The 72,089-nt window shown below is 37.2% G+C and overlaps 3 long non-coding RNA genes across 10 annotated transcripts in view; 2 read left to right on the top strand and 1 right to left on the bottom strand.

Annotated features, from left to right (window-relative positions):
* Positions 1 to 9,848, top strand: part of LOC308193548 — a 21,003-nt gene extending 11,155 nt beyond the window's left edge. Inside the window, exons 2-5 of one of the 2 annotated variants that reach the window (XR_013949723.1) lie at positions 2,443 to 2,560; positions 3,528 to 3,712; positions 6,451 to 6,624; positions 9,483 to 9,848. This is a non-coding gene — a long non-coding RNA (uncharacterized lncRNA). Of the gene's footprint in view, positions 1 to 2,442; positions 3,713 to 6,450; positions 6,625 to 9,482 lie in introns of both variants that reach the window. The other variant, XR_013949724.1, reaches the window with a different exon arrangement.
* A 2,815-nt stretch (positions 9,849 to 12,663) lies between these two features.
* On the bottom strand, positions 12,664 to 16,070 carry LOC308193547. 5 transcript variants are annotated; one of them, XR_013949718.1, is made up of 3 exons: positions 15,292 to 16,070; positions 14,945 to 15,191; positions 12,664 to 14,086 (listed from the first exon to the last, which is right to left on the bottom strand). It is a non-coding gene; the product is annotated as an uncharacterized lncRNA (long non-coding RNA). The 5 variants fall into 5 exon arrangements; XR_013949719.1 differs by having other exon boundaries at positions 14,945 to 15,123; positions 15,292 to 16,063; XR_013949720.1 differs by having other exon boundaries at positions 14,945 to 15,123; positions 15,476 to 16,062.
* An 820-nt stretch (positions 16,071 to 16,890) lies between these two features.
* LOC308193550 lies at positions 16,891 to 41,043 on the top strand. Of its 3 annotated transcripts, none has more exons than XR_013949726.1 (3): positions 16,891 to 23,208; positions 38,074 to 38,264; positions 39,027 to 41,043. It is a non-coding gene; the product is annotated as an uncharacterized lncRNA (long non-coding RNA). The 3 variants fall into 3 exon arrangements; XR_013949727.1 differs by having other exon boundaries at positions 16,892 to 22,645; XR_013949728.1 differs by having other exon boundaries at positions 16,893 to 21,574.
* The last annotated feature ends 31,046 nt before the right edge of the window (positions 41,044 to 72,089 follow it).

The raw sequence follows: 72,089 nt of genomic DNA, 5'->3' as shown, positions 1-72,089 counted from the left end.
GTTTGTACTGGAACTTCATATTTTTCTGATTGAAGAAAGGATGCAGAGTACATTTTTATTCCTCACCAATATATATGCCTTGATTCCCAGAACATACAGAAGGGGCTTGGTGCTCAGAAGGAGCACACTGAAAATAGGTTAGAAGAAGGGAAGAATGGATGAAGCTGTATTCTGCTCTGCCATTCTTTATCTTGGGTGTTGTCCTACAAGCTGAGACTGGCCTGACGCTAGCCTCGTGAAGGTTATTCATCTGGTCTGAACAAACCACCTATGCTCCCTCCACAGTCAGTGGAGGAAGACAGGCATGTTCTGGAGGACTCTTCTTCCTGCTCTAAGACAAATAACTGATTTACTCACAGGAAGGTCCTCTTTCTTAGAACTGTCCATAATGCAAGACTCAAGGATTAGCTCAGACTGCAGGCCTCTGTTTCCAATGGCTAAATCTAGGTGAGAGGAATCTTACCTTCCATGAAATAATGCCATACAAGTATAACAAAGCATTGTTTAGATTCACACTAGGAAAATTTAAGATCCAAAACCAGTTTTTCTAATGAGCCTTCTGTTACTGTGCACCCAGTGAAGCACGTATACAGGAAGTGTTTTCCCCTACTCATCACTACCAAAGGTTTTATGTGTTTTCTCCCCTTTGCCACACTGTCCCTAACTATTTGCTGAAGACTCTTTGCAAAGTTAATTCAGTAGGAGATGAAAGACAAATACACAAATCTACCTGACTAGCAACATTAGAAAGAACAAGATTCCCAGCTGCTTCTTGGCACAGTGTTCTGCCTCCATCCTTATAAAAAACTCAGTTCAGCTTTGGGGTTTGATATTCATTATGAGCAATTCCTTTCTGAAGAGTAAGGATGGGTGTGAATTACCTGACATAATCCTCTTTCTCAGTGATCGATTTTTTTCAAGATCTTAGTGCCTGATACCAAAGAGAAAACTTGTGAAGACTGGAGGTAGAAGGTTGGGTGTTACTTGAAGATCAGTCTATTGCAATGGTGATTTCTTGTTCAAAAGATCTGAATAAATTTAGATTTCAGTACCTTCATATTATTAAAGTGAACATGTTTATTTGCGCGTATGGTTATAATCCAAGTGATGGTAAATTGCTTCCTAAAGTGGAAGTGGAAGGAAGAATATCACTTCAGAAGGATCTCCTTGTGTCTGTTTTCTGGGGAAATAGTCAGAACACTGAAAGATCACAAGGAGGGTAAATGGAATGTGGAGAAAAAAGTAGGAAAAGAAGACTTGAAAGGATTCAGGTGAACAGGGTATGTATACAAACAAAATGAATCACCAAGACTTTCAAGTTTTGTTTGTCTTTAATTTAGGTGCCTGAGTTATTATAGTAAAGAGATGGAATAATATGCAATTTAAAAGCATATTCGCAAAACTGTCTGGTGGCTATAAAGGAATTTAGAATTGTTTCTTTTCTTTGTGCAAATTTTTTTTACCAACTTTATTATTCATTTAATGGAGTTAACAAAAATATTCTCCAAATAGTTCTGTTTTATACTCTATATCTGCATGAACACATGCATATATGTGTGTCTATATCTTTTACAATGCTGATAGGTGGTCAGAGAATTTTTGAAAAAATGTTGACCTAATCTATCTGGTCTATGGTGTATTTAAAAATAAAAAGAGCGATTTTTGGATGATGAAGGATTTACATTTTCCCTTGAGACCTGCTCCTGCAACTTGAAAATCTCTTTGTTTCAATGTTTTGACAAAACTGGTGGGGTGTGTGGTTTAAAGAGGCAGAAAAAATCCTGAAGATCAAAAAGGAAACATTTTTTACATTTCATGATCACTGCATAAATGAACTTTCATACTTAGGGAATCAAAAATTGGCAGGAAGATAAAGTATTTTTTTTTCCCCTAGTATTTTAAAATGAAAGATTCTTTCCTACTACAAAACTTTAAATTGTTTAATATAATTCTGTTGTATGTACAAAGAAAGGGAATATTTGTATAGAACAACTTTATCCATGAAAATAACTTGCTACTGCACTGGTGCTAGACAAAGATGGGAAATAAGTCATAGCAAATACCTTACTGTCAATAATTTCTATAATATTTCTTTCTTATTTTAACTGAAACATTTTCTTTACTGTGCCATTTAAATTTTTTATTTAGGAGATCGTATGAATTGTGTGACCAGCTGATTGATCTGTATTTCCACGTCTTGAAACTAAGGAGCAGAAACAATAGCAGTTTTGCAAGTATCCAACATGATCTCAAATAAGGCAGTTTTTGCTCCATAAAAGCAATTAAAAACATTGGTTTTAGTATCTTTGCTGCTCCCAGTAATACCTCTTTTTGCTCTCTTTATTAAATAGAATTTATGATGAGTTTTTCTTCCAGTTCTCTCCTTAAAGAGTGATTCTTGCTGATTCTGTGTTATTTGTTTGTTTTTGTTTTTGTTTTCAGCTGTCCTAAAGAACTGTGGCATTATCAAAGTCCCTGGCTTCTATTCCCTGTGGTTCCTGATGCTTTCACAGTCTCTTTGTATCTGGTGGAGCCCCAGCAGTTGCCTCTTGTCCTTCTGGTACTGTAAGACCATGTGCAGCTGCAGAGTGCATAGGGGGCTATATAGTTCCCAATAAACACTTGTCTCCAGAAAAGTAGTAGTTTCCCCTTTCTTAAGTGTACTGTAAAGAGGTTTTAAATTACTTTATCCATTAGAATTTAAAGATGTTTCATGTTAATAGCACTTCACATTTCACTTTCCTTTTTTAAGCTGAAAAGGCTCTTGAAACTGTAAGCATCATACGCTCTCTCCTAAAATATTCAATTTTCATCACAAGGAAAATTGTCCTTATATTGCCTTCTAGCTTAAGAATAACAAAAGCCAAAACTTTTGGCATTGATTCATTCATCCAATAGATTGCAACAATACTCCTCAGGGCACTGCATGGTTGTGCCAACCCGTAGGGAAATGAAAGAATTTGCACTGATTTCTCCCTGTGATCCCTTCCTTGGAGGCCCTTGACCACCTCCCCCCTGATTCCTGTGGGGTGGAAGTGTTTCTTACATTTCTATTGGGAACTGGCTCATACCCAAAACAAGGAGAACCCCAGTGAGTCTGAATGAAATCCTGGCCCTGTTGTATCAGTGTCTATTGTGTGTCAGCATGTTCTAGCAGCAAAGCAGTGAATGCTGTAACATTTTTGAAAGTATTTAGACAAATGTGAAAGAATATTATTATTTTGGCTGGATGTTTTCTAACTCCCTTCTGTTTTCCTTCTGGGCTCACTTTCAGGCTTATAACAATAACTAAAAATATGAGGGCAGTATCTGACCTGCCTGCACTGGATTATTCCATTCCAGAAAGACAAAGACATAATCCTCAAATGTGAGGAAACAGACAAAAAGGACAGAGCTTTTAGAGATACTAATGATCTGCAGCTCTCAATTTTCTACATTCAAACCCACTGTACTGTTATTCAGAGCTCTCTTCAACATTTTTTTCCAAATTCTTTTATACCTGTACTAATATTTCTTCTTAATTTCAGAACAGTAGGAAATTGACAGTCTTCCACCTGGTTACTACCTTAATTCTCCAGTTGTAAAGACAGGCAAGATTTATAAGCACGAAGCCCTAGTAACAACGTGAAATTATTTACACACTTTATTGCCAAATGGAAAACACAGCAATTATGTCAAGGCTTTTGTCACCATTTGCCCAGCAAGGCTTGAGGTGAGTGGAAAGGCTAAGCAATCCAGCCAGTTCCAAAGCTGACAGCAGCTTTTCCAGTGTTTAGGATCTTGCAGCAGATGCTATGACTGAGTACCAAACAGAAGGTTTAGCCATGTAATTCCCATTAATTTAATTGCTGTTTTGTAGCTAAATACCCTAGATAGCTCTGAATAGCTCAGCCTCCATTACCAAAAGACGTGGATTAAAATCATTATCCTGATTTCAGAAGACTGAAATATTCTTTCATGTAAAATAAATGACACTTGCAGTAAGGACCATAATAGTAGGCAACTCCTTCTTTACTTTGAAATCTACTTTTGTTCTGTTCCAAGAGGCAAAACTTTTTCTGAATGTAGTTATGCAATAACATTTTAAAATGTTAAGTTAGAACACAAGAGGATAACATACAGTATGAAATGAATGAAAAGAAGAATTATGTCTTTAAGAAGAGAAGGAAAAGGAATGGCTTGTCATCTTCCCAAAGGTGACAGTTTTATTGAAAAGAAAGCTTTCTATATTTTCAGCCAATGTAGTATTTCAAGCAGGTGAATGTGCTTCTGTGCTTTAGAATTTGAGTAATTTGTAGGAGTGCCATGGAACCAAATAACTGAATTGAGAAATTGGTGTCAAACTTCCAAAAGACTAAATAGTTGAGTCAAATAGAGGGCTATAATTTCAGAGAGGACGGTAGCAATTGCAGACACATTTAAGGACTGGCTAAAAATCTATTAACATAAGTAGTTAAAGCATATTTGTATAGTCATGAGTCTCTCAATACATGTTGTTACATGTGGGCTTTATTTATTTATATAATTTTGTCCTCAGAAGGGTGCATCAGAGTAGAAAATACCGTAAGAGATGAGTAATGAAAGTACTTGAAACTCTGAAGTGTTTGACACCTAGGTGCTGAGGAAAACTTCTAATGATAGTATTAAAAAAGTTTAAGGTCTTTGCCAAAAGGCTGTGAAGTTATCCAGGTACAATCGGCCACATAAACTGCATGTGACAGTGTGATCCCATGATCTGAATACTTGGACAAGAGAGATTTCTGCTTCTGAAAGGATTCAGATGAGTTGTAGTATTCTTCCATTTTAAATGTAAGTTGTTATATTTTGAGTGTGTGTGTTCGTGTATGTGTGTGTGAGAGTGAGTGTGTGTAGGGGTGGGGGAGGAATATTACTTTTATATTTATATATATAAATATAAAAGATAAAAGAAGTGTAAAGTTAAAGGAAAAAAATCAGAAAGCTTCAAAGAGCTACAAATTTTGGTGCACATACACAAATATATGCTCAGAGAACAAGAAGTTTATATATGACATACGTATTTATGCCATATACACACAAATGGCAATACTTTCCCTTCCCTTCCCTTCCCTTCCCTTCCCTTCCCTTCCCTTCCCTTCCCTTCCCTTCCCTTCCCTTCCCTTCCCTTCCCTTCCCTTCCCTTCCCTTCCCTTCCCTTCCCTTCCCTTCCCTTCCCTTCCCTTCCCTTCCCTTCCCTTCCCTTCCCTTCCCTTCCCTTCCCTTCCCTTCCCTTCCCTTCCCTTCCCTTCCCTTCCCTTCCCTTCCCTTCCCTTCCCTTCCCTTCCCTTCCCTTCCCTTCCCTTTTTGTTAGGAAAGAGAACATAGGAAAAATGTAACGGTATGATTAGAAGTTAAGTTAGTATCAGGAGCACAGGTGCTTTGACTGTCTTCCTTCTCAGGGACTCAAGAGTTCAACAGAGGGTGCAAGCAGAACTTTTGCTAGCATTGGCCTTTGGGTCTGCTCAGGATGTGCAGCTTATTTGGTTTCCAGGAGGTCCAGTCCACTGCCCTTCTTTTAACTCGGCAGACTATGAATCAAGGTGGCCATCAGTCTTCCATCATACTGAATAATGTTTAAGTAGATCACTTGTACTTATAACCCAGATAGCTTTTAGTTGCAGTCATTAGACAACTCTGCCTCCAAACATCATAAAATGCAAAGAATGACTCCTTCAAAGAACAATATATTTTAAAATAAACGGTACGTTAAACTACAGTACTTTCAATCCCTGGCACTCGATTTCAGGAGTCATTCAGATTCAGTCATTCAGATTCCTGACTTGAACTGCTTTAAGCTTGCATTGGACTGAGGAATATGTCAGGAATATAATCACATCAGTTATGCTTTCCTTCCAGATTCTGAATGTGCTTTCATGAGCCCACTTAATTAGTTACCATACCCCTAGCATAGAAAAGATAATTGCCATCATGAGTCAGGCATTAAGTGAGATCTAGAAATACCCCAGGAGGCATCGAGATTTCTCAGATTTTCAATATTTGATGCTGCATGACTATTGTGGGGTTTGTAAGGATTTGTAATTTCCTCTAGAAGTGAAATGAGGTGGAATATATCTCAGCTACTCATAACAAAGTAAAGGCTTGGGAGGCCCAGTTCCAGCTCCACAGAGATACATCTTGGTTTTCCTCTCTTCTTTCCACATTTTTTTTCCAGTTATGTTAATTCCTTTCTGCTTTTTCTGATGCAGGAAATATTTTTATGCTGATAGCACACAAAAAATTCTTTTTCATTTCATACATACCAGTGAGGTTTTAGCCCTGTTCATTTGCATGAATTGTTAAATGGATGTATTTTGAGGGGTAGATAAACCCTGTTGCCTCCTGCTGTCAGTTTTTGCCTTTTCCACAAAGATTTTTGCTAAATCCAGATGATTCTTTCTGTAAAATATATTCAGGTTAATTTGATTTCTTTAGGTTTCCAGTCTACTCCAGAACTTGTACCTCTGGTTCAAGGCCCTTCATCCCTAGACCAAGTAGTGTAAAATTGTTCAAATTCACATTACTCAGAGCTAGTCCCATCTACCGTGGTCAGAGGACATGAAATTTGAAGTGTCTTCTGGACTCCATGGGCTCCATATGGAAATACAGGTAGAGTTTTCATGTTGTAAGTTGCAGGTATGTTGAAGTATGTCTTGGTGTCTTGTGTGGGTATTGGAGGGCACAGTGCTCCTGGGAGTAGTGATGGAAAATGAAACTGTACAGAAAGCAGCAATCTTAACTGAAATATTATCCATATTTCATATAAGCAGCAGTCCCTTTATAAACTACACCATGATTTTCTCTTGAGAAGAATTACTGTTTTTGTTTGTAAAAAAAAAAAAAAAAAAAAAAAAAAAAGAATCCACACTAAAGAAACACTAAACATCATGGAGTATGGATAACCAGGATGTGGAAATGGGAAAGCTAACCAGGGAACTAAGTTTTTTTTCCTCTGCAATCTCAAGGGTACTAAAACTATCCAAACTTCAGGGTCAAAAAGTATCTCTTTTTTGCATACCATCATGTAGGAACTTTAGTCCCTTTTCAGTGAGAGATTTCAGCAGGCATCAAGTAGCATCTTGTCCCACTTTCTAGCTCCTTCCTGTCATTGGCACTGACCTACCACTGTTAGGTGTATACTTTATTTAGTTGGAGCAACCAGTCTGATGTCACCACTTGTCTTATAGCCATAATTGTACAACTTTCTTTCATCCCTGGAGCACTAGACATCCTCTGAATTGAATGGTTTTATTACAAGAGAGTATTATTTGATCATATCTGTAAGGCTTTACTATGAAGTATAAATTTACATTGCAAAGATGACCTTAGCGTGATTAATTTCTAACTTTTCAAGGTTTGACTTTTTCCCAGTAAATTCAATTAAACAAATAAATACCTATGCATTGACTAAGCTACCTCAGTGTCTGAAAAATTTTATGATTCTTTTTCTCTTCACTTTTTCCCATTATGCAAATAATATTTTCTATAGGCCACTAGCCTAGTAGTATGTCCTCAAAACACAAAAAAATTCTTGAGACTGCAAACTGATGTTGTAATAAGGGTAGAGTTCCACAGAGTTTGTACATTTAACAAAACTTAAATGTGCAGATGACTAATATTAACAGATGTTAAGATATATGAGCTACTATCAAGGGAAATTCTTATGACATTTGTTTGGGTTTGAATATGTGTCCGTGCTGGCATATTATTATCAGAATTTAAAAACACTTGTTGTAAGTACACAGATACTTTGGAAAAGCTAGGTGATTATTTTCAAAAAAAGTACTAAAGACATGTTTTGTTTTGTTTTGTGTTGTTCTGTTTTTTACAGAACAGGCCTTCTATGAATTTACTTAAACATTGAAACTGAGTCACAATTTGGCACGCAGTATTGGGATACATCTAGCAAAAATCAATAGAAGAAAAAACACTGAAATAATTTATATTTTTCCAGTCCCAGATAATGTTATGATATGGGGAGAGGCAGTGCTTTAGTAGTCTGAAACACCAATCATGATGAAAAAACACATGCTATTAATGTACTGTTCTGCCCTTTACTAGTGCTGTAGTGTCCTAGTGCTTCATTCCTTCATTTTGGCTCAGTCGAAAAGCTATTGAATTCAGAGGAAAAACCACCCACTGACTTCAGTGGGGAGTAGATCAATCTCAAAAAAATATGTAATTGAATGGAGTAACAACTAATTTTTTACCATGTGTTATAAATCTCTCTTCCTTTACAGAACTCACAGCTTTGTCTCAGTAGCACTAAATTAGAGTAAGAAAGGAAGAGGCAACTTAACCTTCAGCAGCTGGGAAGATACTGGGTTGTTAACTCTCACCACAGAAGATTATTTTTTTTTTAATTGGGTCCAGTCATCACAGCATGGAATTACAACTGGAAAGACAGAGCCTGAGGCATAAACAAGTCACAATACAAAAATGTGCAAAAATGTGCAGGTTGAAAACTAGAGATCTGGAATCCCAATTAATCGTTTGTCATGTTCTAGGGGAGAAATTTCTCTGCTGGATGGGTTTATGATGCCTTCGTAGAGTTGCGTCATATAAGTTTAAGATATTGTTTTGTAATTGCTATAGCCTGATTTACCATTTCTCAAGTGTCTGTCCACTTAGTCAGATCTTCCACTGGGGGGTAAAATGTTAAAGAAAGAAAAAAAAAAGTCAAATTCCAAGTTTCTTTGTCTAAGAGTATCCATCCGTGTTAAAAGTTTGAAAACAAATTGGAGAAAAGTAAAAGAATAGTATAAGCAGAAGCTGGAAGTGTTCCCTCAGTGTTCCTGACACTTCTTGTGACAGAATTATCTGTCACAGGTTATGAGTCTGGAAATCAACAGACCAGAAAATAGTTAAGAATTAAGAATTTACATTTTTAATGTTCTCAGTAACATGAGGGGCTGGAAGGGCTTCCTTCTTAGTGATTTGGATGTATGCAACTCCCACTAATTTTGATGAGATTTTCATTCATAGATCATGGGGAAAACAATAAAAATTCAGTGGAATCTTTATACTTCTGGGATGTCTTTATCTCTGGAATATCAACTTAAGCTGAGAAAGTAACCTCAATCAGCTGGATGGCTAAGCTTTACATAATCAAATTCATACTGCAGATGACATAGAGAAATTTTGAGCACTCAGTCTACCTGAGCATTCTTAATCCTTGACTTCCCACTTCCATTCCTTATTCTTAAATACGCTAAAACAACATCTCTTCATGATAGCTGTAGAGTGCTTGCCATTGCCCCATATTACAAAGTAAATGGCCAGAGGAGCTAATCTGGGTGAATTCCTTTCCTCTGCTAGGCTGCTGTGGAGCTGACGCTTGCTCCCACTTGATAATCCTCTAGATTAGTCTGGCTGGTGTTTGCTTGCATGGCAGGAAATGATCAGGGCAATATTTTTGATTCATCTTTTCTCACTGGGGACATTTTTTTGTTTTTTTGTCTGTATAGGCACAGTCTCTGGACTTCTGGAAACTCCTATGACAAATGCCCCACCAAGACTCCTTCACCTTGGGAGAAGCTGTAAAGAAATTTTTATGATACATCTAGCACAATCCTCAGCTAAACTTGCCTCAGGAACAGAAAGAGAATGAACTAATTACCGAAGGGAGTCCATTGACAAGTAGTAGGGACAATAGGCTGTCAGTAGGATATAATTTACCCCAGTAAAACACAAGGCTTATAAATACTGCATATATTTGGAGAGGAACTGAGGAGCTGCTGGATATCATAAATAAAACCAGATCCCACATTGCCTAGAGTCTGCAATAATGCTGTCTTAAATGCAAGGCCTAAATTCCTAAAAAAAAAAAAAAAAGTGTTAGTAGATGTGAACTTTAAATGCAGGTCCCACTGGTATCTAAAGAGAGAAAATTAAAAAACAAAAACAAAAACAATGTAGATAGTAGTAGCATTATTATTATCAGAAAAAGAGTAATAGTTTCTGGAAACAGTGCCACTATCTGTGATGCAGTATGAAAGAAAGGACTGCGCTAAAAGAGAAGCCCATATTCGGATAAGAGTCAGTGGGGTTACCTACATGCTAGCGAGTGCTATTTGATCACGTTGCGCTCAGATACCACAGATGTTGTGTCTTAGATGTACAAAACTTTCAACAAAACATTGTGTAAAATACTGTAGAGTAGCATGTTACTGTGGCAAATATAGCAGTCAGAAAACTGACTGGTACAGTCCTAAATGGAAGAAAATGCTTAGCAGGGGCAGGAAATATTGACCAGGATGTCAGCATTTATTTCCATATTCTTTAAATAAAAGTGAAGCATAGGCAAATAACAGCGATGTGCAGACATGACCTCAGTTTAACAGCTATTCCCCAAGGATGACACCTCTTCCAGAGAGTGCTTAATTAGCATTGCAGAGCAAATTTAGCACTGAGAATACGCCTACTTCCTGGTATGGAGTTTGAACTGTCAGCTGAAAGGGAAAAGGATGGGTAGAGACCTCCATAACTTCATTTCTACATTATTTTGTTGTTGTTAAAGGTTTTCTTTAACATAATATTTGTTAATGAACACTGCATAACTCACTGTTTCACTTTGTGGCATTTGTTTTCTCCATGTAGTGAATACAGTGAACACAAATGAACATCTGTCTGAAGCCTGTGCTAAAGTCCACAGATCATTCAAATCTAGACAGTCTGAGTTTTACAGCTGATGCTAAATTTACCTGCTAAAGTGTTTGTAGCTTCAGTGAAGGAGTCAGGCAACGGATACCAATGAGATTTAGGAAGACCAGTGTCCATAGTGCAGTGTACTGAGCATGAATAAATACAGCTAAGTTTATTTATAGCCCTAATATCAGGTTGAGTTGGTAAAATTACCAGGGTTATTATTAATTTTTAGTTAGGGATTGCATACATTTCCTTTTGACTTTATTGTAAAATTAAGTAATCACTGAAGCTTGGAAATAACCGAAGTCAATGGCAATGTTTCAGTCTTTGAAGTAACCTGATGGCTCACGAGAAAAAGAGGATCGTGGAAATGGGCAGACCAGCAGTTAGAGCAGGTATGTTTTCCTTTATACTTCAGAAGACAGTGCCTAAGATCTGGGGTGACAAATATAAATGAATCTGCTTTAAACTAGAGGCTGACCGATGCCGGTAAATGTGAAGTTGTAGGTCTCTTCCAAGCTTTTTTTTTTCTGAGATGAGCAAGCCCTATGAGCACCGGTCTGCATCCCTTTACAGGTAGCTGTTCCATCCTAAAGATGTAAGAGCCAAGGCCCTATTCAAGAACTTGTGGAAGCAAGATCCACAGAGTAAATAAAATTTTGGATTGAGGAAGAAATATGATAATGAGATTTAGAAAGGGAAAGGAAGGTCACTGAGGCTCAGAAAGCATCTGTGCAACCACAGAGTGCAACAAGCATGCTTTGAAATAGAAGGAAGGAAGAAAGAAGTGTGAAGGTTATTGAGACTGATAAGTTTATTTTGGCCCTGTGTAAATTCACTCAGGGTCAGAGCCTTTTGTTGACTCAATCACAATCACACAATAGCCGTGGGATGCTGTTGGGCAGGACTTTTCCTGAATTACCTAGGGTGCTCAGTCACAGCAAAATTCACAGGGAACTTGAGTCACCTTTGTCGTTACTGTGATCTGGCAACAGGATAACTGCTTTCATAGCAGTCCCACAGAAATAAATATATATACCTCAGTCACACAGTTTGTGAAATACATCTTTGTGAGACAAAACACTCCGCTGGTGTCTAAAATTCCCTCCAAGCAAAAAGAAAACTTCCTATGCAAGATCACTCTAGCAAATTAAGTCCTACCTTGCCAGTGGTAATATCAAAAACCCAGTGTCAACAAAGCAACATGACACTAAATCTATTGCTTGATAATGTGCCAGCATTCCAGCAATGGACTAAGTAAAGTTCTTAAGAAGAAAGTTTATATTTCTGGTCCTACAAACATACTGCATACGTACACAAAGACAGACAAGAAAGATACATTAAAATTCCAAGGCATGTGCCAGGTAATTGCATTGCCCCTTTGGGTTTCTTTTTGTTTGACTTTACGTGTGTGTATGTGCACGTGTGGAAACAATTTTTCAGTGAGAAAGCCAGTGTGTATGTGTATTCCAGATGGATGGGGAAAAAATTAAGTTGGTAGAGTTAATGAATTCTGGCAACATCTCATTGCTTTTCCCAAAGCCCTTTTTTCACACAAATTCTGTCCGTTGTCTATTTTTGAGAGTATGTATGGGAAAAAAAGGATTGGTTTATTATTTGATTTTATTACTGATTTTACTTGGGGAATAAGGAAATTAATTTATCCATAACTTACAGTTCATTTTCTGTTGTATTAATTTTAACTGTACGTTGAAGAAGAATTTACTCTCCTTTAGCAGTAGATTTGGCTTTTGTATGAATTCAATCTTCTTTTAAGAGTATTACCTTCAGATTTTTTGTATTTGAAAATATTTTTTTCTTCATAAGACATTGTGGGTGGGTCTTTGAGACTTATAGCAACTTTATTTTTGTTAAGTTCTACCTCTTATTGAATCTTTTCATATGTTGGAAAGAATTTTTAGAGTATACGTTTTATCTAGTGGTGTGCAAATTATAGTCTTTCTTTTAAACTGCAGTCCTGTTAATGATATGGTATGCGTGGTTGAGGCTGCTGCTATTTTGATTTCAAGAACAATGGAAAGGTTATGAAGAATCTACAATCCCAAATGTTTGGAGAGCCTTAATTAGACATAACCTTTAAACAAGAGCCACATGAATTCCAAACCTCATGCAATCTCAATGGTACATGGCAAAGCTAGATTTGTTCATTAAGGCCAAACTCCGCCTTTTTTTTTTTTTTTTTTCTCTCCACATGATACATATCACAAACATGGAGACACCAGCACCCCACCACTTTCGGGGCTGGGGGCAGAGGCAGTGAAACTCCCTGCCCAGCCATGCGGAGTTGCAGAAGGCGGTGCTGCCTGCTGCACCAGCCTTCTTCCCTTGAAAAGTGGGTGCAAGGCTGGGGTAGGGTTTGGGTTAGATAATCAAGAGCGTTTGAAAAAAGAGCGTGCTCAGCTTTATTTATTTATTTGTTTGTTTGTTTGTTTGTTGATGACACAAAGGCAGCTCCCACATGAAAAGGGTTATTACTTGCAGTACCAGATAGCTCAATTCTTATATTTTATTTTTATTTTTTTTAATACTAGGGAGGATTTCACTCTTTAAATTCCAGTTCATCATTGCCAGTTCATTCTCTCCTGAGTGCTGTTAAGTAACCACTGAGGACAACAGGCATGCTTTGTAGGGCAGAGAGCAGAAGAAGAAATGGGAGGAACAAAATCTTAATCTGGGCTCCTCTTTGGAGGGAGCTGGAGACCAGATTTTTTTTTTTCTTCTCAAGGAGGCTGTGGTGCTGTCAGGATCCAGATGGTGCACATACCTTGGCTGTAACCGTGAGGAGATGACCAGGGCAGGCAAGCTGTGCAACTGCCAAGGCCATTCAGTACTGAACCATGCTACTGTCCCAGTTCAGCCAGTGCTCTGGAGGCTACGTAACATCCAGCCTCAAATCAAAATGTTTCCTCCACATAGGAAGCGCACTAACTGCCACAATACACTGTGAACCAATATATGGCAGGAACAAAGGCCAAACGTTTTGCTGATATTGTTTCCTTGTCAGTTAAGCCTGGAGTCCTCGGCAGTCTGACACATCCAAAAGGTGATGACCGATTGTTAACAATCCTGTGAGAGCCTTCTCCCGTCAGTTCTCAGAAAAACAAGGGCTGCAGTGACGGCAAGTCACAGGATGTTATTGGATCCTTGTATGGCTTCAGAGATGTGGGAAGCAGAGCGTGCGCTGTTTTCGGAGGATGCGCGATCGTAAACAGGAAGCTTTGCAGGGCACAGCTGAGTCCCTGGGCCCCGTGGAGGACAGGAGAAGTCTGCTGAAACAGGTAGCCACGGCCAGCATTGCTTTGTTATGGCACAGGCAGCCTGCTCGAATTTCCTAAACATCCGTAGTTTAACCTTGTCATTGCTGGTCTATCGGGCCAGCTCTCACACTTGCATTTTTAAACCACTAGGGGAAAAAAAAAAAAAAGAAAAAAGAAAAAAGAAAAAAAAGCTACACATTCTGAAACCCAGGGCATGTCAGAGGTACTCTAATAGCAAATGCAGGCTTTCTTCAGACTTTCCACTCAGGAAAACACCTAAGTAACCAGTGAGTTGTTAAACCAGTATTATGCAGAACTACTGCCAGTATTTCATTGAACTACTTTACTGTTAGTTAATTAGAGACCAAGTCATTTCAGCTTGCCCCTAACATAAAAAAGTTTGAGCAGCAGCAGGAAAACTGCACGGGGAAGAGGAAGGAACAGGGTCCCTACAAGGCTCCAGCATGCCTGTTTAGAAACCACTGGCAGTCCACACGCACAAATGAAAGTCACTTGCCCAATGCATTTTGGCTGTGCAAAGAACAGCTAGTATACTCACCCTGGACAGATTCAATCTTCTCAGCTCTGCTCCTCCCTCTTCCCCAGAAGTCGTGTTACAAAACCTATTCCTAAAATTATTCCAGTTCTGCTGGCATTAAGATGTATGGGCTTAATAGCTCGTCAGAGGATCGTGGGAACAGATAAGTGCTCCAGCACGTCTGCCATTGTGTTTTGTGTTTTCAGCACTCACAGTTGCCAAATGACCACTGAACATAACAGCATCTCTAACAACAATACTTATGCCACAGAAGAAATGAGTAGAGGAAAACATAAATTTAGGAGATTGCATTTTGATGATTTTTACCACAAAGACAATGCACATGTACATTTCCCTATCAGAACTCAAGAAATGTAAATCTAGGTTGTATTATTTAAATTCAATGCAGTCACTGTGCATTTTAACCCTCTAAGGCAAACAAATTTTCCCCCAGCTGGTCACTTACTTGTTACCACTTCTGCAAGGCTGACTCAAGGAAGAGGATCCTGGTATGCAGATTAGAGCAAGGCAAGAAGTAATGGTTTGTCCCTCCTCTTGAAGCTCCAACACTGCTGCCTGTCATGGAGACTGCATGGCAGAAGTGGAGAGCCATTTTTGCTACCCCAACTTTTTACAATTGATGTCCTGCAGTAGGATCGTTGAAGGACAGCTCAGCAGTCTTATTTTAAGCCATGTGTCACAACTAAAAATGCCTTATTTAGAAGGGAAAATTAACATCCAAATTCAAAAGGTCTTTTTTTTTTAAAATTAATTAATTTATTATTATTATTATATGATTTACGTACTGCTCACCATAGATTTTGATTTCACAAACAGGAAAACAGAAAAAAGAAGTATCAGACAACCTAGCAACTGAGAATAAAGATTAATAAAATCCAACTTGCTCTAATAGAAACTGAGAAACATTTTTTTCAGGGCAAGATGTATCTTGCAAAAGGAGAAGTTAGCAGACAGTCTTTTTTGCCAGCTTTATTACCTAAAAAATACCAGCTCACTGGTCAGACAAGGGTATTCTTCAGATTCTTGTAAAATTTAACTGCTCAAAGGTTAACAACAAAGACAGACAGGGGCATGTTCTGGAACACCTGTAAGCCCCTACATTGAAGGTTGACTTAGGATCATTGTTACAGTCTTAAGCAAAGATCCAGTCACCTTCACGCTAACTACTTTGGTATCTTCTCCACATCAGCACGTAGCTGGTTTAGGCCCAACCAGTATCTCATTACCTACAGGCAGAAGAAGAAAGTAGCTTTTTGTCTATTGAAGAGGCCTATAAATCTTTTATCTCTTGATAGCTTCAAACACCTGGCTTTGCTTACTACCTCTACAACTAACCCAGCACTGCCTCTTGCACATTCTCTCCTACGCTATAAAACTTTCCTACTTTATCTCTCACTCCTCTCTCATAACTACTCCTTAATGGGTACCAGGTGGCTCCACCAACAGTTGCGGCTGACTCTTCCTATCACAAACGTTTAACTCTTTCCTTGCTTTGCTTGACATTAATGTGCTCTGGGTTTGAATATGTCGTCCCATGAGAACAAAAACGGTGGAGGAATTTGGAAAAGTCTTATGACCACACAAATGAGAATTTACCATCTTCTTTCTTTTTACTTTAGTAAAGAAAAGCTTCTGTGTGGACAATGCAACACGGTGGACAGAGGAGCGGCTTTAATAGCAGGAGACCCACTCCCTGTTTCCTGTTCTGCCACTGGCCTCTATGCAACCTGCAATAAGAAAATGGGTATTCAAATACATTCTGCTAGCCAGGGGGATTGCAGGAAAAGTGGAGCAATAAGGGCTGAAGAACTTTTTGTGGATATACTTTTTATTACTTGTAGCATCAAACCAAGAGCTGGTTAATACTAAGATCTGTGCTAGGTAAATTGCTCCTGCTTTTAAAAAATTATGATATGAAGAGGCAAAAAAAAAGCCTGAAGGAAAACATAGACCTGACGGTGTTGGGGCTAGTTTCTCCCTGATACAAATCACTTAAAGCTTTCAGCTTTCAACTCAAGAACCTGGTGCCCTGTCCACAGCCAGACTCAATATTAGACCTGTGGGAGAATGTTACTGTTCAAAAGTAGAAAAATCTTTAAGCCATCAGAACTGAAAATAAATAAATAAATAAAAAAAAATAAAAATAAATATATAAACAAAGAATTTTAGTGAAACTTATTCTTCTAGAGTTAACCTGTTTACCTGTTTGGATGGTAATTATTTATATTGTTTAAAAACAAACAAACAAAAACTTTTCTACCAAAAGTATTATAACTTAACCATCCAGTTTAAGTCAACTATGAGAGATTTGCATTGTGTCACTAGACTTTTAAGTGCAAATATCTTTGGTAAAATGTAACCTGAGCAAACAGATGCTTGTGGTCTAACCTGATCATTTAGGTTCCTTTTTTAGGGAAGGATTCTAGAGCACAGTTCACCTCGTCTGAAACTTCTATAGTGTTCTATAGTTAAGTGAGCTGGATCCCATCCCTGCTGTCAGGTAGCACTCTCTTCAGTAGTTTCTTTTTCATACTTGAATCAAAAGAACTGTGACTTTTATCTGTGTCCAGTATAGACCACATTTCATACAGTATCTTGGAGGAGAAGAACAAGGCCATAAAGAATTGGCTTGTGACTTTTAGAAGTCTGCTTATTGCATTCTGTTGTTGACACCATTGTTAACATGAAGTAGACCTCATCAAAGAGGGATTATGACATATTCTCTTCTCTGCTTTTTGCCTCTATTTAGCTTTTTCTTCTAGGGAAAAAAAAAAAGGCTTTGATCAAATAAAACACTTATAAATAAAATAATATTCTCATATAAAGGGAATAAATGTCAATAAAACCAGTGATCTTGGAACCATGAAATATTCTGAATTTAAATACTTTCAGGAACAACAATAAAAGCCTAGGTTAAGAGGAAAAAGGATTATTTAGGTTACTGAAACACAAAGGATTTATTTAACATTTATAATGGGATCCAAATTAAATAGAAATATGATTTCTCATTAAAAATATATATTATATATATATTTTTAATTCCAACTATGCTTAAACCTATAAGTGCCAAACATTACTAGAAAGGCCTTCTGGACTCCAGGCTTGTAGGTATTTTTAAGCAGTCACTTGTTACATTCCTCACTTTCAGCTTCCCTTTCCTTGTGAACTGAGAGTCAAATTCATTTTCGTGATACACAGCTGACACGTTCAGGACAGAAGGGATTTAAGTCACACCTGCACTGACCTGTCTCTGGTTCAACCTACTCATGAGTATGTTGGCATCCTTTTCCTGCTGTTTCACCCTGATTTATGTTTATGATATTACAACTAATTTTGATCCTCTGAAACGTTGCTCTCATTGTGTCAGCTTTAACCTCATTCAGTGGCTGTGAGAATGAACTCCAGGATACAAGACATGTAGGAGATCTAGAAGATAAACATTCTTATATGATATTTAAACTGATGTATATTTTTAAAATCTCCAAAATAAATGGTAAGAAAGACCGCTCCCTAACAGTAAAACAAATAAACAATAATTTGGCTTCAAAATTTGGCTAAAGTGAGTGAAGTACAAGAAGTAGACGCCCAGATATGCTGAGGGCAGATCTTCCTGTGAGCATGCAGACAGAGGGCTGGCAATGAGGTTGCCACAGTCCCCTGCTGCTGCCGACTCATCAGCTGAGCACGCTGTGAGCTGTAGGCAGCACTGTGCTTTCCTGTCCACAACAGACTCTCATTTCCTCTGGATGTGAGCAGGGCTATAGAGTTACAGTGCCCCTGAACCATAAGATTAAAAGTCACTGGTCTGCTGGTTTGTGGGGGAGGTTTTTTGGCTTTGACTGAGTGGCATGGAACCATCTACTGGAGAGACCACCTCTTTTTTTTTCCCAGTGTGAATCTGTCATCACAGCAATTAGATGAGGCTCATAGGCTGGAACCTGCTTAGCTTAGAAATACCAGGCTGCTGGGAAGTCACTGGCTAGTATGGATGCTCATCTTTGGAATGTATTTTTTCTTTGGTCTGAAGGCAACCACATTTACTGTCTCTCTCAAGAATATTGCAAAACTCTTAACTTTTCCCCTGGTTTTAGGGGGTGATGTGTGGTGAGGCAATGGTGATTTTTTAGCTTTTTATTATTATTATTTGCTTGAATGTGTTTTGCAACAAATTATGGAAATTTTTTGGTTGATTTTTTTTTTTTAATGTAATGCTTTCCAAAACTTAAGAAGCTCTACCGGAACACTTATTTTGCATAAAATCAAATAAAGACAGAAATTACACACATAACAATTACACATTACATGCTGTTTGCTAAGATGGGAAACATAACCACGTTAGAAAAAATTTGCACATTTAAGGGAGGAACAAAGAGAACTATAGAAAACAAAAACAAAAACAAACAAACGGAACAAAACAAACCCACAAAAAAACAGTTAAAACATTTACCTGACACTATGGAAATAATGTTATGCAGGTATATATTGGCAAAATTATTTCTTCATATGTTTATGTCTTTCCGTGTATTTAGCCAAATCCCTTAGCTAGAATTTCACTGGGTGGCTTTGATGGTCACCAGGTATTTTCAGCTACCAATTTACCCTGGGCTGGAGAACTGCACTGTTTCTTCTCACTGTAGCACCTTGCATACTGTTCTTAGATTGTGTTAAAGGTAATGAAGCCAAGGATCACCTAACTGTCTGGCAGGCCACCTCCTATGTATTTTAATTACTGTCACAAACAATGCTCTAGCTTCCCAGGTATCTCATACAGCAATGCAAATGGAGAAATGGAGGGAATCCTGCTCTCCTGGCCAGCTGGCTCACATATATGGCTCAAGTTGCATATTACGTTAGAGGTGGCTAAAGAAGGAGTCCAGTGGTTTCCATTAAAGCATGAGGTTAGAACTATGACCAGTCCTCAGGGTTAATTGATTCCATAGAAAGTGCTGGGTCTCCTCACTGATCAGAGACCAAATGGCACAACATGAGAAAAAATGACATAATGCATCTTAAATCATCATTCATTCTGAAATGACAATTGCTATTTAACAAAACCATTTGCCTCTGTGTGTGGTTAAAGGAAGCTGGATTTATGTGTTCTTGTATAACCTTTATTAATGAGTCCCAGATATTTCTACCAAAAAAAGCCCAGTGTTCCAAAAAGAGGTAAAATATAAAGAGAATTTGGCTCACCAGTGATAGCAGACGCTTACCTAGGTTGCAACGTATCACTGATCTCTCAACCAAGCTTTGTCTAGTATTTAAGTATGCAAACAAGGTTAAGTACTTAGTGAAGTTTCTTTATACCTGGGTACAACACAGCTATATTTTGTATTTTGAATACAGTTCCAAAGATGTTTAGTGTCATACATGATATTTACTGTGTCACTAACAAAGGGGCCCCAGAAGACATGATTTGAAGAGGAGAAAAAAAAAAAAAAAAAGGATACATTTGCTTTTCTGTGTTGAAATATTTTGTTTTCACTAAAAAAAACAAACCCTGCAAATAGAATTTTCTGACTTAGTATTTACTATGTAGTTTACCATGAACTAATGTTGGAGAATGGGTAGTAGCAGCACTTTTTTCAATCCCTAATTAAAAAGTCAAACAACGAGCTTTTCCCAGGTGTCTATCACAAAAGCCGAGGAAAACTGTCCCCCTCACACTAGCAAGCATTGTGTGGAGAGGGCATCATTCTCCAGACAGCTTTCACAGTAACCCATTCTATTCTCTACTGATTACAGTTAAATGGTCTGCATAGCTGTGAAAGTACTTGTTCCACTTCATCCTAAAGTGTAACCAGCTGTAGAACTGTGCTGTCCTACAGACAGAACAGTCTCTTCTGTTTTGAGGTCTTTTTTTACGTGTGCACAAAAGAGAATTTTATCATTAAAAGCACACAGCTTGAAAGATAAATTTGTTTTCCTTAAACACAGAAAAAAAATGTAAATAGCCTTATTCTTTACAACAGCAGATGAAATGTGAGGTATTAAAACAACTGCCTACAACATCCTACATAATAATTTGTTTTCTTTCTAAAATAAAGAATTTTGGACTACAAACCAGTTTCAAGAACATAAATAACATTAATGCTCCATTAGGGTAATTCATCAGTACATGCTTAACAGACTGAGTATAATGAAAAAAAAAACAACAAAACACTCACACACACACACACAAATCAGAAATATTTTAAAAAACTCATAGTATTAAAAAGTACATTTTAAAAGGGGATTCACTTGTTTTACAGGCTAAAATGATTAAATTATAACACCTGAATCTCATCTACTTTATACTACTACTGAGAATTAAAGGAGCAGGAAAAGTCATTATCTGGAGTAAGTGAGCAGGGCAAGCAAAAAGTGAAGGCAGGCATGTGCTTCTGACCTCAGATGAACTGCAAATACATAAACTCTGCAGTCTTATGAAATGCTGAACACTTCCAAGATCCAACAAAACCCTGCCTTTCGTTTTATGCATGTGACTAGCCGCTATCAACAAAGGACAAACTATATTAACTGCTCACTCTAGTATACAGCTCCCCATCCTGCAGTACATCGTTTATTTGTTGCTTGAGCAGCTGCTTCTCTCCTTGATCCCCTGCTGCAGCTGTGGGACAGAGCAAGTGAAAGAAAAACTCTCTGTCTTTTGCCCTGGTATGGTTGTTCCTCGTCACTTCTGCCTTTCGAGGAGTGAGCTTCAGGGTCATGGGCTGCCCTTTGGGAAGCTTTTGTTTCCTGTGCCACAATATTTACTTGAAGTTGACAAGTCCGTCCTTCCAGCCGAGCGTAAGTGATGTGAGAGTCACGCAGTATGAAGTGTACTCAGTAATTTAAGCCAGTCCTGCTTAGGGCTTTTGAAAGGAAGCGCGAAGCCTTGCATTCGACCCACTTGTCAATGGGGCACCAGCGAAGAGAAAGAACGCAGACTTGTGTGCTCTCTGTGGTCTGTGTCATTGGGTAGACAGGCTGCTGTGATTTGAAACAGCTGAAAAAGTGATCTGAGTACTGTGGAAGTCTTTGATTGGAGTGCTTCAGTCTCTGGCTGACTTCTCTCTGCAGTCCTAGATCAAAGGTAGGTCTTGCGGAGCAGGGAAGGAATCCCAGGACACCAGTGAACACGGGAGGAGGGGTCCAAACCTCAGCTGACCACACTGATGTGTATCTTGGGATTTTTAGGTTTCTCATGAAGGCAGATTATAAAAATTGGTATGGAGAAAATAGATATTTTTCTGTCTGTGAAAGGTCTTTTTCTGAGAAAACATAGTATTGATATTTAGTGCTACAAGTATATATCGTGTATCATCTAAATTATATTTATTATCCCAGTTACTGTTTTACTGACTGCATTTTCCACTCATAATAATTCAGAATTAAAGTAAAATTTTAATTACAACATTACACTTCTGAGAAGAAACTAAATAAATAGAGGACAGGGCATCTTAATTATTCACTCTGACTTGTCTTAGTCCATCCACTGAAATAAGGAGCCAAACAGGCTCACTGTCAGGGCCTGACCCGCCAACTCATCGAAGTCACTGTCCTTCTGAACTATACCACGGTCCATGAACATTGTCAGAAAAACACAACTGTATAAACATGTGCCTAGTGGAATTGCCTCTCACAGATGTTTTGAAGCATATGCTGAGCTGTAAGAAGTTCCATGAACCATTTAGCTATTAAAGGTAAGCCTGAACTGAAGAGTTTTCCTGGATCAGGTCCTGACTAGGGAAAAGAAAAGACGTCAGCTAAGCTAGTGTTGGCTTTGTGGCATTTCTATTTAAAGTGTAGCATAGTACAGAGTGCTGGCTCTGCCAGCTGAGACAGAAGGACTGGAAAATATCAAGCAGGTTTCCATCCACTCCTGAGCTCTCTTGTAGCACACGTGCAGCCCTCCACATCTAAACTGCAGATCCAGGAAGTCCCAGGGCAGTCATCAAATGTGAGGGATCCACATTTCCCTTAAAGCTAGCTCTGGGGAATGACGTGATCTAGGTCTTAATGCTTATAACAAAGGGATTCAGACAAACTGATCTGAAGTGATAATAAGAAATGGAAGCTACATCTGTGGAGCAAATGTGTGGAGCTTTTCAGAAAGTATGTTGCTTGCTATGATGAATAAAGTCTCAAAGAAACTCACAAAAAGGTAACTGTTTGTGTAGCATGAAGTCCACATTCTTTTCTAAGTAGAAAAGCGAATATCCTTCCTTTCCTAACCCACCCCTTTGTTATAATAACTAATCTTAATAAAATGTGCATCTGAAAGCTGTCATTTTCCTATGTTTTCTGTCCTGTATTTGGCAGCGAAGAGTTCAGCTGTGACTTAGTTATGCTTGCAGTTATTTCTTTTCTCTCCTGGATTTTATTTGTTTTAGCCAAATGGAAAACCATGCTCTGTCTGGTTTGCTGAGGCAGCTGCTCCCTTGTGATTGATGGCATTCAGGTTTCATGTTTGCATACCTGTGGCTGATGCCTCCCATCTTGCATGACATCAAAGGGAGGCAGTGTTGACTGGTGTCTTGATTCAAGGATTGTGTTTTCCGTGCTTGGCTGGGCCAGGAGTGCGGCGCTTGCTGAATTCCTTTCCTGTAGCTGTGTGTGTGCTGATCTGGTGACCCCGTCTTGCCAATCGCATCCTCCCACATGGAGAAGGTTGCCTAAAGCTGGGTGGGAACTTCTGCCTTCAGTTGCTGATGTCCACAAGACAAGGTCTGGTGCATGACAGTTTGTTATTTTCACTAAGCCTTTAATGGTGTGTAGTATGTTTCTTAGAGGCTGGCTAATGTGTGGGTGAAGTCTGGAGGTCTGTTCAATGATACAGGTCCCACTGCAGTAACTGAACTTGTTGATATGTGTATGAATCTGACTATGTGCTATGAAGTGAATTGTGCGTTAGTTGTGCACCTAGGTGTTGGAGACATCTCCAGGAACTTTCAGGATCATTTTTTAATTTACATTACGGTAATGCCTCAGGCCCCAGCTATGACTGAAGCCTCACCGGGAAATGATGCAAACATGCAAAGAGTGTCTGTGATGAGGAGGAAAAAAAAAAAAAAAAGTAAGAGGGTTCCACAAAGAAGGTACAGAAGAAAGGAAATCCTGTTCCTATGCTCATGTGCTATTTTAAGAACATAGGATTGGAAGGGACCAGCTCAGTTACTAAGGTCAGTTCACCACTGCCTTGGGCAGCCAGAGACCTAGGTGTCCACAGACCGTCTACTTCAGAGAACTAGGACTCTGTGGTTCAGCATGTGACTTGTGTGCCTAAGTGTCCTTACTGTGAGATCCCAGATCCAGCAAAGAGGTTTAGGATAACCTTACCGAAAACTTCATGGAAGAAAAATCTCTACCTAATGTTCTGCCTACTGAAAAGATCAGCAACTGACTACCTAGATGGCTACCTCCACTCAGAGATGGTAGTGGTCAGGATGGTAGCTGCTCCCTTGGCCTCTGAATCCTTCTTATCCTTATGCGGTTTGAGTCACCAGTATGAGATACCAAGGCAGTGACCGTGGTAAAAGGCTGTGAGATTTTCTGTGAGAAATCACTGCTTGTATCTCCAAGGAAGTCAGGCCCATGTGAAACCGGAAAAGCAGTATTTCTTAGACAACAACATTCAGAGAGGAAAGGGAGATTCTGCTCTGCAGAATAGATTTGATATTTTCAGCAGCAGTCTGATGTACAATACTCAAAAAATCCATACAGAAAACTGTAGTGGAGACAGATAAAGTCATTTCAGACTGTGGATGACAAGTCCTTATAAATCTGCTTAACTACAGCACTGAAACATGCACCCAACTCAATGAAGAGAGGGAATTTCAAATTTGCATCTCTCTTGGTTCTTTCTTTCCACTGGCTCTCTGAAACGTCCCAACTCCCAGACATGGTTGCTAAGTATTCCAGTGAAGAAGACTAACTCCTTCCAATAAAGAAGATTTGTCACATAGCTACCTAACAGAGATCTTTTTCAGCATAATTGATACTATTCCTGGAGCTGAGAGTCTGCATTTTAGGTTTTGCTGTATTGTTACTGTGCCCTACCTTCCTTTATTAAAGGCTTACCTCTGCAATTCAATGCTTCTCCAGAAAGCACTATTAGAAGAAAGTAGGAATTTTGTGAGAGAATACCAGTCCAGTGCTTTAATCACAGTATTGCTTTTCCTTGAAAAAAAAATCCCCAATCTTGATCAAATTAAGACTCACTTCATTTCTAAATCTACAGAAACTTTCTCAGCGTGTAATTTAGGCAATTTTAAAAGATGTTTTTTCCCTATGACAGATCTAAAGTATATGTGTGCAATGAAGTTGATAATACATTCACAACCAAAGAAGATTGGACAGCATTGCTGATGTCTCATAATCTAGGATAATGAGCATAAAATTAGGAAATCAGTGGTCTGTGGATAAATACACGACCTTTCTATTTTCTTTGCTGCTAGAGTCTTAGGGTTTGGGTCTCACAACATCAGGCTTTGGCCAGGAAATCCATGAGGTTTGCATAGATGTATGTGGGAAGATTTTGGCCTAGATTTTGTTTTTTTGTGTGTAATCTGATTTTTTTGGTTGAAACCTTCAGGATCCAAAAAAACATATCCTGTGGGAAAGGAAGCCTCTCTACTTTTGGTCATGGCTTCAAACTTGGCCCAGGTTACCACTGATTAAAAATCATTTATATCTTCCAATATCTGTTGAAATTTATGAGAGAGAAACATAGTGTCAGCTGAATTCCAGGTGGAGAAAACTCTGAGCTGCACCTTGCATGTGAGCCACCTTGAGGTCAACCACTGCAAAGCTCAGAACTGCCCACTCTTTCCAGACTGCATGAGCCTTCAGGGTTACACTCAGAATAATGCACACTTGACCTCTTGGTACCCTTACTGGACTTCTGAGATATTTCAGGTTTCCAAAACTCTCTTCATAAACTTCACTTTACATTTTATAAAAATACAGGAAAAAAAAAAAAAAAACATATTCTGAGAAACCACAAAGAGAAACCCAGTGAGCATGATACCAGAAGAGAAAAAATATATCTCCCTATGAATATTGGTCTTGGCAGTGCAATACAGTATTACTGATCTTGTTAAAATATCTAAAATTACTACTCCTTCAGTATTATTACCTGCAGGGGAGGAGAGAGACAGAAGAAGTTCTTGACATGGTTCAGAAGGACAAACTGTCGATAGTATTGTAATGGACAAGGGTAGAACTTTTAAACTGGGGATCCCCTGATGTTTCATCCCTTTGTAAGTTAGGAGTGAAGTCCAAGCAAATCACATCTGCCTTCACGTACAATGGAGGAAAACCAGGCATTTGCAGATTGTGGTTCATTCTGTTCATTATAAATATAAATTTATTGTTATCTCTCAAGAGATACTCTATCCTTTTAGCCTAGATGGCTACTGCAGCCTGGATGGCCAGTTTTTAAATAGGCTAAGTTTGACAAGATGAATTCTACTCTGAATGACTTTGGAGAGTTCACATTTCATCATATCAGTGGTACTTAGCAATCAAACTAACTTGATAAATTAGGTGCAGTTGTACAATAAGCAGTTTAGCACATCAAAATGCATGATCATTCATCCAGGAATAACATGTATAGCCATATTTATAAGAAGAGGGATTACATCCTGGAAAGCAGTGATGCTGAGATGGATTTCATGTTCCTTGGTAGGTAATATTAGACATGAACTCATACAGAGACAGAAACACTTAGAGATTAAACATCAGTCTTGGATGTATAAACAAATGAATACATTGAAAAAGTAGCCAGTAATACTGTCTCTTAAAAAGGTATTAATGAGATCACTATTGTGATCTGTTTCACCGTTACATGAAAACAGTAAAATTTACTTACTCTTACTTCAAAAAGGAAACTCAAAATGAAAAACAAAACAAAACAAACAAACAAGCAAAATAGGGATGCTTATATTACTGAGAAACAAATAGAATTATGTAAGATTTTTGTTGTTTTTGTTGATGTTTTGGTTTGGTTTTATTGTTTTTTTGTTTGTTTGTTTGTTTGTTTTTTCCTTTTAATTTATCCAGAATAAAAGATGACTTCCTCAGATTGTCTGAAAAACAATGAGGAAGATTAAACAGTGGGAAAACGCAAAACGAAAGTCAGTAACAGCATAACATTTTTGTCAGGTTAACCAGGCACCATTTGTTTCAAGCCAGTTTATTGGAGATGTGGCAGATTCCTCGTTGCTGGTTTTCCTTAAGAGAGGGCTTTTAGTGTGACAGAGATGTTATGAAACATACAGATCAGATCACTTTAAAATAGTGAGGAGACAGTTTTCCATTTGAGCCTCGGTATGCATTCATCTCAGCAGGACTAATTTTAAACTGGGACAAAGGTTCTGAAAAACTCTAATTAAAGGCTTATTTCAGTCTCAGATTGCCCAGAGTCTTGTCACGTGTCTGTGAGAAGTTCTCAAATTCCAGCAGAAATATAATCATTGAAGATTTTCACTGTTTCCGCAGTGTGCTACGATGCCATGGCATTCAGAAATCCTGTCATTCAGCTGAACAGAAAGCAGGTGCCGAACAGCATTCCTCCTATTCCTGCTCTGCACCACCATCTAGACTTCTGTCTGGAAAAGGGCGCACATCTGGAGGAAGTGTCCTTTCCTGGAGGATTAAAACATCTTGTTTTAACATCAAAAAAAACACAAATAATTCCATGTATGTATATATACACATATATATACATATGTGTGTGTCTGTGTATGTTTCTGGTAGCAAACAGAAAACAGTACGCGTTACTTTCCATCCTTGCATGTTCTTCAGTTAACTGAAGCAATGGCTCTGTGAGGCATATATTGTTTCACCACTGTATTCTACCCACAGTGTCTCAGGATAAACAGAGAAAGGAAACAAGCATTTACTTCAATTCCTCAGCTCCTTTCTCAGCCAACTTTTCTGAGATCCTTTTCAACAAGATATCTTTATTACGTTTCTCCTTTTGTAAATCTATGCAGGCATTGAACATCTTAACTCATTGAGTTATCATACAATCATATTTTGTACAGTGTTTCTTAATAATTCCTTAAAGTTTTAAAAAGATCATTAGATTTTTTTTTTCTTTTCTGATGAAGTCCATCACCTAAATAAAATACTATCTCCTGAATAAAACACAAATCTGCTCCAACTAAGTAAGAGGGGAGTAAGGAGAAGAAATTTAGAGGAACTCAGAGGAAATATAAATACTGAATTAACTTGCAAGAGAAGAAAAAGAAAGGACAAAAAACAGAGAGTAGGTGGTTTGCTCTAAATCTTAAAAGTTGTTTTAAGATCCTAGTTCAATTCTCACAGGTACCAGTCAGATAACTCAAAGTGTTTTTATGACTTTGAGATATGGACCACAGACAAAACTTCCACAAAGGTTATGTGGTGTTTTTCCTTCCTCATGGTAACAAGTTCCTTTCTGGTTTACATTCTAAATTAACCCCACCAACAAAAATAGCTCAACATGAAGGTCACTGACAGAAATCCTCTCTGTAGGGAAGAGGATTGTTACAAGCACAATTAGCTGACGAAATGATTTCTCCAGTAAAACAAGTAGAACGTGCTGAGTGAATGGAGATATATAGATATGAAACAGGGAAAAGTGCCTTTTCTTACTTTTTATTTTTCTCCCTGCTAGCAGTAATTTCAGGTGTAAGATAATTTTTTAAATTTTATTTTTTTTCCCCTGTAACAACTATTCTGCTCACTAGTTGTCAATTCCTTTATTAGCAGCCGAGGACAGCTAGGACAAACACGTTACACCCACAGTGTTACTGGCACTCACTTGGCCTAACTGTATGTTTGAAGCACTATAAAGAGACCTTTCTATTAATCTGAATAAACATCCATCAAATTCTGAAGTAGACTCCTGAGCACTTAAAAATGAGGAGATTAATTTGCTAAGCATTTATTTGCAGCTTCAGGATAATGGAAAACAATGATTCATGTAGTTATATGTTGAAGAAACCATTAGACAAGGACCTCTCAGCCTAGTTCTCCAACTGAGAAAAACTTGTAGAAGTTCTTTGTTGTCAAAGGATTGCAACAGACAGGGACGTAGGCAAAAAGCATTTCTGATTAAAATACCTTTGCATTTGCAGGCATTCTTGGTCAGGAAAGCATAAAATGAGTAGGGTAAAATTTATCTGAATTTAATAAAAACTTCCCAGTACCTATACCGGTGACTTTAACTTGTTTGCAAGGTTTTGGAACATAAACATAGTTATTGTTATGATTCTTACTGCTTCCTGTTTGAGGACAAGACAAGAAGTGGAAATTGCTCAAAAATAGCTTCTTGGAAGTTGTTTCCATACCAGACTGAAAATGTTTTTACAAAATTTCCAACCCCGTTTTCCATATCAACGTTCTCCTAAATAGTGCTTGAACAGTATGCTGCTGATTAGAATCACACCAAACTTGTAAATCTTAGATCTATCCACAAATTCTAAGTTAGTATTGATCATAGAAGTGATACTTCCAAGTTTAAAGCAAGTGAAGAGTTCTGGTGACTACTGTGTTGCACAGTAGTATTGTATGTCCACAGTGGCAACACTTTAATGCTACCCATGTGCCAGCCTTTGCCCTAGAGCTTGCTGCCTGTGAAGATGCACAAAACTTTAGTGGACCTGATCAAGGCCCACTGGGCCAAACTTTATCACAGTTTTCTCTGTCCTTAAATGTTCTTCCTTCCTTCTCTTTGTTCTTGGTCATTATCCTGCCTCCCCAGCCACAGTGAGACATTTGAGTTTTGTGTTCCAAGGCTGCTATTCCATGGTCTTTGTGGCAAAACCCAAGTCTGGCAGCTGTCTCAATATTCAGTCAGCTTGTTTTCTTTTTCTTCAGAGAGCTTGAGGTAAGGAACCTCAACAAAACCAAAATGTCCGAAATGAAATCTTTTGCAAGGCTGACCTTTCAGCATTTGTTTGTTCAGTTCTGATGCTCAACCAGGCAAAATAATCACGAGGGTGACTTTGGAGGATTAGAGTCTTAAGGCCCAGCGGATTAGTATGTTCAAACCTATAACTTTCTGCTGTCAGAGAGAAGAGGGGTTGCTTCAGGAGTAGGATTTTTTTTTTTTTGGTATGTGTTTGCATACATAGAGCCCAATTTGTCAAAGCACTGAGCAACTCCCAAGAATTAATGAATTTATCTTCCAAACTGCCTGGAGAAGCAGAGAAGGATTATCTCCATTTTACAGATGTGGAAGCAAAGCACAGATGGATTAAATGACTTGCTTCAGGTCATTTACAGGGCACTTCAGGCTGCAGGAGCACTTTCCGATTTGGGTCAGAAGCAAAAGAAAGTGGTTCTATGAGATTCTTCACTTCTTTTCCCCAAATGGGGAAAACACCTTCTTTGGGCTTTTGCGTACTGAAATTTTTGGTGAACTCCAGGGACCCCAATCTCTCCCACAAGGTGTCTCAGTAATGCTGTTGATATCAGCCACTAAAAACACCAGAAAATGACCTTGGCCTGATGCCTTGGATGTAAAGGAGTACATCTTGGCTGAGTGAGGTGAACTGGGCAATCCACCAAAAGGTTTTGATTACTAGTCTGGCCCACAGGTCTTCTTCAGCTAGACCTGTTAAGAGAAAGAATGCTATGTAACTGGTATACACCAAAGCTACAGGGAAAATTAAGTTAGGGGAGTCTTTCTCAGGTCTTGTGTGTGTGATAAATGTATCACACCAATTATTTTAGTGCTGGAAATAAGGGAACTGTGTTGAAGTGCTGATTTAAAATACCTTTTGTTCATCAAACGATTCTTATTTTCAATGACAGCCAAAATGATCTCCTTCCCACTTTGGTAAATGTTGAGATAGCTGACAGGACCAGTTATCATTCTGAAAGTGCCTTCAGAGTCCAGGCATCTGTTTTCTATCCTGTCATTGGCTTGCTATTCTTGGAGTTGCTTGAGATTATTCCCCAAAATATTTGGAAGATCTGGAATCTTCTTCTAGAGATTAAGTGTGGGAGGTGTACTAAATATACCTGCTGCAGGGAGTTGCGTATGTTTTCTTTCAGATCTGTAATTTGTAAGTGTTTTAAGGACACCCATTAAACAGACAAACAAACAAACAAAGCAGTATTCAAATTCTACCATAATATCATGTTTTGGGGGAGGAGGGGAGGGGGAAGAAAAAGGAAATCCTCGCTTTGGCTATTTCATGATATTTTCTCACCAGAGACTCCTGTGCAGATGGACATATTCAGCTCAGACAACATTGTAGCACTTCCTCTCCTGTCTTTTCTGAGACTGCCAGGAAGGAAACAAAATCATCTGCATTATCTGGAAGCCAAAGGCCTGTGAAGTTCTCTCTGTAGTATTCAGTTAGAGGTTAGAGCTTGTAAATGCACTTGTAACACTTTGCTGATGTCCTTTTCTAAGGGTGCCCTGGTTACATCAACACAAGTCACAAATATTTCTCAGATTCAGATGATGAAGGATGTTTTTAGCTACAAGGTTTTTTTTACCTGTAGGAACTGAAATGGAATAAGTCCTACATCAGTTTTCCTCATTCATTCAGTCCCTTTTTTTTTCTTCTGACTCAATTTGGTCTCACAAACATGATGTCTTATATCCAGATGCATAGTTTTCTTTTTAAAACAAAATCAGGTGTATCATGTCTTGACTATCAAGATAGTAGAGAGAAGAAAAAAGCCATGGTCTTTTCCTCTGGTTTGATTCTGGTTTCCTCTGGTTTGATTCCATCTTAGAAACATCACTATTCTGTTTAAAGGTATGTAAAAAACTGTCTTACATCAGTTGAGATGCACATAGAGAAAAGTATATTCTTAGGATAATATTGGCCCCCTTTTTTGATATGTTAATGACAAGGAAAGTGAAAAACACACATCCCCATCCACACTTGTCTGGGTCAGAAGAACCATTATCATTGCTGAGTTTGAAGTTAAGGAGTCAGAGATTAATTGGATGACTGTAGCAGTGCTGTAGAATTTTTCCTTTGCACATGCTGGTAAAAGGGACTTCTTAAGAACATGAAATGAGATGGGCAATGGGGAAAAAAAATAAATTGTAACAATATGTCAGCCACTTCAGTGGAGATTTCCTGCACAGACATTTGAATAAAGTAAGACAGCATTGTCTTGCTTTTAAGGATTTCCATTTGCTTTGGTTGACCTACCTCTTTGTCTTTTAAATGAAGATGTTTTTGGAAGGTATTTGTAAAGATTTTAAAGAAGCTGGAGAGAAAATGAAGCTTTCTTAGCTGCTGTGAAGCTTCTCACATGCCCAGGCTGACTACTCTTGGCTTTATAGATGCCCTCAAAGTCAAATTTCCAAGCAAACATGCAGACAGTTGTCCTGCATGGGCAGTCTGGGTAGTACTCTCTGGAACACCCAGGCCTCTGCACATTTAAGCACACCCCTTTATACTGATATTCTCTTGGCTGTCTGCAGAGCAGGTGTACAACAGGAAGGTAGGCAGGTAAGACAGCCCCATCCTTCCTTCTATCTCCATCAGTTACTGGCCAGATGTCGTCACAAGCCTCTTCCATAAGCTGCAGATTTCTGTGAGCAGTGCTAGCAAATAGGCTGCATCTCTCAAAAACTAACTTAACAGCAAATGCACCATCCTCATTTTTCATCTCAATATAAATCTAAAAGTATGGAAGGAAAAATAGGAAGAAGGCAAGTTTCCTCATCCCCCATAATGTTCATTCATCACAAAGATGACACCAGGAGACTAGTCTGCTATGTGTTATTTATTATTTTGTGGTACATAGATCATTTTTCAAATAGAAAAGCAGTCCACCTAACCATTTATTCGCATCTGGATATAAATTTTTGGTCTGACTAAAAATCACCTAAGCATCTTTATGCACTTAGGAATGATTCCAATGCATATGTAAAAGGATGCTGCTTCACTTTCGTGTTTTTTCAAAAGGCTCTGGAATGCCATGCATTCTTTCCATTAGAAGAGTGAAATCAATTTACCTCCAAATGTGCCCCCTTGGCAATACTGTACTTTTGCCAATATTACAAATATGTGAGCATGTCTGGAAATTACTGGTATGTTTTTCTGACAAACAGAAAAATGTTCATAAGAAAAATAAGTGCCTGAAAACAGTTGCTTCATTTTTGCTCTTTTGGAATAGCCTGTATCTCAAAATAATTATATCTATGCATAGTATATTTTAAAAAGTGCCCTCCCTCTCTTCAGATTTTGAAAATGTTTCAGGTTTGCATTGGAAATTGCATATGCAATGTTGTTGCTTCACCTACTGTAATGGTATGGAAGGATCTGGGAGTAAATGCAATTGTCAGGTGAATCACAATATGAAAAATGTTAAATGAAATACCTTTCCAGAGTGAGATTCCAGTGTGAATTGCTCCATATATCACTTAAGCATAAATTTTGTGTGTTTTTATCAGACCCCAGCTAAGAGGCAGTGTTGAACTCACAATTCTTTCTGTCAATCCACAGAAATTACTTTAACATACAAAGATCAGAATTTTTTTACTTACATAAGGAACCAATAATATTTTGGTAATCACTAAAGACTGTTTGGAAATGTGTTTTTTATATTGCTATATTTTGGATTGTAGCCTACTGTATGCTTCAAAGAGTCTCCAGAAGGATTAACAACAATGTCTAGGGATGGTAGAAAACTAACAGGTAGATCCTCATGCAGAGAGTTCATGGACAGTAGAAGTAGAGGGCTGAAGGACAGGGTAGCATGATACAGAAACATCTTTCTCCTATTTGTTTTTCTGCGGATCTTACCTTTCCCACTGCTGTAACTCTTTTTTTTTTTTTTTTTTTCAGCAGAAGTGAACTGTGTGGGGTTATATAACTGTCCACCAACTACCAGAACAACTCAGTTTTCAGAGCACCTAAAGGGAAATAGAAATGTAAACCATCAACTATTTCTAAAGAACTCAGCCCCTCTAGAGACCTTTTCAATAGTTCAGCAGCCTCTCTAGGGGAAGGGTTTCAGATGAGCTCTCAGATCCAAGCTTTTCAGGTTTGAAAGGAGTCTGCAGAAGTTTGGGTCTGGGCATGCTTTTGGGATGATAAATTATTTAATTAAATTCATCATACCTGTCTCTCTTCATTTCAACAACCACAGATATCCACACAGCATGAGGAATCCCAGCTGGGTGCAAACTCAATTGATTAGCATAATTTGCAGTGCTATGTGATTAAACAAACATCATAATTGTTCGGAATTAATGAAAGTAAGAGGAAATGGAGTTAAAAAATAGGAACATGGGCTTTAGCTGATGCTGGGTTCAAGTGTTAAAGAATGGTAAGTAGCGATAAAGAATTGAAGGGAAAATTTTCAGAGGAGGAGGTTATTTCTGCAAGTGTCTGGAATTCCATATCTTCCGAAGAGCTGGGGAAAACAAACTCATCAGTATAGCATTCCTCTGATTATTACCATGCAACATATATCAACATATCATCACTAACCAACAAGATGCTATATGTTACTCTAATATGCTACATACTATACAACACTTTTTTTTTCTCCAGTCTATGGCGTACCAATGGCTACATTATATATACTATTACTATATGTTATTATATCTACTCTACATATTAATGTTCCATAGAATTTCTATACTATATATAAGAAGAGAAATAAGTAGCAAACAACAGGTTAGCAAATTAGCCATCAGACATTTCCAGATCTCTGCCCCAAAGGGTTTACAATATAGCAAGAAAACATTATTCTATTCTTTCACATAGGCTGGTGATTGAGGCCAGAATTGACTACAGTGTCAAGGAAGAAGTAGAGAGGGAAGAGGAGAAAGGGCTGTACAGAAAAGTAGAGAATCTCTCTGCCACAGGGCCTGGAGTGCTTTCTGCATCAGTTGATGTATAAAAGAAGCACATAGTCTCTGCAGTGTCAAATCTCCATGGCTAATGAGCGAATAGCCTCATCCTATTTACATAGTCTATAGATTATCTGGTAATTTTATTCCAAAGCTTGAGTCCCACAAAGGCCCCTTAATTGCAAAAGCAGTATTCCTTCATTAATCTCATTGTTTCTTTACTTGACTTGTGCTTTTCTCCATTTTCACCTTAGCCTCTCTCTCTCTTTGCCTGGATTTCCTTGTGCTACTTTTTAATGCCTAGAGCTACGACACAGAGGTTACAGATCTGTGATTTTGTGATATAGAACACCTGGCTGGTTTCTTACTAGGGTCTGTATGAAAAAGTTGTGTTTGTTGTACAGATCTGTCTTTGATGAAAGCAGTCATTGTTTTACCCATGTAACTTGGGAGCAAAAATTGTATTAGAAGCTACATAAGATGAGGGATAAGTAAAAAAAAATATGTATTTCATTCTGGTTTACAAGTAGCACTCTTGATCTATTGGTTCTCTGGGCAACTGCAGGATGTACAGCGCAGAGGCTGCTCCACTACATGATAAGGCATGTGTATCCTGCCTTGTGACTGTTATCTGAACAAGGAGAAATGGGAACAAACTTTTTAAACTTTCTGTATGGGTAAATCTGTGGATGGTCCGGCATGCATACAAGCAAAACATAAAAGAAGGGGATAAAGAGGTGCCAAAAAACACTAATTGAAACTCTATCAGAAAGGGATCTAGCACTGAGGCAAGACAAGGAAAGAAGAGAAGAAGGAATTTTATGAACAAGGAGAGAGATGGAAGGTAAAAAACAGAGGCAGAAAAAAGGACTGGGAAACTGCTGGGAATTTAGATGTTGCAGGAGAAAAGGAGGAGAGTTGTTCAGATATCTAACAAAATAGTTTGGAAAATAGGAATGATTGTAAGCATGGATTAAGTGCAAGTGAAAAGTCATAGAACCATAGAATCATAGAATGGCTCAGGTTGGAAGGGACCTTAAAGATCATCTAGTTCCAACCACTCTGCCATGGGCAGAGAAGCACTACATCTGGTTGCCCAGGACCTCATCCAATGTGGTCTTGAACACCTCCAGGGATGGGGCATCCACTAGTTCTCTGGGCAACCTGTTCCAGTGCCTCACCACCCTCTGAGCAAAGACTTTCTTCCTAACCTCTAATCTAAGCCTACCCTCTTTTAGTTTAAAACCATTCCCTCTTGTCCTGTCATTATCTGACTGAGCAAAAAGTTTTTGCTCCAGCTTTTTTATAAGCCCCCTTTAAATATTGAAAATTGTAATAAGATCACCCGGGAGCCTTTTCTTCAGATTGAACAGCCCCAGCTCTCTCAGCCTTTCTTCACAGGAGAAAAATTAAATAAAACAAATTGAAAAGAAAATATTTTCCAATCTCTAAAAAACATTCACAAATGCTCACAGATACATTTTTTTCCATACATATTTTCACTTACTAAGTCAAGACAGAACTAGAAGTGAAAGCTTAGAAATAAAGTGCAAAAGAGGATTCTCACCATATTTTCCAGGCAGCTCCCAGGAAGGAAAGTAAGGTCTCTGGGAAAGCTTGTACTTCCAGAAATATCAGATCAGAGAGATGAGAATATATAGAGCATAGCTTTGAACTTTCACATGCTTTTCTGAAGCCAATTTGCCAGCTTTTGGAGGGCCAAGCGACATATTTTCGAATACCAATACAGAAGAACAAAAAGAATTTACAGAGAGAAAATTACACAGATGTTGAACAGAGAATACTAGAAGATAGAAAAAAAAAAAACTATAAAATGCAATTTCTTCCCTTAACTTTTGTTCTTTTACACGCATCTCAACACTGTATGCACATATTCCAACCGTTGCATTATTTATTTTTCTTTGTTTTCACCTGCGGTGAGCTAGGTATAAATGAAATGATAACTCTAGAGAGCAATACAAAGGTTCCTGGGAGAGAACAGTTATTAATCTGAAATCAGACTGTTTCATCACTAGACTTTTTTGAACCACAGAAAGCATAATCTGAATGTTGAATTGGAGTTCTATTGGAGAATCACAAATGGAAAAGGAAGAGCTTGGGAAATTTAAACTGGATGGCCTGGGTACTTGGGGAAAAATGTAGGAAAAAATGTATGATGTGCCTGTCAGAGTATCCAGAATATTTTCTGTTAAACTGCTGACAAATTTTAAGTGTAGAAAAGGATGGAATATCTTCAGATTAATACTTTAAAAATATGTCAATGTATTACAGCCTTAATATCTGGCAGACTGGTGATTAACAGCTATGACAATGGTTTCCTTCCAAAGATAACCTGAGCCAAAGAAATGTAACTTCTTTAAGAGCCAAGGCGAAAGTAAATGAGTCTTTCATAGCCTTAAAAACATAAATCCGAAGAAGCCAGGATCAAATGATATGTCTCCTAACTGAGCAAATCTCACATGTATGTGCCTGGCAATCAATCATGAACTCAACACATGAGGAATCACCACTTAATGATGCAAAACCTGTCTCTGAACAAGTTTGAATTCTGGGGGGGAATGGTATGGAAACATCATCGTTCCTTCCAAGAAGGTGTTTCAGATAAACTCCAGCTTGGATGGTTTTAAACAATACTCACTATCTTATGAATACAAAAAGCATAAAACATCCACCCTTCGTATAAGAACATTAATGCTCCATGTGTAAGAACAGCCTTCCTGGATAAGAAAAAGTTTATCCATATGAAAAGCTTTAGTTATAAAGCAAAATTTAAAATAGAGTTTTCCATATAGATAGTCAATTAAAGAAATAGATTGCAGTGACTCTTTTTGTCTTGTCCAATTGCTTATTGACTGCAGTAGTCTCCATGCAAACCTTTGCATATTACCAAATTAACTCATATTGCTTGTTGATTGCTGTTCTTCATTATAGTTGCATTTAGCATAATTTTTTTATTTTATTTAAATAAAAGACTTTGCAGAGCTATCTTAGTCTTGCTGATCTATGATTTACAGTGAAGTATTTTATAATAGAATATATTAAAATGTACCAACCTACATGTAGAAATTACAGATTTAAAACAACTGAAATAGTAAAAATATAAGGATGCTTTTCCCATCTTTAGAATTCTATTTTTTTTTTTTTTTTTTTTTTTTTTACTCTCATGAGTGATTGCACAGCTACATGTCTTGCAGTGTGCCTGATACTCAGTTGTAAGTGGTTCTGGAACCTATTAGTCATCTGCATGATGCATTTCCTGCAAAGATGAAGGTGTCATCTGGCAAGGACTTCACAGTGACATAAACTGGTGAAACACCGGAAAAAAAAAGAAATGCTGTTTCCAAGAACACTTGATAAAAATGTTAGATAAAAATGAATATATGTAGTGTTTTATCCATCCAAAACCCATTTCCACCCATAATCAAACTTTTTCACAAGAAGTTATACCTCTGGCCAACATCCTGTATTCTTAGTAGTAGTTTCTGTTCAACTTCTTACCGTAAATAGTAGACAATACACAAACTGAATGAAAACTGTTCTAAGTCAATTGTACCAAACCTAAAATGGTAATTAATATAATTTCTCAATACAGATTTCAGGAACTTCAAGTCCCATCTTTGAACTCTCAGGAGGGCAGAAACATTTTCCACCAAGTATTTTCCCATAATTGTTCAGAAAACAGTACATTGAAATACCATACACCTTTTCTTGTTGATGTCAACAATATTTCATTTGTCTTGCAGTTCCCACTGGAAATTAAAAAGAAAGATCCTGATTGCCATAGTCAGAGGTTAGCACACTGTGTGAGACAGTATATGAGAAAAACAACTTCCTTCTCCAAATAACATCATGAATCTGGTTTATAGAAGATGAGCTGTGAAACTGTAGTCTTGAGCTAAAGAAAACAAGGAGACATGCTGCATGAATTTTCAAGGTAGAGGAGCAAGGAACCACTCTATCCTCTATGAGCCCACTTTTTCTCTTGTGTCAAATAAAACCATTCTGAATTCTGCAAACTCCATTGAGTTGTGATTCCTTCCTTGGCATTTAGTCAGGGAGTAAGAAAATTCACTGGTGCTGTATATACTGATAACACTAACTTTTGGATGGTTTTATGTTTACTGAAGACAAAGATCCAAGGCATTTGAGTTAATATTATGTCAAAATGCCTTTGATCACTACCAAAGATGATTTCAAAAGGGTGGGCTTAAGAACCACATTATCAAAGCCTTCAACAGATCCCATGCCATAGATACATGCTACTGCTATAATTTAGAGCACTAAATTTAAACTGAATGGCCTGGGTACTTGGGGAAAAATGTAGGAAAAAAATGTATGATGTGCCTGTTAGAGTATCCAGAATATTTTCTGTTAAAATGCTGACAAATTTTAAATGTAGAAAAAGAAGGAATATCTTCAGATTAATAGTTTAAAAATATAGCAATGTATTAGAGAGTAGTTGACTAGTACTAAAAGAGTTTACTTTACTGATTAGTCAGCAACCAGTCCCAAAGTTCAGTTTTTGCACAAGGAGTATAGTCCAGGTAATGTGTCTCGGTGGAAAAAGACAGACTCCTCTGGAGTGAAATCCAGGGCTTCTACTTGATTTCCTTTAAGAGGGACCTTTTTTACTCTTTACTGAGTACAAAAGCAGTCTAAGAATGTGTCCTCCTTTTCCTCTCTCCTTCATTTATAGACCAGAATATAAGAGACTGTGGCCTGATCAAGATATCTGCACAAAGAAGCCTCCTGCTTTATCCTACCATCACCTTGTGTTCAGTGGATCAGAGAATGACAAAGTAATGTCTGTGCACCTGCTTGTTTCCACTCTGCAATTATTTCTGTTCAGCAAATAATTTCCCCTTACAATTATTCAGAGTTCAGCCATGTGCTGGCTTAGTCTGATAGGAAACTGTGATAACTCCTTGAAATAGAGGGTTCAAGCTATTTTCTAAGATGCTGGAGATTTCCAAGTTAATACCTCTCACTTCAGTCTTCCCTTTTAAAAATAATAAATAAATAAATAATTTTTTTATCCACAACTGACACACTTTACGTGCCTAATAAGGGCTATGCAAAACCTATTGTTGAGATAGCTATGTTCATCATGGTAGTCCTATTTCCAGAGCTTTTTGACTTTTCTGAAACATGAATCTTTGAAAATAATTTTAAACAGATATACCTGGATTTAGAAGTTCTACTCAAACCAGCTTCCGATCATCATCTACCAGTTCTCATCGTATTCTCTTACATAGCTTTCCTTACATTTGATACAGAAATACATTCCTAGTTGATATCACTTGGGTTTATCAGGAGACAATAGATGGACTATCCCATTTTATGATTGTGCATGGTCAAAATACCACACACACCAGAAGGGGCCTTTACTTTGAGATCATTAAACTAGTGTCAGACATTTATAGACTGGACCTTACTTTTTATGAGAATTTAGGAGAAGTCCAAGTTAACATTTTGGGGAAAGTCTGCCAGTGGCTTAAATAAATTTAAATAAACAGGAAACTTTCTGCAAATGAAAAATATGGACTGTGGTTTCTGTATGTTTAATTGTATATTTTAGTGGTGGAATAAGCAGGTTGAAATCTGAAAAAAAAATAAAATAAAATAAAAAATCTCTATTCCAATAAGTCCTAAACCAGCATTTCAACCTTATTAAAACTGTTTTTCATCTGTACTTATGAAATAACTTTTTAAAATGGAAGAAGGACATGGAGGTGCTCGAGAGAGTCCAGAGAAGGGCAACGAAGCTGGTGAGGGGTCTGGAGAACAAGTCTTACGAGGAGCGGCTGAGGGAGCTGGGATTGTTTAGCCTCGAGAAGAGGAGGCTCAGGGGAGACCTCATCGCTCTCTATAGGTACCTTAAAGGAGGCTGTAGAGAGGTGGGGGTTGGTCTATTCTCCCACGTGCCCGGTGACAGGATGAGGGGGAATGGGCTAAAGTTGCGCCAGGGGAGGTTTAGGTTGGATCTTACGAAGAACTTCTTTACTGAAAGGGTTGTTAGGCATTGGAATGGACTGCCCAGGGAGGTGGTTGAGTCACCATCCCTGGAGGTCTTTAAAAGACGTTTAGATGTAGCCCTTAGTGATATGGTTTAGTGTAGCACTTGTTAGTGTTAGGACAGGGGTTGGACTAGATGATCTTGGAGGTCTCTTCCAACCTAGACGATTCTGTGATTCTGTAAAATCAATGTTACTTCCCATATTGAACAGGTTTTGACAGATAGACATTTTTGATGGAAAAAAAAAATATTCTTCTGGAACACATTCAAGCAGTTCTCCATGTATTCCTACAAATTCTTTCTTAAGTCCCAGTCCTATCCCATATTGGTCAGAAGTTTCTTATCACCATGGTAGAACTGGTATATGATTGCACTTCATGCACAAAATAAAAACCTTTTGAAAACTGCCTAGAGTGCAAAAGCCCTACTTTTCTGATCTCCAGATGAAAGGCAGCCCCTCATTTCATAGGTAGTAAGTATTATTTCTACTGCTGGCATCCCGTCAACCACAGGAATTTGTGGCACACAAAGCAAATAAGTTATAAGCATATCTAAACACCACCTTCTGCCTCCCCTTATTGTTATGAGAATGGATTGTATTATACTCTGCTCTCCTTTGAAGAGACAGATTTTGCTCTTCATGCCAAAAAGCTTGTTTTGTACAGAATATAGAAATAAAAGCACATTTTTAATAAAAGCAAGATTCTGCATGTTGGTGTTGGAAGTTGCAGTAAAACAAAGAGCTCTTGTATAACAAGTTAGTGCTAGATCTGTAAAGGCGGAGAAGAGGGTTTGAACTGCAGTGGGGGGATAGCGGAGTGGGGAGGGGATCTGGAGCCATCCTGGTGCTGTGGTACGGAAAACAGTAAGACGAACTTCTGCTAGTCCAAACCAGGCCTGACACTTTACCTTTCACAGGGCTCTCAACCTCTCCTGACAAGCTGTTACATTATTTGTGCAATTTGCCCTGAAAGGTAACTTGCATTCTCCTCTCCCTTAGAGAAAGTGTATAAGGGAGCTGATAAAAGCAAGACCCCAGTACTAATTTAGACCCCAGCCTGTGTGAAACTGACTCTGTATCCAACCAGATGATGTGTTTAACTTGAGGCGTCCCTCTGGCATGTGTTATGTGATCTCCTCTCAAGCCAACTTGAATACTTGGCTTAAGTCAAGCATCCCACATAGAAATACTGCTTTCTTACACTCCTACTGGGTAGAAAGAGAAATGGAAATATGACCGGAACCTTTTGCATGTTTACTTTTGAAGGGAGGGATGAAAAACCTCCATCAATCCAAGAACTGTTTGTATAATAACTTTAGGCAGCAACATCCACTTTCCAGGAACACTCAACACATTACCAAGACCTTTCCTTTATATCTGATTAAGAGAGATTTTGTTCAACAAATGTTAGCTGATGATTAATAAGGTTAACAAAAGATCAGATGTGAAGATGAAAAATAAGCAACACTTGAGTACATGAGCAAAGCTGTGTCAGCAACTGTAACTGTTGTTTTATAAGCTATGCAATTTTACAGGTATAATGATACAAAGGAAAAAATAACTATCTCTAGAACAAGCCTGGCTATCTTTAGGGCCTAATTCCTCTCTAGAGATACGAGGCAGAAAACATTATACTCATATCTTCTGATTAGTACTTCTTTAGCTGGTGTACTGGAGTTACTTTTTCATAGCTTGACTTCCAGTTCCAGTTGATTATGGAGTGGTACCTACTGCCAAATTATTTTCTGCACTAAGCATCTACTAAACTCTGACAAAATGAATTCAACAACAAAATGAGTTCATGTGCTTCTGTGAGAAGATGAGATATTCTGCTACCCTATATTCCTCCATGTACCTTGCTAAAGACCTTGCTAAAGTTCCCTGTCAACTCTAAAACTTGACTTCAATGACAACTATATCATGGTTCTCATACTTGGTCCTTCCCTAATGGAAAAATTTGGGGAATTTATCTTTTTTGCACAGGTTATCTTCAGTCTGGAAGAAAGGCTTGGATACAGGGAAACCCAATAAACTATCATGTCCAGCCAATTAATTTTCCCTTCAAGGTGAAAAATAGCTGATAGCTATCAGGTTAAGCAAGTTACTACTGCTAAATGGTTTGATGGTTTGCCTTTTGCTGCCTGCCTAAGCAGACACAAGAGGAGATTTCAAACCAAAAAGTCCAATCTTGTGAGACTGCCAGCTTCATTTCACAGACTTGGTTATTTCAACTGAGTTTTAAAAAGTGCTTGAGAAACCTTTTTTCCAGGGCATCAACCTTCTGATATGTTTGTTAAGCACATGTTTAAGAACAGATTTTCAAAGTAGAGCACACTGGAATTTTGAACGTTCATGCCAGTTATTATGTGTGCAGATGCCTAATATTCTTAAGTGCATGGCAAATGGCAAGATATTTCTTCACAGAGCATTTTTTGTATCTTCTGTTTTTAATGGACTCTTGTGTTTGCTCATGGAGTTCAGTTATTTAAATGGACAGATCAAACCACAGAATTGAATAGACCTGACCAGAGAACTAGTTTACTTGTCCTACCAAAATTCTCAAGAGTCAAGAATTTTTTTTCACATTCTTTCTCAAAACAAACCCAAGATTTTCCTAGTAGTAGTAGTAGTAGTAGTAGTAGTAGTGGTAACCCAAATATCCTTAGGACACTTAGCTGAAATACCACAGACACACTCTTTATTCAGCTTGCTTCAGGAAAATAAACGTACCAACATCTCAGATAGGTATTTCAGAGGAGGGGAGAGGGAAAAAGCCTGTAATGTCTTTCTGATTTCTCCCAATCTGTATATATAATTGATCATTCATTATTAGAGGGAATGAAAATTGCTGTTGTTAGCAAGCCACAGCGTCAAAGTTGCTCATTCATCCAATATTTACTTAGCCAATGTGCAAAAGCCCAGCAACAGATGATAGGGCATGAATTAGGCCTCATTAGGGCGTGAAAGGTTGATGCTGTTCCAGTGTGTAGAGCAGAATAACTACAGCAGGGGTCAATGAAAGAGCCCACCCTGCACAGACACTTGAAAACATTTGGTGCGAGTGACTGAGAGCTAAATCTTTGCTCCAAATCCACCCCTACTAAAATCTTGACTTCCATTTGTTATATCTCAGTGAACACCTTTATAGCTGTATATTAGACCTTCTCAGACATCTGTCTCTGAACAGAAACCCCATCCTCACCAAAACTACGTATGTGTCTCCACATAAAATGACGCGATAATTTGTTGGAAGATTTCTGGGCATCTCTAGCTCAATTGACAGAAGTCCAGCTAAGTATCATGTCTTCTTTACTGCTCCACTTTCCTGGCTTTAACAGTTCATCTCTGATACCAAGGTCTTCCATTTCCTTTTGTCTTCCTACTGTTACCTAATTCTGCGGATTTCATTCGTCTTCCTCCCTTTCACACTGTAAGAAGCTGAGAACAATAGTTTTTCCATTATTAACTAATTTTAAGAGAAATTTTATTTTTTTTTCCAAAACAAAGCAACTAAATTACAAATGAAATGCAAAAATAAACTTTCATTGTTTTGTTCACAGGTCTTGGCTAATCACTTGCAGATTCCAAGAATGACAGGGTCCTTAATATCTGGTACCACAACTTTCTTGAAAGTTCAAAACCTCTTAATGATACTGACCTGTTTCTAGGAACTTCCTCAAGGATTTTCAATAGCTTTGAGCTTTTCTTCATGCTAAATCCTATCATGTGGTCCTGAGATTGTTTTCAGTATGGGATTATGGTATGAGAGGGATCAGATGACTTAGGGTCCGTGCTCTCAACACACTCCTAATTCTTCACGGAAGACCTCCAAGAAAATTTTCAACCATTCCCTCGACTGCAGATTTTACTTTGGAGAGTGGTGTATTTTTCATGGGATATTTCCTGAAACTGTTAATTTTCAGTTTAGCCCATTGCTGGATTTGGTTAAGTCTCAGTTATTTATGATGTAGACATACTTTTAACGAAAATATAATTTAAAAATCTAATAACATAAGAGTAGGGAAGAGAGCAGGGTTCATGTTACTGCTTTTGTTCACATTAAGTAGATGTGCCAGTCCTCTGGTTCTTCAAGAAGACATAAAAATCTTTCAGCTCTTTACTCCCTTAGACACTGCCCAAATTCAGGAGTACAAAGAATTGACTGGAAAAGAAACCCTCCATGTCCTGCCCACTTCAATCTCCTGGGTGTTCCCAGGCTCCTTCTGTGGGTACACAAGTGCACAGCTGGCAAAAGCCATTGTGCTGCTGAACAGCAGCACTTACATTTTTCTCATATCTACTTAGCAGAAAGGCTTTTCAATGAAACAACATCCTCTTAAACCATCCAAAGAAATACACTGTGAGAAAAATCCAACTTTTGTTGATGCCAAGGTGAAAAGAAAAATTATTATTAACCCCTATCATCTTATGGTGACAACCGTTTACAAAGTAACACGTCTGAGGATGTCAAAAACAATTCTTTGTTTATGCATATGACAGGACATATTTTAATCCTTATACACACAGACAAACACACACACATATAAAGATATAAAAATTTTGGGGACATTAGAAGATCTAGCAGGCTCTAGAAGGTTCCGCCATTTGGAAATTGAGACTCTAAACATAAAAAGATATTTGGACCAAATATGTTTATTATGTCTACATTAAGTATGATTTATGTTGTTCTACATCATCTGTTCCCAATTTCTATGTTAAGACAATATAGTTACAATACAGCTTCTACCCTTGCAGATATGCATGCAATTAAAAAAAAAAAAAAGAAAAGAAAAGAAAAAGAAAAAAAAAGATAACACAAATTGTGGTTTGCATATTTCAGAACAGGTTCTGAGCCTAAAAATGGGTTTTAGAGATTTTAAATGGGAGATATTTTCATGATGATACTACTGTTTATGATTGTTGTGCGTGTGTGTTCCTGCTTTGAAAACTTCATAGATGTCCAATTTTAAACTCCTGAAAAGTATTAAAAAAAAAAAAAAAAAGCACCACACTCATAAATTTAAATTTTTGTTAGGCTTTTGCAAATGTAAGGATGGAACAATCCATTTCATATAACTGATAGCTTATCATTACTATTTGGACATACAGTACAGAATTAGTGCCTGGAAAATTATATGTTCTGTAGAGCTTAGATTTAGACGTGATCTAGCCAGCATTCATATCATAGAAAAAAAATCCCACATGCTTTAGCAGCATTTGGGTCATGTCCTTGCTCACTCTAGGAGAGCATGGAAGTTTTAATTAGTCTTTCTGAGGCTTTTATGTTGGATTCTGTTTTCTCAGTTAGGTTCATGACTTTGATCCCATCACTTTTGAGCTCCCTAGTAGGGGAAAAAACTTAACCTAGATATTTTGCATAGAATGCAGGTAAAGTTTTTGTTAGTAAAAGATGCCATATCATTCTATGTAGTTCTTCTGTGGTTAAGGAGTTGTACTGAATGTAATCTGACTTAATACATATTCCTTTATAAGGCAGACATATTCTACAGCATAACTTAGTTGGGGTAAAATGAGGTAGAAAAGGAAGAATTTGTCAGCAGTGTTTAAGGTAAACAGAATCTCTCTCTCTCTTTTTTTTTTTTTAATTATTATTTTTAAATAAAAGGTACTTGAAAGCTTAAGATACAATAATCTAGCAAGTAAGTTTTATGAGAGATTTAAAAGTTCTAGAAGGTCAAAGGGGGTGGTTGTTGTTGTTTTTGGTTTGTCTTGTTTTTTTCTTGCCAAGAACATAACAAGGACAAAGAGGGAGGAGAAACCCTTCACAATTCAAACATAAGAATGGTTAATCTTATTTTGATATGTAAAGTAATAAATATAATTACCAGCTTGCCATGGGCAATGTTAAATTTTCAGAGACAAAAACAGTATTAAGAATGTCACCAGGCTGTAAATAATCATGTTCATCTAGGAGAGTTTCCTTTAAGTTTTGCAAAGCCATTGAGGTACCATTAGAGTAAAAAATAATAATAACAAGCACAGACTCTGTGAATAACCTTGTATACATCTCAAAGTCACAGGGAAATCTTAATGTTAAGAACTAAGAACACAGGCTCTCATCCAACAATTTAAGTATTCATGGGTAAGTCTTTATCATTGTATAAAAATCCTTGTTGAACTCAAACTTTAATCTTTTGCAGAGCTGAGCTCAGAATTTTTCTTTCATGAATAGTATACTTCCTCTTACCTACTGTATTCAGGATAATATCAGCTGCTACCATGATATCAGAGTCACAGAAGGTGTGAAAAATGATTGAAAAGGATGAGACTTGGGACCTTAGGTAAAATTTCATAGCATATTTTATTTATTTATAAATAATATTATAATTATTAATATTATTAATGATATTAATATAATATTATAATTATAATATATTATAATATTAATTATAAATAATAATATCATTATTAATATTATTAATAATATTATAATATTATTATATTTATTTTATTTATAGTTTATTCTCCAAAGCTTCTGGAATAATTAATACACTTACATCACGTGCACTCCATAATACATCCATGGTCCTCAAATTTGTTCAATAGTGTGTTTTGTCTGCTTGTTTTAACATAAAGCTGGGACTATGGTCTGATCCTCTCATTCTTGTTGTACTTAAGTTATTTCTGCCCCCAAAAGTTATTCCTGAGATTGACATTTTTCATACTTCTCTGTATGTAAAGAGAGACGTTTTTTGCGGCATAAATTTGGTAAGTGCCAATTTGACCGCTTTTAATTATTCCAAAATGAAAATATGGTATTAAGATATGTTTTAAATGCTTTGTGAGGTACTCATATTACTTAGGAAATGCTTGACTTTTGAAATTGTTGGGGCTTAGCTCTCAGTAAGAATGAATGCCTTTCCAGCCACTGTGGATATTTAGATTTTAAATAATGAGCTGTTTGGATATCTTATGACATATAGAATGATTATTGATATATGCAATCAAACACCACAGTTTGCTTTGTTCTGTATTTTTCTGGAGTTTGCAAATGGAAAAATTGGATGCAATACTGTGACCATGTATTTAAACACATAAAAATAAAATCATAGTTTGTGTATCTACATATGTTGTAGATTGTTTCCCCTATACATATATATGGATACAATTATGTCATATAAATCAGTTCATACAAGCATTGGATGCATGTCTTTAAAATTAAAATTTTGCTCTTAAATTCTCCATTGCATTAGTAGTGTTACAGAGGGATTCTTAAATTCATTTTCCATTAACTTTTAAGCATTCACACATATGCATGTTATTTGCTATCAATCCTTTCCTGACAAGGTTTGTTTAAGTAAAGATGAAAAAAAGAATCATAGAATCATTAAAGTTAGAAAAGATCTTCAAGACATCTGGCCAATGTCACCCACTAAACCATGTTTCTAAGTGCCAGATCCAACCTTTTCTTAAACACCCTCAAGTGTGGTGACTCCACCACCTCCCTGGGCAACCCATTCCAATACCTGACTACTCTTCTGAGAAGAAATGTCTCCTAATTTCCAACCTAAACATCCCCTGGTGCAACTTGAGGCCATTCCCTCTAGTCCTATCACTAGTTATCTGCGAGAAGAGGCCGACCCCCAGCTCCCAACAACTTCCTTTCAGGTACTTGTAGAGAGCAATAAAGTTGCTTTGCTTTATTATATACCTGCTGAAAGTGACTTTATTTGCAAGACAGTAAGGTCAGACCAGGTTAATTTACATAAATTCAAACGCGGATGGTCATTATCCTGATATACAAATATGATGGAGTAACATGAACTTCATACTTCATTGCAAAAACACTTCCTGGGGCATCTGTTTAATCCAAAGCCAAATGATAAACAGTCCTCTCAGGAAGACTGGTCCTTTTGCCCAGTGGATTCCATTAGCTACTCTCAGTTTTCACACTTTCCAAACTCCTCCTTGTTTGTTCTTTTGTTGACTCAAGTATATGTTCATTTGATAATGGGAACGTTACCTTCACAATGAGAAAATTGTCAGATGTTTAGTTCAAGGGGCATTCTCAAAGATAAAACCCTCTAGAACAACTGAAAAATAGTTTCTTTAGCTCCAAAATGATTTAGCCTGCTGTCAATAAAATAGGATGAACCTTTAAAAACATGTAAATCTATAACTCTGTACAAAAAGTACATGAAAATCAGTACTTCAGCCATTTATTTTTCTGCTGACTTGCTGTGATGATAGCAAAATATGCAGAACTGTTCCCAAAGCTGGACAGTTTCACTCCTGCAAAGGTTATTGCAAACATTTTCCTTGGTTTCATTTTTTGTGGATTTACACCCTTCCCTCTGAAAGTTTTGTTTTTGTGAGGTTCAATTTGACAGGAATGTTAAACTGACCTTCATTTGACCCCAAGACCACTAAAAGATTGCTTGTGACCAGGATTGACCTCAAAACCCAAGATCAAGGCATAACTACTGGGTTTCACTGTTTTTCCGTTGAAAACACAAATGTTTAAAGCTCTCAGCATAAAAATTTACATTGACTATAATCTTCTCTTGGAATATTTTCTCATAACTAAATTATAATCTCTAGAGACTCATGTATAAAACTGAAATGTAGGAAATATGTGTCTACGAGTCTAAAAAAGATCATTTTTTGCAGATAGTAGACTTGAACGTGTAAAATCAAAGACATTATCATAATAATTCAGCAGAGCACTTAAGCAGTTTCTTAAAATCAGGCTTAATTACAGTCTGTAAACCTGAGATTTACATGTTCGTAACACTTTGTGTTTATGATTAAGCAAATGCTTAAGCTCTGTGCTAGAGAGGGGACTGAATGCCCTTGTAGTGCCAAAACTATAGCTAGTTTACAAGAACAAAAGCATATTTGTGCTGGAATGAGGTGTGGAGTCATTGATGCCTAATCCAAATGATATTTAGTATAAGAACAAGCACACTAACTTATCTCAGCCAGTAATGTGCCTCTGACAATAAAAGAGACATACAGCTACCTAAGTGTAGTTAACAAAAGACATTTCGTTGGTGCCCCAGGATGTCCTGCTTAGTCTCCAAAAGATGTTTCAAAAATATATAGGTCTCCAATTAGCTCCTGTGTCATATCTCTGTCAAGTAACATAAGGCCTCAAAAATGGCTCTAGATGCTTTTATTTAGACCTGAGTTTCTCTCTATTTCTCACAGTGCTGTGTTATGTGCTGAACTGCTAGCCCCCATTTTACATTACGTGTTCTCTGGACACAAGTCTCTGATCAGTCTCTTTCAGGACAGAAGCGTGGAGGAGTTATATTTTGTTTTGTTTGTGTGTTTGTTTGCTTGTCTTTTGGTTGTTGGAAATTATTATTCTACATCATTCTTGAAAGTGGTAAGTTAAGTAGTCAAAATCACTGAAATGGAAGGTGAAAATGTATTTATCCGGACTGACAGGGTAAGCAAGACTTCTACTGCAGTCCTGTACATGAATCTTTACAATTTACTTGATTTCTAAAGCAGTTGTTTTCAAGGGAAGAGTGGACTCGAAGGACCACTGGTTTCATATGCTCTGTAAGTTCCTGTGTTTTTATGTCCCCTTGATGAACAGCTAAAATATAGACTGGCACTGTAATATTAAGATTACCCACAAACAACAAACCTATCCAATCTGTAAACAAAAACAAAAACAAACAAAAACAATCCTCAGTTTTGTTTAACTTTGTTCTTATCTAAATATTGTTTTGTCAAGGCTGATTAACATATCTGTTTTATAATAAAACAAAAAATAGTAATCTTGAGGTGTGGATGTTTAGTCAGAGGCTGAAAGATTTTTTTAGACATACCAAAGTATTGCTGATAACCCATTATATAGTTCAAGAAAGAAGAAAGAAAAAGAGAGAAAAGATTACTGGCTATTCAGGTGCTTCTAAAACCAAGTTTCCTCCTTGTACAGTCAGTGAACAAGAGGAAAGGGAGCCACCTAAGGTAACTTGTCATGAGAGTATGACACCTTCTTGACTGTAGACAAAATCAAGTCTAGCACTACAGATTTTGGAATAACAAACACAAGACTGTTGGCAACACTCCCGATATTTATATCCTTACTGTAAGTCTTCCTGGCCTAGAGACCACTGACTGAAAACTACATCTTGAGAGCTGCCTGTACAGTCATTCTGTAACACCTCCCATCTCTTTGTCTCCTTCCATTTTCTCCTGTTTTCAAACAGAAAGGATAAGCAATCTGAACAAATGAGCTTTACTGATCCCAACAGTACATGGACAGAGAGGATGCACTGTGCCGAGCCTCCAGACTTCAAGCTGTAATTGGCAGAGCATTCCAGAGCAGTCCAGTCCAAATGACACTTGGACCACATTGGAGTTGTGGTTCTTCATCAACAGACCATTGACATTGTTGTGGTGCCAGGCGGCTAGCAGGCTTGTTAGGTGGCAACAGCCACAACTTCTGCTCATTGTTACACCAGCTGGTAAGAAATGGCTAAGCTCACCTATTTCATCTGTCTTTAAGAGAGTGAACTTTGTGTTGCCCAAATTAGTGTAAAACCCATCTATCCTTGACTGTGTCACTTCCTACTCAGTTTGAACAGCCTGTTTTCTGCAGTTCATGACCTTCTTTATTCCAAATATCTGATCCTATTTTCCACAACATAATGTAAATTAGGCCTCTCTGCCAGAGAGCGTTGGGTGACTTGTAGAGCCAAGGACAAAGGAATGAAGCTGGGCACAATAAGTACAAAAACTTTGAGCACAAGATGGGGTCAGGGGAACTCAAAGAACTTATCAAGAAAAGGCCTGGAAACAGCTTGAAGGATAGTAAACAAAGCTGTAAATACATTTTGGTTGTTATTAACTGGCAAAAGCTGTTATTAGAAAAACAAAACAAAACAAAACATATGCCATCTTTTCTCTCAGAAAATGAAACATTCATGAAGAATGTCCTTTCAGTATAATTTTTAGAAATGCCACCTTATCTTAGACTGAGATCTGTGTCAAGTGGAATTACTGGTCAAGACAGACAGGCTCAATCCTCAAGCAAATACTCAGAAGACCTAGAGGCCCATGGCATCACCTTCATATATGGATGCAAAAAAGCTGGGGTAACTTTAAGTGAGAATGTAAGTCAGTGTCCATTTCCCCTAAGCTCACAGTCTACATGAAGCTGCAACGAAGTGAGTTTGTTCTGTTTTCATAGCTCATGCTTTTTTAGCCTTTTCTTTCTGTAGCCAACAGCTTAATTCATCAAGAATGTGCTGATAGGCCAGACCAAGTAAGAAAACAATTATAAACACACGGATTCTTCCCACCCAGTGATCAAGAGGAAATGTAATTAACACACACCAGAGAAGACAGAGTTGCTGTCATAAGGATGGTGCTTGCTCCCACTGTGAACAAGGCAAAGCCCACAGACAATATGATCTCAAGTCTGCTGCTTCACAAACCTCATCGAGGTTGCAAGGTGAAGTGTTAAATAACAAACATAGCCACAGGGACTTGGTAACATATTTACCCCACAGGATATTAAAAGCAATAAATTAAGGCACAATCCACTTGCTCACATTTTAACCCACAATTTTTAAGCTTTTAGCCTTTTAGCCTTTTAGTAAGGATAAAATAAAAAGATTTCATTTTGACAGGTGCAGCCTTTTTCTGGATGAGCCTTTACAGCTAATAAAATGCAAGAATATGCAAATAATCTTTTGTAATCTCAGAGAAATCTTACTTTAAAATTTATATCTGGAGTTACCTTATATGTGCAGAGCCCTAAATAAATGACAGCTGACATTTGAGGAAATCCTGATGCTTATTCTCATAATTCCATGAGTATCTGTTGTTGGCAAAAGCACTCTTCACACTTTTAGCCTTCTCTTATTGCTGTCCTGGGCAGACTTTCTCACCAGCCTACTTTACAGTCACAGTGATGGTATGAGAAAAGTTTTGGCAATTTAAGTACTTGAAGCAATTTCAGAAGGTGAAAGAACCAGTGTGTTGGAATATTTTCTGACTGCACCGTCTTAGATCACAGATCATTCTTATGCTGTAATAGTCTAGGATTAGAGGATAAAAAGCTTGCTTAATGCCATTTTCATATGCTTTTTCATCAGGCTTTGCCTATTGGTGCCACGTCTCCAAAATTCAGACTATGGAGTGGGAGCTGGTGATTTTCACTGACTTGTCACTATGTTGCTTCAACCAGTAACAGCAGTAAGGGTTCAGGACCACAGTATTCAACTCTACTTCATGGGCGACCTTTTCCTTCAGAAGTAAAAAGCCATGGGCATAAAATATGATATTCTATTAGCCCACTTCAAACCACATTTGCTAGCTCATTTAAACCATACCTTCTGCTTACATCTTAGATCCCTTCTGTCAAAACTATGGCTTTTCCATAATTATGACTATTGCTACAGAAATGTCAAGAAAATACCTAACAATGTTAGCTGAGCAAATGGTTAGTTTTTATTATTTTTTATTTGAATAAACTATAGAGAAATAAAAAAGAACTATTTAAGAATGATTTACAGTATAAAGTCTAACAATGTATAAGACCAAATGAGTTTTCATTTTTAAATTGAAGGTTCTGAAATGAGAAGCAATTTTTTTTCTTAATTCCTTAGTGATTAGGATGGAAATGACAATCTGTGTAAACGGGCTATCAGACAATCAAGAGGAGCAAGTTATCCCACTGGGGTGTATAATAATATATTTTGTTTGGGTCTTGGGTGCAAGGATCCCACTACTACACCTCTGATAATGATCAGTGCTAAATGCTGGAAGGAAGCTTACTAAAGGCAGAAGCATTTCAGGGTACTTTTCCCGGTATATCTTCCCAGATTCAGGAAACCTGTGATGTAGAGACTTCAGGAGTTCACAATAGCATTCTTCTATAAATAAACCTTAATAGGCTTGGAGTAACTACTAATTTTTTATCACTTTTTGAACCTGTGTGTCTTGGCATCCTTAGCAACCTGTAGTTATGGTCAATGTAAAGACCTCTTTATTTCTCTTTTAATCCCTCCTAGTTCTTCCACTGTAAGAAGCAATAACTAATGACTTCCTACTCACATTCTCTCATTCATTATTCAAAGTTTGTCTTCAAATCCCTCTCCTCCTTTTACCATACTGGAAAGTCCTAGTTTTTGTAGCCTACTTCTATGATAGCCATTCTTCACTGTTATTCCAGTTATGACACACTTATTCCTGTTGATTTTTGCTCTATCTTTTCTACTATAAATTTTAAGACAAGGAAACCAACTTCATGTCCATGTGTTATTCAGAAAGTGAACACACCAGACTTATGCTGTAACATATTGTAATTTTCTAATTTGTAATGTTCCATTTTTCTTTTAGGGTCCAGGTGGCCTTTGATTTCTTTTGATCAGGAAGTAACTCTCAATTACTCACAGAAAAAAAAAATCTCTTTTGTTGTTGTTGTTGTTTGTTTTTTTGTTTGTTTTTTGAGTGGTAATAGCTAACTGAGAACATGTTATGGTGCATGCACCGTACAGGATGTACACAGTTTATGTTAATTAATTTTATCTGCCTTTTCAGATGGCAGTTTTACTTCATTCAGTTGGGGAAATCTGCTTATACCTTATTCTTTGTTTTCCGTATTTAAATAACATCTTATTTCTGCTTATCTCTTAAATTACCATGAGGAGCTTTTTCTTAACCTGTGATAGTCTATTTCTCTAATAGTCTTTGATGAGGAATTGCCTATGAGTCTTCTTAAAAACAGTCTACTGTATTAATCAAATCTCATGTATATATGTTTGTTTGCTTCCTCAGAGAACACAAGCAGCTTTTGAAGCATGATGTCCCCTTATAAATAACATGTTGGCTCTTTCCCGTTGTGCTAGTTTAGCTACATGCCTACTAAGTCTACAGTTATGACAGATTTTTTCAATTTTGGAAGTATGGAAATTAGGGCTATTAGGCTATAACCTACATGAGTCCCTGTTTAAAAAAAAATAAAATAATCATTTTCTATTCTGTATGAAGGATGATTTAATTGATAGACCATTTAATAGCTTAGCATTTCATTTCCTTTAAAGATCTTGAATGACTGTTATCTTGGCCTTGTGACCCATTACTTTTCATTTAATGAACAGTATTCTAAGCTTTTTCTGCTGTTGCTTCTCCTTGAGATAACTCCTCTGACTCATCCCCCACAAATTACTGTTCCAGGATGGGAGCTTCCTTATGCTCCTTCACACTCAGCAGGGATGCAAATAATTCATTTATCTCTGCTCTTAAACTCTTGCCTTTTCTGAGTGAACTTTTTATATCTTGACTGCCTATTAACCCTGGAGACACAACTAGACTCCTAGTTTCTGGTATATTTGCTTCCTAATTAATCTCTTCTAATTAATAATTTTATGCCTTTAACAAGTTGATTATAAGAGTGTTGGTCTGCATTATTATTGGTTTGCATTTGATTTGCTAAAGGTTATATTTTGTATTTTCTGTTAAGTTTTAATATAATTGATATTTTGAAAAAAAAAATTCAAAGCCACTTTTTCTCTGCTGTTTAACTTTTTTTTTTCATTATTTTTTAAGTCCTTTTTAATATGAATTACACATTCAGCTTGAGCTCCTGATAGAACGTCTTTGAAAGATACTTTATTGCTTCTGTGAACACTTGGCCTTCTTCCCCGTTTGCTAACTTTTTTTATTTTTTTTTATAATCTGTGGTTCCTCATCCCTATGCTGTTTCCATTTTTTAAATTAAAAAATACTCTACTGGATTTCTGTGGGTAATAAAGTTGAAGGAAATTTTCTTTCACAGAGAAGCTACTGGCAAAATGTCTCATTCAACTGTATTCATGTATCCTTATCATTTTTAATTATCATCACATAAGTTATTTTTAAGAGAGATATCTGATGAGTCTTTTGCAGAAAACATGGTATTTGGCTGAAAAATCCATCTAGATACCACTTGCAAAACATCTTCCAGCAAGACACTGTTCCTGTACATAAATTATTACTTTTTTGCAAACACCAACTCCAAATGTTTCATAGGGTAGCCTTGTAATTAATATATTGCAATAATCTGATCTTGACATGATGGTTTTCCAAAGACCAGTAGCAAACTCTGTACTGAAAATGAAAAGTCAACTTGTCAGTCAACAGCATTAATAATACCTGGTTGAGCTGCTAGTGTGAATTATCATCAAACAGCAAGCACCTTGGTATTCCTCCAAGTTGTGAACAATTTTAGTTATGAATGTGTTTGCTCAGTCAGCTGAGGGGCTGAGGCTACTTCCTCTATCTCTACCATCAATTTCTCTCTACTTCTCTTCCTGCCTTTGTCTTGTCTGAGCTGAATCTCCACCAGGTTGTCATCACATGCCCCTGAGTCAGATAAATGTTGTTGTGCAAGGCTTGCAGTTTTGGGTTGAATGTTTTATCAACATCTCTCTTCTGTCAGCCTTTGAGTACACATATGTTGCAGGTTTGATCAAATTGCTTTTAGGATTAAATTGGGTAATAAATTCAAGAAACCAAAGGGAGAAACTAACTCAAGTCTATTGCTCATAAGTTTTTCTGCCTGTTGCTTTTTGCCCGCTGCTTACATAGATCAGTTTTGTAAGACTTTCAAGGTCTAGCATCTGTGTCAAAGTCAATAAAAAAAACTCAGAAAGAGGAAAACTGTTGAGGAGCATAGCAGATAAGCTCACTTTGACAACTTGTGTGTTTTGAAAGTACTTTTATGGGCAAAATGGGGTATGGATCTTTATTGGAGTAGAAATTTTAAATTAGAATAATTAACACAATCATAGAATAGGATGGAAATAGGATAGTGTAAATTTTGCCTATATGAGTACCTAAATTATTTCTTAGGAAATAGTTGTGTCACTTCCTTGTCCCCTTATGCAACTTCCCCATGAAACCATCAGGCCAAGCCATATAGACCTTTTGTATCTTCATTTTCAGTATCATATCTCTTTGTTCCCTGGATACAAGTGTATTTCTCTGGTAAGCTAAATCACCTAACCAGTCTCTCATTCAGAACTGTCCTCTGACACATTTCTTGAAGTCATTCTAGTGACCCCTATCCATGCCAGTTTTTGAGGCCAATATCTCTTAGCTTCTTCTCTGGTGTACCTGAAACCATGCCATCCATTGGCTTCTGGGTTTCCATTCTCCCCTGATTTTCTCTCTGACCTTTGGATGCACCTTCTGTGTCTCATTCAGAGGTGTCTTATCTTTCCTGTTATTCTTGCTGATAGTGGTCCTAAATTTGTAATCCTTGGTCTGCTTTCTGTACCTTCTCCCTAAATTAGTTTCTAGTGACACAAGTCAGAATTATAAAGGGTGCAGGTAAAGGTCTACAGACTCACAGAAAGAAATAAGAGAATGTATCAAGATGAAGTGTAAAGAATCCCTTCTAAAATTCATCCTGGCTGTCCAACCTAGTACAAGCACTATGCTCCTACAAGAACTTTCTGAGCTTCTGCAGTGTCACTGGAAAAATACTGAGAATATGTAGCTTGCTGGGTCCTTTCCTTGTGCCTTCAGGTTTTCTCCTGTTCCTTGCATTTAGACCATGCTGGGTAACAAAAAGCACTTCCAGTTCAGCTTGTCCATGGAGGACCCTTTTCACATGTTTTCAATATAACAAATAACAGATTACACTGTTCCCAAAAAGGATAAAAGGTTTTATAAAGTACAATATAATTATATTTATAGAAACAGCTAAAGTCACTCACATTATACAATTGTTTGTCCTAAAATGAGGTAAAATAATGTAGGAAAAGAAATATTTGTTCCTCTGAATCCTTTATAACCCCTGTGGGACACTCAGAAATTTATTTGCAAATGGAAAACACACGCATTGTCAAGGATATAATGCCAGACAAGTTTGCTTACAAAGACTTTGGAGCATTTCAAATGTTCATGTTTATAGCAAACATAGTGCTCATCCAGTAGGGAATCTATCCAGGAATGCAACTGTCATTTACTTTTAAAGCCCACGAGATCTGAAAAACAACTCCAAAGCTTCAAGCCTGATAAAAGATGCCGTCTTTGAAAGCGGTGATGCATGTGCAGCTGGAAGCCCACAGCCACCCTTACCAGGGAAGGTCTGCAAGTTAGAGTGAAACAAAGACCCCTCCCCAGGGAGCATTTTGTATGTGCCCATGCTGCTTTCCACATCCGACAGAGTTCAGTATTATGGAATTGGCCAGACTCTGCCTGGTAGCCACTTAAATTCCTACCAAAGGTGCAGTCACTGCCCTCACGCTGGCACTGGTGTTTTCCTTGGGCCCAGGAATTGAAGTGGAGGCATCCCAGGCAGGGCAAGGCAGGGCTCCCATGCCCCAGCCAGGAGCAGGACAGCCAGGGGCACCATGGCAGCCCCAGCACCTCCCTGAGACCGGGACAGGCTGATGTCAGGCCAGCATCTGGGCCCACAGGTAGGCCTGGCTCAGGGGGGCCCATGGCCAGGCAGGGCAGGCAGAGCTGAGGGGAGCTGGACCCAGCCCTGCAGCAGCCTTGATGTGGGGTCCTGGGAAGGTGGGAAGGGGCCCCAGGCTTGGAGATGCCTTGGGAGCCCTAATACTGAAGCTTCTTTCACCTTTTTTTGCAACTTAACTATCTTATACACGCCTCAATAATATAGTAGTGAGCTTTTTCGTATAGGTAAGAGGTTACTTAAAAAAATCAGAAGGTGTCACACAATAACAAAAACACAGCTGGGACTGATGTCCTCAGATTACAGCACCCCTTCTCCCCCATGGCAGCAGCAGTTTGGCATTCTGCCATCCCACCTCCTCCTAAAACCACCATGGGGACATGGGGAGGTACGAGTTACAGAAGTAATAATACAGAACAGACTTTTTTTTTTTTTTTTTTTTTTTCCTGAAAGTTACCAGACAAAGCTCAAGTATAATCAGACTGTACTGTACAGGCAGTCTCAAAAACCAGAAAACTGCCTGCAGGGTATGAGGTGTATGCTCCTTTTTTTTCCCCTCTACCTAGAATATTTGAAATTTGAACCTGAGGACACTCTGTACCTGTTTTCATAGCCCCGAGCGCCTTGCAGGGAAGCATTTCATAAGCGTGCACTCTATTCTTTTGAACTCCAAACATCTGTCTTAAGCATCTGCTTTTAATCAAAGTGAAACCAATGGCCTCCTTCAGTGGACAATGTGGTACAGATAAAAAAGGCCGATGGTGTATTGACTGCAAAGCCCTCAGCTTTCTTACTCTCACTTCAGATCCTTTGCCAAAGAACCTTGCTTGTCATTTCAGTTTTTCAGAAATAACCCAAATTTAATGGTCAAAATTTTGAGGATTCTTACTGCAAAGGTCATATATAAATATATTTTGGGGGATTAATTTGCTTGCTCTTCTTTTTCTATTAGCCATATGCACATGCTGCTTCAAAATAAAAGATTAAATTGTTCATGCAATGTTAAAATATGGTTTATCATCTTTGAAGGGTTTGGAGACAAATGTTTAGTGCGGTATGTTCTGAGGGGAGTTAACCACATAATTCCTGTTAACAATGAAAAATGATTAAGCAGTTCAAAGTACAGTGTTTAAAAAATACTCTGAATGTCCCAAATACACATATACACTGTGCTTCCAAAGGCCACATTACCTGGGGATATAAATCATTTTGTAGACATACCTGACAGCTTTTAAAATGTTAATTTCTGCTTCAAGAAACACTTTTTGAAATAAAACTAGGTTTCTTTCAACTTTACATCACACAATAAGGTACATGAAAACATCTGATTTAAGTCAAAGAAAAAGAGAACACAACCTGAATAACTACAGAGCCATTTCTATAGCATTGTCCATCGAAGAAGATATACTTCAGTTTTTATTCCTTAACGAAGAAATCATAGGCAGTCTCAATGCAGAAAGACATTACTCCTGACCTCCACATCAGTTTATGAAATGCCAGCTGCTCTCCATAGTTCTCTATCTCAACATGTTGTGATTGGCAGATATATTTACAGTTTCTTAGAAAAATAAATTATTGTGAAGACTTAGGATAGCAGAGAATATATGAATTTTCTCAAATGCTTTTTCATGGGTCAGACATTTTAACATTCCTAAAAATGCTGGCATACCTAAAATAATATACTGATTCCTGTGCAATAAACTACTCAGGCACACTTTGTTACTTAGATCTCTTTAGTACTCAGATGAAGTTGAGCATTCTCATTGTCAGAATGGCCAGACAACCAGTCTCTTTCTTCCTGTGACAGTAAACCAAACCACTCTAAGGCATGGATCTGATTACTGTCCCACAGTCAACAGATTGTTGTCACCAGCGTGGGCCACAGCATATTCCGGCCAGCTAGCACTCTCCAAAGCAATGCCTGGACACAATCCAGGGTTTAGCACAGTCCAGTGACCATTCCCAATAGACAGTGTAAATGGGGCTTGTTTGTAGGGTATAAAAGATGAGATTATATACATGAGCGATGCCAGCTGACCTCAGTGACAGGTCCTTAGACTTTTTTTTTTTTTTTTAATTTGCTAGTAGACATATAGCTCCAGAGTATTCTCCAGGTTCTGCTGTTGATCTGCTGTCTAACCCCTATCAGCCTCAGTTTATCCTTCTCTTCATAATGGTTAGTTAGTGACAAATGCTTCCTGCTGTCAGACACAAAAAATGCTGAGAGTTCTAGGCAGAATTAGATTCACTCTATTTTATATAACAGTCTGTCAAACTAATAAGTTATATCAGCAATATGACCCTGAATAATGTTGTAAAAATATTATCTTTATAGTATAGGAAACCTGGATAATGATCAAATTATATTAAAGACAGATTGGTTAATTCTCTGGGACTTGTGTACCTAAGAGAGCCCAGTTTTTAAAAACGTTAGTAATTACGGTCAGATACCCCTAATTCATAGCAGACAAATTTTTTAAAGTAAAGCAAGACATGATTGGTAGGTATTAGTTTTTCTCACTTGCTGGCTGAAGCTGAAGACACTGTCTGCCTAGCCAAAACACTGCTATTTCTGACATTCTTCAAACTCATTTTGCAATAGATTGTCAAGTATTCTTGTATGACTGTATATTGAAATAGGCTTCATAACCCCTTTCATACCACATAGAGGGACATGTGGGACCACAAATTATTGTAAATCAACATGTATGACAACTTCCAAACCTCTGGGATTTTTAGGGACAACACTAGTTAGTCCAGGCAAAAACTAAGACAAAGAGTATTTAATAATAGCTTAATAATATAGGCAATTGAATTCCATCTCCAGTACCAGTGTCCTGGCACTTCCTAATTTACTGGTAGATATAGAATCTATTGTGTGGAATGGATCATAAAAATGTTACGTTTGTTTCTGAACATCATAAGCCATACCAATGTATCATAAGCTAATGCCCTGCTCTTTTCATTGTAGTGTTTCTGCAACTGTAACTGACCTCATAGACAGACACTACTAATTTTCTGCATCATCAATTATTTCAAAAATTTTATCGTATTTGGTGTCTTCGCAATAGGGAAATCCTCTGTGTTAGTAAAAATTTATGATATTTTGTTTTTACTCTGAATCCAAATATACTTTCTTCAGCTCAGTTTGTAATTTTTAAATCACATTTACCTTGCTTGTAGTTGGTAAATAGAAAAAGGAAAAAAAATGTATTCTGCTATATTGAAATGTTTGCATCATCTGTTATTTATCAATGGAAGTATATACTTTTTCTGTTTCTTAGAAAGACGGGAAGACTATTGCTATTTTATGTACTAAAGTCTGTTCATAGGACTTGGTTCTCATAAAATTAAATGGTGAGCTGGTGTCCAATGTCAGGCTAAATCAGCAGAAAAGCTCTAATTAACATCAACAAACTTTGGACTGTCTAGTCTAACACTGATCTCACTGTTCTCTTGTACTGTTGTTCCCAACCGAACCAAGAATTCACACTCAGGCACTGCTTGATCCCATGGTGTTACTGATGCCCTGCTAGAATCTGGTGGATGATGCTTTCACTCAGTCTGGTTACACTGAATCGTATTCCTGATGTAACCACAGCTTATCTGTTAACTGTATGTCCAGGGATATAGTAGAATCCATTCTATATTCACAAACTGGATAGTGTTATGGAAGCTATATATTTCTCCCACTACTCCAGCGGTATTTTTAGATTCTTCCCCATTTGTTGTTGTTATTTGTTTGTTGCTTTGTTGCTTTGTTTTGTTTTGTTTTTAATATTAATCTTTTATCTATTTGGTTGACTGAGACCTTATTTTGACTTTTCTGTCCTCTCCACTAATAAGCTGTGAAGGCTCAGTGGAGAGGTAGCTCTGAGCTAACTATGGCTCAGCTGATCACATGATCAGCCATTACTTGCAAATAAATTAACAACTTTGGCAGTGGAATTTAATTGAAAAACACATTTTCTTTCTGTCCTTTGTCTTGTTGCTGCACACAGAAATAAAAAGATTCAGTCGCTCTGGTTTGAAAATCTGACACAAGACAGAATGTAGATTGCTTCATATGTTGTACAATATATGCATTCTGTCCCAAAACTTGATTGCCATTATGAAAAAGTCCTATAAAAGGATAGTTAAAACCAGTAGATATAGATCATTATTTTATAATTGTTCTGTTTTCAGAATAACTTTTGCAGAACCCCGTTTCAATTTTCTAGACCCTTATTGCTTCACCCTCTTAAAATCCTGTACCCATAACATTTCCATAATAAGTATTTAATCTTTTGAGGATAAATTGAAATGTTGTGTAGATTTTTTCTTACAGACACCTAAAAGATCATTTCACAAGAAAGAAATCAGACAGCCCAAAATATGAAGAAACTTCAATTTCAAGTGACAATGGAAACTGATAAGTTTATATTTTCTGGTTCATTTTGTAAGTATCCACTCTGAACTCATTCAGTATATTCTTATTGCCTGCATTACTACAACAACTTGATGCTTGACTATAGATATATTTAAAGTTATGCTAAGAGAAAAGTGAACCATAGGGGGAAAAAAAAAAAAAAGAGAGAGAGAGAGAATTAAGAAGAGTTTCCTGATAGTACTTATATGATCTTCTAGAGTTCCTCTGTCACCTTTTCAGCTGAAAAACAAACAAACACCCAAAGAGGACAGAGATGTGAAACACCGCTCTTCCTCCTTATTCCCTGGTCTTGTATTCTTATTCTCAGTGCAAATTTTGGGGAAGGGAAAATCTCATATAGAGATGATTGTTTTATCTTGGGCTAATTCCCCAAGCACATATTTTAATGTACCAATAGCTTAAAGTATAATTAGTGGACCTGATTCTGATTTCACTTATTTACATGTGCTTTTAGAACAGTTCTATTAATGTTAATGGAGTTGCAATGATGAAAGTGGTTAGATAATTTGGCTTCTACTGAGGAAAGTTTCTAAAAGCTTCAAGCAAACTACTTTAAAAGAAAGAAAAAAAATACATTATTTCTTCTGAATTTATAAAACCTGAACATGATTTCCTTATTTTCTCCCTGCTGCACAAAATAGAAATTTAGTGCCTCAAATAAACCAACTTTGTTATCCAGAGGCAGTATATGACTAATATTTTATGCAGAAGACAGACCAGACAATTTCCCATTAAAGGAATTCACATGAATGCAGATGTATCCTTCTTTTCCAGCTATAATTTTTATTAGCCTTTGAAGAAAATCCAAGTACAAATGTACTAAACAATAATGATAATAGCATAGCAGGGTAAATGCTTTCTTGGCAACCACCTTGCAAGTACATCCTTGTTGTTTATATCTTCAGCATCTTGTGTTGTATCACTTTGGCATCCTATCACAATCAACCGGTTTGCAACATAGTTCACTATCATGTGTTCGATAGCAAAAAACTCCGAAGTGTGTGATAGACCCATTGCTGTGGACTGCCCACCTCCTCTTTTTTCCATCATTGCACTTCTTTACGACTTCAAATATTTTCCACTTTCACAGATAGGACGTTGGGTTTTGATTCTTCTTCTCTCTGATTTTCCCAGTTTGTGCTGAACCTAAATGACATTTTTCTTTCTATCCATTTGAAATTGGGAGTGGATAAACATAACAAAGTCGGAAGGCACAAGGTCAGGGGAAGTCTTTCTCTTTAGACAACATTTTTCACTTCATTTGGATTAAAACTCTGCAATGTGCACTTTTCTTTTTGATGAGCTGTCAGTTATCAGGCAAAACAGATGTACTCATGGTGTTTTGTGTGTGTGAAAGAAAGAAAACAGAGCTCTTTCACTGTATTCATTCAGAGACGTGAAATCTTGAAAGAGGAATTGCAAATGATGTCATCATGTTGAAGATCCCTGTTATGGGCAAGCACTTTTTGTATTTCCTCCTGACACCAAAAAGAAAGCTTTTTCTCATTGTAATAAAATCTACCTGCAAATCTGGGAGGACTTTCCCAGAGCATTTTCAGCAAATAAGTTACTCGCGTTGATAAAGCTTGCAGAAAGAATGACAGACCAGAACAGAAATGATCTAAAAATTTTCAAGCTGAAACTGGAAATCCAAAGCTCTTAGCTTTGGAGCTCTACTCAATGTCTTACTTTCATTCCTGCCTGTCCTAAAACATACACCCTAGCATGAAGCAAACCCCAAAATAAAACAGTTGAATAGGAGTTTTACGTCCCTAATGTTTTCCCAGAGAACAGATAAAGGGTTTTGTTTGTTTGCTTTTTTGTTTTGTTTTGTTTTGTTTTGTTCGTGTGTTCATTTGTTTTTGCATTGAACCCAAGCTGTTGCAAGATTCTCCAGGAACAAGGCAATGAAAAAAGGATAGGTTACAGATACTACACACATTAAGTCTTATGTAATATTTTATGCAGAGTTGGAGAAATTAAGTCAATTAAATCAAATGAGTAATTAACTTTTTTTCCTGCTTTTAATTTATTAATCTTCAAATTCAGTTTCTATGGTTGTCTTCCTATGAGTGATATTTATCCCTGGGCAGAGGCCAACAACAGTTTTAATACAACATTCATCTCCTATTGTAATGTTTTAGAATGCAACCATCAACAGTTTTGTCTTGAGTGAACTAGACTGGATACAAACTCAGTAAGGAGAGGGATTCTGAAGTTGCAGGATTACCTGCCTGATAGGTGATCAGGAACACAAGGAAAGCAACAAGAACATTTATTGTCCCTTTTGTTCTTCTAAATCCATATCAGTAAGTCCTAATGTTTAAATAAATCTTGAAATTTAATTTTTCAGCCATTCTACAGTCACAGTTAATGTGAACAAATTATTCACCCAAACCACAATATATTTTTCTTGATTACTCACTACGTAAGGTTTTTTAATTTTCTTTTATTTTATAATGGAGGAAGAAAGAAAAAAATCAAGAGAGTGAGAAGGACATATCTTTTCTTAGAACTCATAAACAGGCTTCATACATTCACACCATGAAAATAAAGCTGAAATCAAAAACTGTCCACTTACAATTAAAATGAATAAATCTCTTTACTTCTAAGAAATGAAAATACAGAATGAATTCCTCTTCTAGTAGTATTGTTCTTATCATCAGATGTGCAGAAAAAATATATTCTTCTTAAATAGTTTTTAAAACAATTAAGATCCCATTGACATTATTTATAAATTCAAAAAACACTGCTCTTTTCTAAACCATGAGCCACATGGATTTTGGGGGAAATAAATCCACCTTCTTAAGCTGCAGTGATTCAGAATTATGGCAATTGCAGTATTCTTTACTGGTTTCTGAGTTGACGCTTGTGGGAATATATTGTTTCAAAGTAGTTCATGGGATATAATTTTCAAAGGGATGTATGAAAACCATACACTTCCTATTAACATTAATGGGGAATTGTGTGGCTAAATACAGCTTTGAACATTCTGGTTAGAGGTTTATATCTTAGTGAACTGCACATGGTTCCCCCGCTCTAAGCAGATGTTGTTTTTATATATTGCAGAAGAGTCCTGCTGTGGATCAGCAGACACCATGTTGAATGTTTCCTTCTACTATATACTTCATAGGTATTTCCAATAGGAGAGAGACCTTTTGTCTGTTAGCTACTATATTTCATAGGCTTAGCTTTTTAATTGTACAATATAGCTATCAATTATAATATAAGAAACTTCCTCATACAAAATCAAAACAGTCCTTTGCTCAAAGCAACTCTATCATGCACTGCCAACTAGCCTAAGTAGCTATTATGTGGCACTCTTATCAGACCTGCAAACCACTGTGGAAAGTGCTCAGCTAGCTTTACTCACTAATTGCATCCTCAGTGAAAGATTTTGCTGTTTGTTTGTGCCCCAGGTGATAACGCATGATACAGCATTACATAATTACAGCATGCATCACTTGAAACTGTGTATGGACTAATGGGATGCCATGCAATACAGGGTGGAAAGAAGCTAATAACAACGTGATGAGATAGTATGAAAAATTTTTGCTTCAATAAGTGTATACAATGAAATAACATTCACATTAGCTAGCTAGCAGTGAGCTGGAAGCTGCTGCAGTTAAGCTCTAAGCTACCTCAGCTATATCACATAACGTTATACGAGATTTGATAGCATTAATCTATACTTGCCTACTAGTTATTTAGGCAAATATATATATATATATATATGAATTGATAAATCTTTCTTTTTCTCTTTGACAAACACTAAAATGTAAGGTGTGCACTGTGGATAGGCAATTCATGCCCTGATTAGGTGACCTCTTAGATGATTAGGATAACAGTGAGCACTAGAAAGGTTCCATTGGACTTTTCAGCAACAAAAAAATCAACAGATCTCTTTCTCTTCATATCTCTGCAGGTGTTCAAAGAGTCCAACTTATTTTATTCCAGATATTAGTCTTGCCAACTAATTGTTTTTATAACAATAGCTTATGCAGAGCGTGGGAAACCAGGCTTTTATGTTTTCACTGCCTATGTCCTGATTCAGGACTCAGCACAGAGATCCAAGATATGTAATAACATTCTGGAATCATAATGACTAAACTACAAGCTCAGTAATACACAGTAATGCATTACATAAAGCTTAATTTACAGCCTTATATTTTTCTTTCTCTTTTGCAGGGGGAAAACCGTGAACATTTAAAGAATACAGTTTTCTGTTCCAACCCTCTTTTGCTTACTGGTCCATATAGAAAAGGTTGATTGTCATTTTAAAGTGCATATGAACTCTTCAAAATTAATATAGCTGTATGCACTTTGCCTCCAGCTCCAGAAGCAGTTCATCTCTTCTAATTTGTTGAAATGACAGAACTGATGGACAGAATAGCTTCACTAGGCTGGTCTTTCCATTGGAAACCAATGAAAGCCTTTGCATTAACATCAATGACCTTTGGCTCATTCTCCAAAAAAAGGTGTTTTTACAAATCATTCCAAGCTAAATCATGACTTTAGACCAGAACATCACTGAGATGTAGCGAGGTAGGGGTTGGTCTATTCTCCCACGTGCCTGGTGACAGGACGAGGGGGAATGGGCTAAAGTTGCGCCAGGGGAGGTTTAGGTTGGATATTAGGGAACTTCTTTACAGAAAGGGTTGTTAGGCATTGGAATGGGCTGCCCAGGGAAGTGGTTGAGTCACCATCCCTGGAGGTCTTTCGGAGACGTTTAGATGTTGAATTTAGTGATATGGTTTAGTGGAGGACTTGTTAGTGTTAAGTCAGAGGTTGGATTGGTGATCTTGGAGGTCTCTTCCAACCTAGACGATTTTGTGATTCTGTGATTCTGTGAGATCAGGATGATTTAAATTTTCACTTTAAATTGGAATCTTACCTGAAATTTAATTTTATATTTTTTCATAAAAATGTTACTTTAATTAGTGAGATGTGTGTTGGTTACTTTTGGAAAAACAAAATTTCCACCCACTGAATAGTTTTATGATCTTATGCATTGTATCAAATTCAAAAAGTGTCAGTGTTTAAGAACCTTTTGTTCTATTCAAATTGTAAACTTTTATATAAAAAATCAATGAAAAATGCTACAGCTGAAACATATATATTTTTCAGAATGTTCTCATTTTTGTATGTTGGAAAATGTTATTGGAAAAGTCTATTTAGCTAAACACAGATTTGATCCCATAATTCTCTCAGAAATTTTCCTGAGAATTATCTTGAACAGGTAAGTAATATGAGTGTCTTTTGTTTTCAGTTTGTTATTATGGAACTCCTCTAGAGATCAGGTCACTTGAAAGATCACTGTGAAATGGAACAGTCAACTTTTTTTAAATTGCACAAAACATAGCACTACAAAACGAAATGTTTCGTTTGTTAGATTATGTTTTATTCCACATTTTTAATTCTTAGATCTCACCTAATTTACAAGAAAAACAACAACCAATGAAAAGTTTGTCTTTTATGTGCAAAAATGTAAAGGTTGAAATGTTTTATCAGGCTTAAACTGATATTTCTACTCACAGTTCAAATAGATTCTAATATGCAAAAAAAAAATCAGAAAATGTTTATTTTTTTTTGACATTCCTTCAGCCATGGTTTATTGTAGGTATCACTAGCAAGCAAAAATAAGTAAGCTGGTAGAAAGACTTTCCTAACCATTAACATATTTGCATTCATGATACCCTTTTAAAATGACACTTAGTTAATATATATATACAAAGTTAGTTGATGATATAGATCAACTTAACTGGGTTTTATTTCCTGAAGGCTGCAAAAGGCTCAGAATTCAGGCAGGCAATAATAATAATAATAATAATAATAACCCTAATATAACAAAATACTTGAATACAGCTTTATTTAGTCATTTGTACTGTTCGCGCTATTCTGATAAATCTCTTAAAAGAAGGAGGTGCATATTTTTGAAACTCATTCCTAATGAAATCGACCTCACACCTCTTCATTCACAGAAGTCACCTTCCCAAATTCCTTTTCAATTTTGGCACCTGTGGATGAACACTATGCTTTATGGCAGGGTGTATTTTTGCAAACACTGCAAAAATGGACAAGAAGATGCTGCTATCAAATTCTGAATATGAAGTAGCAACTAGAAGTCTACAGACTGGGGTTTAGCTGATTTAGGTCATTAAAACTCTTCTACCAAAAACAGCGTCACTGATGCACACAGATCTTTGATCTCCTGGATCTGTTTTTCAGAAGAAAAAAAGCATAGCAGGTGAAAATTCCCAATTAATTCTATTCCTTATACTCATGTTTTATACTCTCTTACATCTATGACAGAACTTTCCAAATTATTTCCCACAGTTGTTCTATTGTTCCTTATTCATCCAAATATCTTTCTCTTATTGTTTGTTAATGGGACATTTCCTCCAAACATTATGAAAGAGCAGACAAAATTATGCATCCTGCACAGAATATTCATCTAATTTGTTAGCCTGAGCATGGATAAAGTTCAGTGTAAACAAGGGTTTTAAAATTGAAATAGCTAAGATGCCATTGGGAAAAAAAAAAATTGGTCATCGATGGAAAGAAAAAAAAAAAGTGCCACAAGTGTGTCTATTCATCTTACAACAGACAGACAACCCACAATTGGAGCAATAAGCAATATTTTCTTTCTAGTCATTAAAATCAGTTCAGACAGTTGAATGTCTGAATGTTTTTTTCTCTGACTGGACAACAGAAATTTAGATTATTCACTGTGGGAAGGGAGCTTCTTTCCTCAATTCAGCCTGACAACTCAATGATGCAAAAAACATATTTCGTACATGGAGCAAACAATTTGCAGTTAAATTATGGAAACAGATGAAGTATACTCTGCTCTCAGTTCCTCTCAGTATTTATTGCTCTTTGTGGATGAAAGCTGAACAGAATTGTTTGGAATTACATTAAAACTGTTTCTTAATATGACAATATGCAATAGTTGTTTATATGACTTCCAAGTGATTTCAAATCAGTGTTACATTTCTAACATTACTGTAATACACAAGCAGGGGTAACTTCTAAAAGTGGAAGAAATTGATTGATTTATTTCAGACTCAAACTGCAACTGATCAGTATACCATGCAGGACACTTTGTAGTCTTCCTCCAGAAATAATTTATAGAGTGATTCTATAAATATCATATCCATAAAAATCATTTCAGTGATTTCATTAAACCATTTTAGGGTTTTACCTGGAAATATTGTAGCACAGTGGCTTAAAAAACCACTTAGGGCAGAAGACATTTCATTATTGGTTTTATAAAAAGTTTCAATAAAAATATTGTGGCTTTCTGTTTAAACATCTCGTGCAGAGCAGAGAAACCAAAGATAACAATGTTGAGTTCATGGTGAGAAGCAGGAAGTGAAAAATCAACGCTAAATAGAACTGGGAGCAAACTGGTTTTATTGTCCAGACAGACACAAAATTCAAATGAATAGTTTAAATAGTGAAGAGCACATTGTATCCAATATTTTTCTGTACTAATTAACACAATGATCTTTTAATGCAGCCTTTTTTTTTTTTTTTTTCCCTAGTGTTTGCTTTTACAACTATTAACATCTCAGGGTTAAGAAATCTCTTTTGCAAATGTCAGTTTCAAATAGTGGAAGGTGCTGGAGCTGATGCAGTCCCATAGAGATTTTAGCTCCTGATCCTTAGAACAATAATTTTATTGTTTATGCAGACCTTAAAGTTAAGCCTTGGCATTAGAGAGTTGTACAGATCTATCACATCCCAGAAAACTTGTGCTTGGAGGTACACATTCCTTGCTAACTAGTTGAAAACTGTGTGAAATTAGTCACCTTTGCTAAAAACACAACACGAAGCACACATTTTTTCAAATGCGTGCGTTGTTGTGTTCAGAAAAAAGTAAGATACTGGGAGCTCTTCATGACTTCTTCTTGTTTCTCACTCGGCAGTGAGTTGACAAACTGACACAGAAAACCTGTCCTCTTTCCTAACAAATGCTTCTTTTCCAGTCCCTGTTGGACAAAAACTTATTTTCTGTGAATTTCAGTAGAAGCTTAATTGGTGAGTACAGCAGTTCTGACAGAATCTTTTTTGACAGAAAATGCTAGTTAATCAGATTTGAAGTTTGTTAGTAGTTGGGACACTCATAACTTGATTTAGACGCCTGGTCTAATCTGACCTGTTTGTCCTTACATCTCCCTACGAGGTGAGATGGTTTTGGAACCTGTCTCCTCCTGATGTAGCTGATTTTTATAGAGTAAAACAGCTCCATTAGAAATAAGTGAAATTTTCACACTGAGTATAACTAAGTGCTTGTGATCTTGACTCAGCTGTCAGGAAGAGAGAATGGCTCCATCCCTACTTGAAACAGGCAAAGTAGAAGGTGTGCCTTTTGCTTTTGAGGTGAGAGCTTTAACATAGTTATTCCAGGAATAACACTCTACATTTTTTTTTGTGAAAGACTCACACATGCCTAAGGTTCTTCACGCAAAAAATGCACCCTCTCCACTCCTCAGCAGAAACCAATACCTCTTTACTTGTCCCTCATTTTTTTCTGTTCTCACTTGCTCTCCTACCAGACTGATAAGTGTGAAGATTCACTACACCAATCTACCCCTTCCTACCTGCTCCCAAACAACCCCAGGAAGCAATCATTTAACATGCTTATATATTATCAGCTTTTGTTTGTATTTCATTTGAAGTTATTCAACATCACTTTCTACAACAGTACTGTGCTAGGAAAGCAGGAAAGGTGATGTTCATACACTAAACTAGTAAATTCCTGTCTGCCCCACAGGGCTACTCTGAACTTTCCAGACTGTCTTAATCTGTTTTAATCATAGAATCATAGAACCAGTAAGGTAGGAAAAAAACTTCAAGATATCTGGTCCAACCATCACCCTACTACCAATGTCATCCACTAAACCATGTCCCTAAGCACCACATCCAACCTTTCCTTAAACACCCCCAGGGACGATAACTCCACCACCTTCCTGGGCAATCAGTTCCAATGCCTGACTACTCTTTCTGAGAAGAAATGTCTCTTGATTTCCAACCTAAACCTCCCCAGACTATCCAGACTATCCAGACTATCCTGATTCACTCACAACAGGTGTCAGGTCCACTCTTGGCTCTGCTCAAGCTATTGGTATTTTCTTCAGTTATTTCACCCTATGTGACTGAATTTCAATACTAAAAATGAAGGTCATAAATAAACCTTCATATAGCCAAGCTTGTGATTTTCACTAGGTACTTGGAACAAGGAGTAGACACTGAACCCATTTGGGCCCTTTATTTCATATAGGAAAGCCAAACAGGAGGTGCTGAAATGCTTTTCTTTTTCATATCTGCTACTGCTAGAAAATGGATGGACAGAGGGTTACTGCTGATGTTAGAGAAGTCAAGAAAGCAGGAATATTTTACACTAGCAAATATTAGTGTGCACAGGAATGTTTTCCTTCATTAACATGGTAGCACTTATGCACAGGAGTGCATGAATTCTTCTGCGGCACACATCTGTCCCCTTCCTGCTAGTGTTTTCCTTGTATATTTCCCTTTATGTCAGAACACTGACTCCTGTGACTGTCTCAAACAAGAAATTTGTATAATGCCATCATACTTTGGAAGCTAAAACAGCCTCTACTAGCAGGACCACAGGTGAGTCCATGCCTGTTAGCCTCACTGCTGTGCAACACCCTTAGTCTTGTTTTATTAGAACAGACATAGCCATATTGTACTGATAACAAGCTTGATAGTGTTTTAATTATATGCATATTAAGTAATCTGTGGTTTACTAATGAAATTTTGGTTTCACCTCTATATTCCTAGTACATACCATAGGATTATAATCTGTGATGTCATAGAAAAACTTTGCATCACAAAAATTGTATATGTTGGCTATCAAGACAATAGATTGTTGGATATGTTGGAAATGATGGA

The sequence above is a fragment of the Anser brachyrhynchus genome, assembly GCF_964034855.1.
Source record: "Anser brachyrhynchus genome assembly, chromosome: 3".
Lineage (NCBI taxonomy): Eukaryota > Metazoa > Chordata > Aves > Anseriformes > Anatidae > Anser > Anser brachyrhynchus.
Note: the sequence above shows the minus strand (reverse complement) of the source record. Positions and strands in the feature narration are given on the sequence as shown.